The 72,089-nt window shown below is 36.9% G+C and overlaps 4 protein-coding genes across 4 annotated transcripts; all 4 read right to left on the bottom strand.

Annotated features, from left to right (window-relative positions):
- Positions 1–4,570: 4,570 nt before the first annotated feature.
- On the bottom strand, positions 4,571–5,213 carry LOC144707793 (cysteine proteinase inhibitor 8-like). Its single transcript, XM_078581037.1, has one exon. The coding sequence runs from the start codon at positions 5,157–5,159 to the stop codon at positions 4,788–4,790; it is 372 nt and encodes a 123-aa protein (XP_078437163.1). The 5' UTR covers positions 5,160–5,213; the 3' UTR covers positions 4,571–4,787.
- A 21,308-nt stretch (positions 5,214–26,521) lies between these two features.
- Positions 26,522–28,463, bottom strand: LOC144707385 (cysteine proteinase inhibitor 1-like). The gene is made up of 2 exons (XM_078580488.1): positions 28,096–28,463; positions 26,522–26,669 (listed from the first exon to the last, which is right to left on the bottom strand). The coding sequence occupies exons 1-2, from the start codon at positions 28,461–28,463 to the stop codon at positions 26,522–26,524; spliced, it is 516 nt and encodes a 171-aa protein (XP_078436614.1).
- An 18,888-nt stretch (positions 28,464–47,351) lies between these two features.
- Positions 47,352–49,489, bottom strand: LOC144707616 (Tetratricopeptide repeat (TPR)-like superfamily protein). Its single transcript, XM_078580825.1, has one exon. The coding sequence runs from the start codon at positions 49,393–49,395 to the stop codon at positions 47,596–47,598; it is 1,800 nt and encodes a 599-aa protein (XP_078436951.1). The 5' UTR covers positions 49,396–49,489; the 3' UTR covers positions 47,352–47,595.
- A 12,739-nt stretch (positions 49,490–62,228) lies between these two features.
- Positions 62,229–66,548, bottom strand: LOC144707743 (nucleolar/coiled-body phosphoprotein). The gene is made up of 7 exons (XM_078580980.1): positions 66,235–66,548; positions 66,086–66,153; positions 65,893–65,936; positions 65,210–65,808; positions 64,069–64,158; positions 63,888–63,949; positions 62,229–62,532 (listed from the first exon to the last, which is right to left on the bottom strand). The coding sequence occupies exons 1-7, from the start codon at positions 66,493–66,495 to the stop codon at positions 62,424–62,426; spliced, it is 1,233 nt and encodes a 410-aa protein (XP_078437106.1). The 5' UTR covers positions 66,496–66,548; the 3' UTR covers positions 62,229–62,423.
- Positions 66,549–72,089: the final 5,541 nt, after the last annotated feature.

Genomic DNA, 72,089 nt, shown 5'->3' with positions numbered 1-72,089 from the left:
TCTGAATTTAATATAAAAAATCCATGAAAATAATATTCTGACTCAGAAAAATCTCCAAAAATACATAAAAATACAGAAAAGTTAAGAATATCATTATTAAAATGAATTTAATCACTTTAAGATTGATAACATGCATATATAATTGATTTAATACAAATAAACATGTAAATATGATCATATCAAGCTACTAAAAATATATGTTATCAGTATGCCACATATTCCTTTTTGAACGATATTTGAGAGGGGCATCAAACTAACCAAAAATTATATCACTATGTGATCCTACTTATATAGCAGGTATGAAGAATCATATCACGAAATTTATAGATATACTTAGGATATATATCAGGTGTTATTTATTGAAATAGTTCACTGGTTCGATCTTTATGAATCCATGAATGACATTATACCTAAATGTCAATCATGTTGCTTCATGTTACAATTTTTTATGGGGTCCTAGACCTGAGGCATCAAACACATATTGAGAATAGACGTAAATTTTGTGACTATGAGTTAAAACCCCCTAATTATGTAAAATAAAAGAAGTCTTATTTTAAATATAGTAGGAAGTGAACAAAGGTGATTGAGTGGTATAGATGGGATCATCTTCCCTTGGTACAGAAGTATATTGACTTGAGAAATAAGATGGATTAAAACTGTAGTAAAGGTAGTGATGATATTAAAGAATATGTTATCAACTTATTTTGGTTATACATCAGTACCCATTAGAATAGCGGATTAGGGTTAGGAGGGTAAACTATACACTAGGTCATTTTGAAACTCTCACAAACTTACACGATTATCCAAGGAGAGGCTATTCCTTATGAAATTATGATTATAAAACTTGACTAAAATGATTGAAGACGATAGAAATTAGTAATTACTTATATCATTCTCGTATTATGCTTATCAGAATATTATGATAATTTTAGAGATTTTTATTTTTGGTTATAAAGTTTCAAAACTGCAATATAGATGGCTAATAAGTGCTCTCACCTATCGAAAATATTCCAATGCTTGGATCTTGATTCTGAAGGCTAATAAGTGCTCTCACCTATCGAAAATCTCCCAATGCTTGGATGTTGATTCTAAAGGCTAATAAGTGCTCTCACCTATCCAAAATCTTCCAATGCTTAGATCTTGATTCTAAAGGCTAATAAGTGCTCTCGCCTATCCAAACTATTCCAAGGGCATGTATATATCCCCCATACATTAGCATTTAAGTAGAAATCAAGAAGGAATCAAAAGAATCACAAATGAACTTACAGATGGCATTCCTAATCCGGGAGGACCGGATGGTTTTTTTTGCCCCAGATTGGCATGGCAAATCACATCCCCGTTATCTAAAGACAACCTTACCATTCTCGCTCAGTGTTTGGGCTGATTACGAAGTAATACTCAAAGTTCGTCGGCATGGATTACATTACCAAAAAGAATGAGATCGGGTTACAAAAAGTACTACGATCATGTATAGAATATTGAACCTCTTTCAGGTAGAACCTTGTTGGGGTCCTATCGGGATAAGTGGGCCCAAGCTTTCCCCTCCCCCGCCTCAATATAGATTCTTGGAAAGCACGAAGATTCAGACGCCAGTGGGCGAGCGTGAAGATTAAGATGGAGACACAAGTGAGCGAGAGTGCCCGCCTCCTCAACAGTCCTGAAACTCCCAACAACACAAGCTGCTTTTAATTGAAAGGACAGAGGTGTTCTCACGAGCGTGAATATTAAGATGAAGACGCGAGTGAGCGAGCGGGATAGGAGGAAGGAAAAAACCTACAATCAACTCATACTTCTAGTTAGAGCTAGCACCACTCTGAGTTTTGAGCACAAGAATATGAATAATCAATCAGTTTCAACTTCAGAAGCAGCAACTGTGTCCGTCCTGGCAAACTAGGTTGGGGCGAGCTTCCTGAATATTATTTTCTATCTTCCCATCATCAATTTTATCATCAAAATTTATGGATGGATAAAGGGTCAAAAGGCAAAACTGCCCTCCAAATTTCAGCTCAATCAGATCGTTGGATCTGAAGATATCTCCATTTGAGTTTTGTTTCATTTCCAACATTGGATATTTGTTCTCTCTCATCCAGGCGGGTGCCAGCTGATTCATCAATGAAGAGTTCTCTTGTTTTCTTCATCAGCAAAGGCTGTGGGGCCACCTGTCTTTGGATAAATAACAAAATCCTAAGGTTAATTAGGTAATAATGGCATCTCTTTCTTGGCGAGATGCCACATTGGTGTTATTCCTCGACGGCCACCAAGATCACACCAGATGTACACAGAGTACATTGTATACCAATGATTTAACTAAAAAAATGGGCCTCTTAAGCCCCAGATTTATGTGCTCCAATGAGATCCCCCTCCCACCAGCAATAATGAGCCACATAATGGCGGGCGAGATTGACATCTCTATAAACATGTATTCAATGCATTTGAAAATGATAAAAATGTATTTTATGACTATAAATATTAATTCCTTAAAGATTTAAAAGCCAAAAAATATTGTAAATGTATGGAAAATCCAGAAAGCTTACTCATGGCCTTTTAAGCCAAGGAGGGTTGGAACTTCATGAATAGAAGCTCTTAGATTATAGTCAACACAAAGCAATCCATCTCGAAGTTGGCTTTAGTGTCTTATATCTAAACACAATTACACAACCATGATATGAATCGGCCAAATTGACATTGTGGTACATTTACATTTAGAGATTCATCATTATCAATTAGTGATCACTTATTATCTGTCCTTAGTGTTTAAACACAAATGGGCACAAGATCAGCCGTACTCTTCTTGTAAATCAGACTAGATTGTGCTACTTTATCAATATATTATGATTTCATTTTTTATTATTCTTTAAATAGAACACATGTTTCATCTTTAAATATATTATTCTTTAGTAATTGAGCTAGATGTACCATAAATTCATGGGTTTCATTATAAACATCATATTTTCAATATATGAATATATTGTATGAATGAGTATTTCATCAGATGTGGAGTGCATGATTGGCTTCCTAACCAAAAACATTTCCATGAATACCATCTATTATAAACTAGTTATTTATAGTGCAACATTGATTGTGTATTGATTATCTCAACATATTTCATGAAACTTGTATCGTAAACCATACTAAAGTGTGTGTCATTTATTTCTGTATCTATATGGATAGTATAGATATATGTATCATAAAATTTTGCATTAAACAAATCCACATACATGTTGAAATATCCGCTGGAGGTAAGTTTATTGAGCTAAAAATATGCATTGAGTAATTTATCAGATTTGCAAGGCTTTATTTTGAACCCTAGCTTTGTCTTTGTCCATTACTGAGCTCATGGATATCATAATTAAGAAATTCTGTGATTGATATATTTTCTTGAGCATTTTTCGACACTTCAATTTATCTCCGTACATATTAAGTAAAATATTAACTTATCATAAATGTGAGCAATGGAAATATGTCTCCTTGAGATAAAATGGAATCCCTGTGATATCATGTAGGATTTCAAGCTTGCACTCTTCTGTAGACATGCCCTTGAGATCAAAGGCTTTCCACATAAGGTAGTTTTTGGATATCTGAAAAAAGTCCCCACAATAAAGAGATAGTATGATTTAAAATAGAAAATCGAAATATGGTGGTCTTAATATTCGTCAGGCGAACCTCATAAAAACCATAGTACATAATCCGTCTGTCGACCCATCTTGCACTATAACTGTAACTTCTGAACTGATCATAAGTTACGAAGAGTGTTTGTGATATCTTAGAAAATAAAAAACACAAACTACCATTCATGGAATGAGTCTTCAGCTTCTACATAACAAAAATCTCTCGGACCGGCGCTTCAGAAGGTTTGCACAGCCAAGAACATAATCTCCCAGGTCGATGCTTCAGAAGATTTGTAGAACCCAGAATCCAAGCTCTGAGGTCATTGCTTGTGCCTGATGTGCATTATGCACAAAGTTTGAGAGATCCAGCGCCGATTTCGCAAAATCAGAAAGCCATTTTGGTTCCTCCACTCTCTTCTTTTGTGCCAATAAGCTTTTTTTATTTTGGTTTTTTTTTTGTGAATATTAAATACCAACTTAGCGGATATTTCGTCGTTATCCGGCCATGAGGCCACAAAAGATTCAATAACCATTTTTATTATAAATTCACACGGTTTAATTATCGTACAAAACTTTTTCCAGACATTACAAAAGATTACATATCTGCGTAGTATTTCCAGCTTTAATACTTTCAGAAGGGAAATAAAACACTATATGAGGAATAATTTTGTACGAAAATGGCGGCTTTGACCGCGCTGAGTTCATCACTTCGAACCCGTCTATTTATGACGCGGATAGATCTCGACGGTAACAGAGATAAATATCAGATATGTAAGCTGGAAGTATTAAAACTGGAGATACTACGCAGATATGTAATGTTTTGTAATGTCAGCTCCGTAAAAAAAACTGTTGTCGTTTATCGGGAAGAGAGATAGGCGTCCAACGTTTCTCGGCATCGACACACTCTGGTTTTTGAAAGCATATTATTAGTTTCTGAGAGAGACATTCTGGAATGGATAGTATCGGGAAGCAGCGACTGCTGTACTGGACCTCGGTGATTTCAAATAATACGATGAACACTGAAAGCTTACAAACACGCATGGAAGCACAATCATTGCCAAGGGCCGTCGATGGAGGAAGAGTCGATGAGTTATTTAATCTGACGTCGGTGTGGCCTCTCGCCCCCGCGTTTGTCATTTATTTGCGCATCGTACGAGGGAGAAGGCGGCATCGAGAGGATTACACGATGAGTTGAAACACTTTGAGTTCTCTGTAGTTCTTCCAGGACTCGAAGACCTCGGCCAGGTAGAGGCTCTCGACTCCGCTGCGAGGAGCTGCGCCGATGACGAGGCGGTAGTTCTTTCCCTCTGCAATCTGCTGCTGCCCGCCAAGAACGCGAGTGAGGGTCAGCCGTTCTCCCGTCTCTCTTCTGTGCTGCCTTACCGCGTACCACGCAAGGTCCTGGATATCGGCGTCCTCCGCATCAGGGATCGGTTTATACCCTCCAACAATACCGGGCTTCCGCGGCGAAGCGTCTCCGCCGTTGGGCAACGCCAGCAGAACCCCCAAAAGGAGGGTTAGGCATAGGAAACGGCGTGGGCTGGTGGCCATGGATTTTCTTCGTTGTTTTCTGAAAGCGTCTAGAGAGGGGTGTCGATGATGGTTGCTGCGAATGGGTGTGAAGGATGAAAGGATGCGGGTAGTGTTATATAGCCATCTCTCTTCATGTTTCCGACGTTCAAGACAGACATTGTTTTGAAGAGTGCCGCGTGGCTTTTTCGTTGCTGGATGACGGTCTCAAGGACATTGTTTCCTCTTCCGTCTCAGCGTCAAGCAGCCCGAGTGGTATCATCGTTGACATGGATCAGAGTGCGAGTTTGGGTAAATACGCCGCGGTTACGTGGATGTCGTGAAGAGGTGCCGGGGTTCCGCTCGGTCTTTATCCGGTGGCGCTAGGGAAAGCCGGGAGATGAAGAATTATATTTTTTCTAGCCAAGGCCGTGAAACAGGGACGTCAATTATCGGATAAATTTCGATATCTTTTACCCGTGTATTTACTGCTAGTTTCCAGGATTATCTTAAATACCGTCACGGGAGACGTTATTGTATTTTTGAGATAAAAATTCAGCGGTGTAGTGGAATATGGTGTCTCACAGAAAATCATCTGACTAGTGAAACACAATTTTTTTTTATCTTAATGTATTTTTATGATTTGTTTTTCAAATTTGAAGCCGTGGCAAATAGTTTTTACCAATTAGAGGTTGTTTTCGTACGACTTTTCTGTAGAAAGTTTTCATTATGTATGTTAGGATTTGGAAAATAATCAGTGAAATTTCTTATGGAATAAAATGGCCAGGTTGCAAAAGAGACAACTATTTAAAATTAATCAGATACTTCTGAAAAATAAAAGTTACGAAACTCTGAGAGTAATCTCAAGACAGTTTTTTGGTATGTTATGATTCTAAGAAAAACTGATAAAAAAATGAAAGACGAGGCATTGGCCGAGGGGAGTATTCTCTCTTAAGTTAAATTAAGAGAGAAACTGGTATATATTTGAAAATACGCGTCATATGAGTATATAAAAACTTCTTTTAGAGGGTAGTACAGGGAGAGAGAATAACTTGGTTTGAATAATAGCGATTCAGTTTATTTATTTTCCATTTTTTGAGTAGACGTTTATGAGAGATTGAAAAAATGATATTCTTGGGATTACCCTGAGGTTGGCTTCCTAGGAAATAAAGTGTTGATGCAACTTGAAAAGGTTTGTCTGTGACATTTAGGGGAAACGTGTATTCTCATTACTGTCCTGTGACCTTTGTACATTACGCACCTTGGCTATCCATAACGCGGGTACATTTTTGCCTCTGATGTGGTTAGGGCAAAGATAAAGTGTGTTGACGGAGAACAGAGAATGTCAAAACAGGCGGAGGGTTCTCCATTGAAGAAAAATGGTATTTCTATATCATAGCATTACCTTACTCATCGTATATTTTAATATGCAACGACAGACTAACTGTGTCGCTAAAATAATCTTTGTATCTATCTGGTTATTTGGTTGTTGAAAATTTACAAATACACAACAATCACCCTTTGAATAGGTTTCGAAATAGTTTTTCTTCGTTCCATATACATCAGAAAAGTCATTTGAGGAACACTATAAATATAAGAGGAATAAGAGTACCCAAGAATCAAATTTCTTCTTAAACTAGGGATTGTTTCCCTGTGGGACGAATAAAAATATACACAACTTATTCCTATAATAGATGAAGGCTATTAAATACATGTTTAATAATATATATATGCTTATCACCATGGTGTATGCAATAGCTAAAACTTTTTGATGGAGATGAATAGTAATGTCATAAAACAGACTCCTGTGCATGAATTCATACTCAGAAATTTTAGGCCTGCTCTATTGATGCGTAGGTTGACCAATGACTAGCGATACATTATCTATAGCTCTATTGATCAATGTAGAGTTAATCTATATATTGATACTTTAGTATTTAGTGTGAGCTTTATTCATCATATTTATGAAATAAATTTCTTCTTAAACTAGGGATTGTTTCCTGTGGCACGAATAAAAATATACACAACTTATTCCTATAGCAGATGAAGGCTATTAAATACATGTTTAATAATATATATATATATATATATATATATATATATATATATATATATATATATATATATATATATATATATATATATATATATATATATATATATATATATATATATTGCTTATCACCATGGTGTATGCAATAGCTAAAACGTTTTGATAAAGATGAATAGTAATGTCATTAAATGGACTCATGTGCATGAATTCATAACAGAAACTTTAGGCCTTCTCTATTGTAGCGTAGGTTGACCAAGGACTAGCGATACATTAGTTTTACCAAGCACGACTAAAAATATACACAACTTATTCCTATAGCAGATGAAGGCTATCAAATACATGTTTAATAATATATATATATATATATATATATATATATATATATATATATATATATATATATATATATATATCTATATATTAGCACCATGGTGTATGCAATAGCTAAAACGTTTTGATGAAGATGAATAGTAATGTCATTAACTGGACTCATGTGCATGAATTTATAATCAGAAACTTTAGGCCTTCTCTATTGTAGCGTAGGTTGACCAAGGACTAGCGATACATTAGTTAAAGCACTGTTGATCATTGTAGAGTTAATCTCTATATTGATACTTTGTGATTTAGTGTGAGATTTATTTATAATATTTTACGAAGAAAATTTCTTCCTTAACTAGGGATTGTTTCCTTGCGGCACGAATAAAAATATACACAATTTATTCCTATAATCACAGAAGGCTATTAACTACATGTTTAATAATATGTGTTTATCACGATGGTAAATACACTAGGTAAAATGTCCTGATGAAAATGAATAGTAATGTCATAAAATAGACTTATGTCTATGAATTCATAGTCAGAAGTTTTAGGCCAGCTATGTACATCTATAAGATGATCCAGAACTAGCGATACGTCAATGTTAGTACTGCTGACCATTGTAGAGTTAATTGAATCACTAATACTTTGTGATTTAGGTGACTCTTATACCTAAAATTATGTGGAGTCAATTTTAGTACTCTTTATGTAATTTAATTAGTGTCTCAAATGGACATCAGAACGTGTGTTCACACATAGGTACGTAATGTTTCACGCAATTATGTAACTTTCTACCAACTCAGTTGTTTTATTAAAGCAATTGCAATGCCGGAAACACATTGGTCGCTTGCCCAACTCATGGGATGTGGAGTGACTAGATCTGCAGATGACATATCCATAACAAACATCCTGAATTTATAGGCGAATGCATAATGACTAAAATCTTTCCCATCAGAGCCGTGTGTAAAAAAACCAATGATTAGAGGCCTTGGGGGTGCGAAGCCCTTGACCTATTCTCAAACGCTAAATAGGTAGGAGCGGTCCCGCTGCTATGGTGGGCCGCACCGCGGACTGAAAGCTCCAAGTGGGCCATTTTTGGTAAGCAGATTTGGCGATGCGGGATAAACCGGAAGCCGGGTTACGGTGCCCAACTGCGCGCTAACCCAGAACTCGCAAAGCGTGTTGGTCGATTAAGACAGCAGGGCAGTGGTCATGGAAGTCGAAATCCGCTAAGGAGTGTGTCACAACTCACCTGTCGAATTGATTAGCCCCAAAAATCGATGGCGCTGAAGCGCGTGACCCACACCCAACGGTCTGGGCAACGGGCAGGCCCTGATGAATAGGAGGGAGCTTGGGGCGCGAGTGCGGGTGGAGCGACCGTTGGTGCAGTTCTCGGTGGTAGTAGAAAATATTCAAATAAGAACTTTGAAGGCCAAAGAGGGGAAAGGTTCCCCCTGAATGACACTCACACATGGGTTAGTCGATCCTAAGGGCGGGGGAAGCCTGACAGACAGCGCCGTACTGCGCATGTGCCAAAAGGGGATCTGGCTAAAATTTCCGAACGGGGACATGGTGGCTGGCGCCGACGTCGGGGAGTCTAGAGACGCCGGCTGGGACCCCGGGAAGAGTTATCTTTTATATTTAACGGCCCGCCCACCCTGGAAACAGCTCGGCCGGGGGTAGGTAACAGCGGCGGAAAGAGTGCCGCACGCCACACGGTGTGTGGCACGCCCCCGGCGACCCTTGAAAATCTGGAGCACTGAGTCCCGCCCATGCATGGTCATACTCATAACTGCCTCAGGTCTCCGAGATGAACGACCTCCAGACAATGGAAGAATGTAGGCAAGGGAAGTCGGCAAAATGGATCCGTAGCCTCCAGAGAAGGATTGGCTCCGAGGACTGGTTCCGGGGGTCTCGGTCCCGAACCCGTCGGCTGCCAGTGGACTGCTCCAGCTGCTCGAGCTGCCCGCGCAGCGAAAGGGGGTCGCCGTATGCCAACCGGGGGATGGGCCAGGAGCGGCCTTCGTCGTGCACCTCGCGGGCGCATTCGGGTGCGGGCGGGGTAGCCGTGGCGGGGGCCTTCCCCGGGGGTCGAACAGTCGGCTCAGAACTGGTACGGACAAGGAGAATTCAACTATCTAATTAAAACAAAGCATTGTGATAGTCCCAACGGATGCTCACGCAATGTGATTTCTGCCCAGTGCTCTGAATGTCAAAGTGAAGAGATTCAACCAAGCACAGGTTAACGACACCTTCGTGCCTTAACGCCTCTGTGCCTTGTAGTCATGCCCATTGCTACCTTAGTGTCGCAACCATTGCTGCACCCATTGTTACACCCATTGTTGCACCCGTCGCTGCGACTACCTATGCCCCATCACATCCACTTGCTGGACGCCTTCCACAACTACCAAATCAGACCTCGCCTACGCCTACCACTACTGGTACACTCATCAGCTCGCTCTCAACGTTATATTATTTCTTTCAATGCCTCTGAACATTTTATCCACAGCCAGGATTAGATTAGTGATAGATAACATTCACGTTCTGAGGATTAGGATTTCATTCGGTACATCCTTGGTTGAGACTGTCAAAGGCGTGTGCAAAAGCTGTAGTACCCGAGCTCACACTGTCGACCTTCAACCCGACGCCTGAATCATCGAGAGTCTAATGACATTCCCAGGTCGTGCTTACTGTAGCCTAATGGTCATTAATGTCTGTTGATGCCATATTTTTACTTCTCAGTGATTTCATCATTGCATCATCAACACTCGCATTATGTCGTATTACATCACCTGGTGCCAGCGCCCGCACATGGCTGCCCACCACAGTGTGGCCCCAGGCACTTAGCCAATTTTCGGCTCCAGGCGCGTCGCTTGGGTCAGTCTCGTTGGTCGGGTCAGCCTTCGGTGATTACACGTAGATGCAAATATCTGGATCCTAGAGGCAGGAGTCAATGTGTTATAACTAGAGAAAGATTTAAATCCAGAAATTTTTTGAACACTGTTTCAAGAGATAACGGGATGTCTATAAAAGATTACAATAATGGAGAGTGATAAGCCAAGAAATAGGGGGGGAGTTATGTGATTCAAATCTCTTACTGTTGTGGATTTTAGCTTATACAAGAAACATTATAGAACCCTAACTTGAGATATATAATGACAAGTATAGGTATCGTCCAAGGGAAGTTAGTGAGGTAATTCCATTAGGGATCTACTTGAATAATTTGACCCTAACTAGAGTTAATTTGATATCCAATGCAGTCCAAATCACCCTAATTACATGAAGAATTTAGAAAGGAGCGTACATGAGATGGGAAGAATAGAAGAAGGATCTCTAAGTCAACTTCTTTGATCCAATAAAAAAGATCAAAGGAGTCAAGTAAAGGGGTTAATAAAGGATTTAATGATAATTTATTTCCTTTTGGTGGGACTGATATCCAAACTAACTCACTACTATCTCATAATTGTAATCTAATCTTCACTAAAATTTTAAAAAAATTATTATTATTTTGTTCTTAATCTTGGAGCTGTAATAGTTAGATCACGTAAATACTCACTCCTCTTAATCCTTGTAAGGGCTTGTGCATGCCGCTCAAGCCAAGCGATTTACAGTTTCATACTAAGATCATAAGAACAATCAAGAAATTCACTAACAAATCATCCAAATTCAAATACAATGAAATACAAAGTACCGAATAAGGTTGATCTAGGATGTAGCTCCTCTCTGTCTTGCAGTTCTGAAAGAGCCCCTTCCAGAACTACCTCCTCAACTTGAATTGTTGTTTTATACTTAGGTTGGATAATAAATATTACCATTTTACCCCGACAGCTAATTATTTTTTCTATTGACATAGTCTTGATCCGAATGATCCAACCCTATAGATAGAAAGAGGAGGTTGGGACCACCAAACCCATAAAGTTTGATTCTGACATGACTTCAGGATTCATAGTTATTAATAAATGAATATTGATCAATCCGAGGCATTGGATCAATATTCATTCATTTAAATTAAATTTTGCATTATACGCAATTGCAATGTTGCTTCACATTTCACTGGCAAAATTAGAACCATTTTGGCGCCTCCTCTCTCGGCGCGTTACATAGCGTCCTCCTAAAATGAAAATAAAATAAAAAATGAACGAAATAAGTATCCACTTGCACTTACCAGTACACTTTTTTTCACGGCAACCAATCCCTTTGTGCCATGTTAACCCCCCTGCCAGCGTTTGTGTATGGGTCGCACAGGCGGTGCACTTATGGCGCAAGAGAGATGCTTCTGTTAATCACATTTAAGCCGTTGGATTCCCCAAAAACATAAGAAAATCCAGATTATTTTGATAAAAATTTGAAAAGCAATGTGGGATCGAGAGCTGTTTTAAAGGCATATTTGCCACCAAAATTTCAGAAAAGTTCCTCCGCCTTTAGATATTGATTTAAATTGGTATTTCTTCCTAATTATACTCTTCTCCATTTAAAATTTTATTTCTTCTACGAATAAATTCCCAAAAAATTCAATCAAATTCCAGAAAAAACTAGAAAATTCAGTAATTCACTCCCACATTAATTAGCACTATAGTTCATTTTTAAACATGCCATTTCTATGTCAATCGAATTATTCCAAGCTTAAATAAATGCCATAAAATTCATAACTTAACAAAAAAGTTGGCGTAACAATAAGAATTCACATGGAATAATAATTAACATGTAAATGTATGATAATAACCTTATTTTAAACCTCTAAATGCATAAAGTTGTACTAATAATTTGAATTAAGCATGCTATTAAGGGTGCTATTAGAGAGAGTAGACATATAGCATATCCTGAAGTCGTGTTCTAATATAGTAAAAGAATGGTTAGTATTTTCTTAAACGTAAGAACAAAAATTAGTATTTCTTAGTATAAAAGGCTAACTCTTAGGAAAACAAAAGCACACCTTGTGTTTGCTAAAAAAATCCTCTGCTATCATTCTGGTACATGAATTCATCATTCAATGAATAAAAATGGAAATCCGCATCTTCCGAGGATTTAATTTTCATTGTAAACCCAAAAAGTTTCCCATTTCCAGACAAGTTCGTGTATGTTTACATTGAGAAAATCATACAGTGAATCATGGAGAGAGTTGATTAATAAGAGGGGCTATAGTTTAAACAATATGTGGCCACTTTACATGAAAGTGAAAGCTTCTGAATACTGCAGATATAGAGCATAATTGTTCAATGCCTTCAGGTGACTGTTCATTAGTAAAGTGATAACCAATGTCGTAACATGAACATAATGATCCTGAATTTACAATTATACAATTTTTTTCTGGACACCACAGAATCTCATTGGCCTGAAGCAATTCAGCAAACCGGAATACTTTTATACAGATTCTCTGGTTAAAAGATCCATTTCATTCTGATATCCAAAAAATAGAGACATCTTGTTTAAAAAATGGGGCACCCATCAATGTGATGAAGTATTCTATCGAAGTATTTAGTTGTTGGGATCTCATCTTTTAGGTTAGGTGCATAAAAAATGTATGTTAAATTTGATCGAGATAATTCGTTGCTAAATAACTAGACACACAAATATTTGTGTGTATTCTGGTACCACATTCCAAGAAAAGCTTCATGTAAACAAAAAATAAGTTTCATTAAAAACCCCAAAGTTTTGACAAGATGAATTAATTGTATGCTAATTCTAGAATTAAAAAAATAGGGACGAACATCCGAACATCAATTTAATCCAACATCAGTGTGGGGGTCTCGCCCTCGTGTTTATCAATTTAGTGAACTCTTTCCCAGAACGAGCACCCACTATCGGTCCTCAGTGTCTACACAAAAAAGGCTACAAGATAAGATGTATTCATCATATATATCAAACTAGATTGTGATATGCTATCAGTATATTTTGATGTCATTTTTTATTATCCTTGGAATAGAGCCCATGTTTAAACTCTATTATGGTAGAATAGAGTTTAAACATGGTAATTACTGTATTATGGTAGAATAGTCATTCTAGATGTATTATAAATTGATGGGATTCATCACCAGGAACATTATGAATATATTTGACCCACACGTATATTAAAACGGATAATTTAACATTTTGCACTATGAACATTGTGGAGTGCGTGATTTGCTTTCTGGCCAAAAATATTTTGATCAATGCCATTTGTAATAAACTTTTTTTTCACTGTGAGATTGATTGCTTTTAATTTACCTCCTCGTATTAAACAATTTCTACACTAAAGACTAAATATAAATATGATTACATGACATGTTCAAAAATCTACATTCATGTTGAAATATGTTATGGAGGTATATTTAGTAAGCTACAAATATGCGTTGAGTAACTTTGAGTTTTTTTAAGCCTTTATTTTGAGCCCTAGAAAGTACAAAAGCAACTTTGTCCTTTACTGAACTCATGGTCATCATAATTCAAAAATTCTGTGATTGAGATTTCTTTTATGCATTTTCTAAACCTAAACTTACGTCCGTACGCATCAATGAAGATACAAACTTATTAGAAATTGAAACAATGAAAATATGTTTCTTGAAGATAAATGTAAAGGTCTCTAGTAACATGTGGCATTTCAAGCTTGTGATCAACGACTTTCCATATAAGGTAATTTATGGAAATCTAAGAAAACGCCACAGAGTAAAGAGATAGTATCATCAGAAGTGTGCATTTGAATGCACCCAGATATAACCCTTATTCGTAATATTATGTATCCTTGAAAATAGAAAACTGAAATATGGTGGTGTTAATATCCATCAGGTGTACCTCAAAAAAACCATAGGACATAATCCGGCTGTCAAACCATTTTTCACTATAATTATAACTTTTGAACTGATCATGTAACATTTCCAAAATTTATACAATTATAATTTACGAAGAGTGTTTGTAATAACTTAGAAAATAAAAAACACAAACTCCCATTATGAAATGAATCTTTAGCATCTGCGGGACAAAAATCTCTCCGGCCAGCGCAACTAAGAACATAATCTCTCAGGTCCATACTTCAGAAGATTTGTAGAACTCAGAATTCAAGCTTTGAGGTCATAGCTTGTGCCTGATGTGTGTTATGTACAAAGTTTGAGAGATCCAGCACCAATTTTGCAAAATCAGAGGGCCACTTTTTTTCCTCAGTTCTGGTATTTTGTGCCAATCAACTTTTTATTTTGGTTTTTTTTAAATTAAATACCAACTTAACAGATATTTCATCATTATCCGTCCATGTTGCCAAAAAAGATTCATTAACCAGTTATGTTATAAATTCAAACGGTTTAAATACCGTACAAAACATTTTAGAGACACTACTAAACAATAAAGATCTACATAGTATCTTCAGCTTTCATACGTTGAGAAGGGAAATAGAACACTCTACGTGGAATAATTTTGCATCAAAGCCGCAGTCTTGACCGCTCTAAGTTCATCAGTTGGAACCTGTCTATGTATGATGCGTATAGATCTAGACGGAAATAGAGATAAATATCAGTCGGGTCGAGAAAGATTTTATCGTTTATTCAGGAGAGAAAAAGATGTCCCATGTCTCTTGGAATCGACACATTCTGGTTTCTAAAAGCATATTACTAATGTCTCAGACAGACATTCCACAAAGGATAGTATCACGAAGCTACGACCACAAAGTATAGGAGTGTGGTGATATCAATTAATAGGATGAACACTGAAACCTGGAAACACACATTGAAATACAAACATTGCCAAAGGCCGTAGAGAAAACTTGTTTGTTCAATAAGGATCGATTGATGAGGGCGCGGAGAATTCTGAGAGCATTGTTGTTAGGCGGGCGAGGCGGGAGACAAGGCTGCCTGCACGTCGATGACTATGTGACTGTTGTATTGTTTGCAGGAGATGGAGAACCAACATCTTTCAAGGAGGCACTGAATTTCCCCAAGAAACAGAGATGGCTGTAGACGATGTTCGAGGAGTGCACATTCTTGGACAAGAACCAAACATGGGAGTTGGTGGAGCTTCTAGCGGGGAAGTGAGCTATCAGATGCAAGTGGGTGTTTAAGAAGAAGGCACCCCTTTCTGATGCACAGCAGCCATCATATAAAGCACGGCTAGTTGCCAAGGGCTTTGCTCACAAACAGGAAGTTGATTATAATGAGATCTTCTCACCTGTTGTGAAGCACACATCTAATCGCATGGTATTAGCTATTGTTGTGCATGAGAACATGGAGTTGGAGCAGCTGAATGTGAAGACAGCATTCCTTCATGGTGATTTGGAGAAAGTGATCTACATGCAGCAACCTGAAGGTTTCATTGTACCAGGGGCCGACAACCTTGTGTGCAGGTTGAAAAAGTCCTTATATGGGTTGAAGCAGTCCCCGAAGCAGTGGTACAAAAAGTTCGACTCATACATGGTGCACATTGGCTATTCTAGGTGCCAATTCGATTGCTGCGTCTACATGAGGATGTGTGATGATGGTTCTCCTATATATTTGATGCTCTATGTTGATGATATGCTCATTGCTTCGAATAATTTACATTAGATTGCATGGTTGAAGGCATTGTTGAGCAGGGAATTTAAAACGAAAGATCAACTCATCTTATATTTTGATATGCAATGAAAGACTAACTATGTCGCTAAAATAATCTTGTATATATCTAGTTATTTGGTTTTTAAAAAATTTCAAATACACAACAGTCATCCTGGCAATAGTTTTTGAAATAGGTTTCCTTTGTTCCACATACATCAAAAAAATGTATGAGAAACACTATCAATATAGAAGGAATAAGAGTATCCGTGGTATTTATTTTCATCTTAATCTTGAAGTTGTTTCCCTGCGACACTAACAAGAATATGCATAAGTTATTTCTATGACAGATGAAGGCTATTAAATGTATGTTTAGTAATATATATGTTTCTTACCATGGTGTGTGCAATAGGTAGAACTTTTTGATGGAGATAAATAGTAATGTCATAAATAGTCTCATGCGCATGAACTCATAATCAGAAAGTTTAGGCCTGCTCTATCGATGTGTAAGTCGATCAATAACTAGCGATACATTAGTTCTAGTACTGTTGACCATTGTAGAGTTAATCTATATATTGATACTTTTTGATTTAGTGTGACCTCTATTCATATTATTTTACGAAGTAAATTTCTTCTTAAACTAGGTAATGTTACCCTGTGACATGAATAAAAATATGCGCTACTTATTCCTATAATAGCTCAAGGATATCAAATGCATGTTTAATCATACATATATATATGTTTATCAAGATGGTAAATGCAATAGGTAAAAGTTTTTGATGGAGATGAAAAGTAATGTGATAAAATAGACTCATGCGTATGAAATCACAGTTAGAAACTTTAGGCCAGCTCTATACATGTGTAGGGTTATCCAGAACTAGCGATATATGAGTTCTAGTACTGTTGACCACTGTAGAGTTAATTGATATATTTGTACTTCATGATTTAGGCTGCCAAAATATTTTTGGGTGCCAATATCTGGAACCTAGAGGTAGGAGTTGATGTGGGATAAATAGAGAAAGATTTGAATCCATAATTTTTTTGAAGACTATTTCGCGAGATAATGGGACGTATAAAAATGATTACAAGAATGGGGAGTGATAAGCCACAAAATAGGGGTGAATTATCGAATTAAAATTTTCTTATCGTTGTTGATTTTAGATTATACAGTACAATTTATAGAACCCTAACTTGAGGTGTATTACTTGAATAATTTGTATCGTCCAATGGAAGCTAGTAAGTTAGTAAGTTAATTCCATTTGTGCTTTACTTGAATAATTTGACCCTACTTAGAGTTAATTTAATATTCGGTGACGATGAAATCACCCTAATTAGACGAAGAATTTAGAAAGGAGGGTAGAGGAGATTGTAGGAATAGAAGAAGTAAGGATCTCAATATTTACTTCTTTGAGTAAATAAAAATGATCAAAGGAATCAAGTGGAGGGGATAAGAGAAGATTTAATTTGTTTTCTTCTGATGGAACTGATATCCAAACTTATTCACTACTATCTCATATTTGTAATCTAATCTTCCCAAGAAATTAGACTTTTGTTATTATTATTTTTCCTAATTTTGTAAGTGGAATAGTTAGATCACTTGAATCCTCACTCCAATTAATCCTAGTAAGGGCTTGCACATGCTGCTCAAACCAATAAGTTAGAATTTTATACTAGGATCAAGAAGAAAAATCCAGAAATTCACTAACAAATCATCCAAATTACACTAAAATTTAAAATATAATGAAATATAAAGTACCAAATAGGATTGATCTTAGATTTAGCTACTATCTATCTTGCAGCTGTGAAAGAGCCCCTTCCCGAAGGACCTCCTAAACTCATATTGCTCTTTGTGTAAGTTAAATATAAAATTACCATTTTACCCCCTGTAGGTAATCAATTTTTTCTTCCATCCATCTAGGTTTGATCTGAGTGATGCAACCTTGTAGGTAGAAAGAGGAGGTTGAGACAAGCAAACCCATAAAATTTGAGCTCAAGCTGACTTCTGGATTTAAAGTATAATAAACGAATATTGACCAATAAGACCCGTAGGATCAATATTCATTTATTTAATTTAAATTTTGCATAACACGCAATCGTTTATCGGTTCCCAATTTTCTGGTGAAATTAGAATCATTATGGTGCCCCCTGTCTTGGGGTGCCATGTACCCTCGTCCTGAAAATACTAGAAAATAAAAAATGAACAAAAATACGTATCAACTTGCACTAACATGTACACCTTTACCTGTGGAAACTAATCTGGTGGTGCCACATCAGTGCCCGTGCCAGCGTCAGTGTATGCGCCGCACGGGGGGTGCGCTTATAACACAAGAGAGATGCATCAGTTAATCACATTTAAGCTGTCCGATTCTCTTCCAACAGCCAAGATTTTGCAACGTGTCTCCGCTTTGACAATTGCTTAACTTTGTTTCTCAAAAAACATTGCTTCTACTTGCGTGCACAAAATGACGCCGCCCAAAATTAATTGTATATATGACCCTCCACTTTTTTTCTCCTCCATATTTACCCAAAAATAAGAGAAAAATATTATATTATTTCGATAAAAGTCTTACACTATTTTTAATTGGCTCTTTACACCAGCAATGCCCGATCGACAGCTGGTTTAAGGGCGTATATCCAAAAAAATTTTCAGGAAATTCGCCCCACCTCTAGAATTTTATTTAACAAGCTATTTTATTTAAACTTATACCTTTTCCATTTAAAAATTCATTTATTCTTCATAAAAATCCCAAAAATCCAAGAAAATTGCATAAAAATCTACAAAATTCCGTAATTTATCCCCACGTAATGTAGTATTAAAATTAAATTTTAAACCATCCATTTACATTTAAAAGCTAAAATAAAAGCTAAAATATAATTATTAAAAGCTAAAAAAAATTCCATAAAATTCATAAATGAACAGGAAATCAGCGTAAACATCAGAATTCATTTGGAATATTAATGAACATATAAACATATGATAAGAACTCTATTTTAAACTACTTAAATGGATAAATCTTGGTAATTACTAGAATTAAGCATGGACTTTAGGGTGTTATTAGAGAGAGTAGATATGTAGCATCCCCTGAAGTCGCGTCTTAATATAGTAAAGAAATGGTTAGTATTTTTTTCAACGTGACAACAAAAATTAGCATGTCGTAATATAAATGGTTAACAATAGTACGCCTTTGTTTACTAAAACGTACGTTACTATTAATATGGTATGTGAATTCATCATTAAGTGAACAAAAATGGAAATCCACATATTTTGAGGATTTAATTTTCATCGTAAAGCCAAAAAGGTTCCAATTTTCAGACAAGTTCGTATATGTTTAATTTAATCACACAGAGAGTTGATTAATACGTGGGAGAAGAATTTTAAAAAACCCACAAAATATGCGGCCATATTACATGTAAAGTTAAACCATCTGAATATTGCATACATAGAGTAGAACTGTCCAATGCCTTCAAGTGACTATTAATTAGTAAACTGATAATCAGTGTTGTAATCTGACCACAACGAAACTAGATTTACAATTCTACGTGTTTTTATGGACAGCAAAGAATCTCATTGGGCTGAATCAATTTAGCAAACCTGGATACTTTGATACATACTATCTGGTTAAAAGATCCATTCATTTCAATATCCATAAATTAAAGACATCTTGTTTAAAAAAGGGAGGACCCATTAATGTGATGATGTAGTCTATCGAAATATTTAGTTGTTGGGATCTCAACTTTAGGTTGGGAACATAAATAAATAACGTCTATAAAATTTGACCCAGATAACTCGTTGTTAAATAGTCTAAAAATGCATTTATTTGTGGGTATTCTAGTACCACATTCCAATAAAACTACATGCAAACAAAAAATGAGTTTCATTAAAAAACCTCAAAATTTTGACAACATGGATCAATTATATGGTAATTCAAGAATTAAAAAATATGGACAGACAGCCGAACAGAAATTTAATCCAACATCAGTGTGGGCCATCGACCTTGTGTTAATCAATTTAGTAAACTCTTTCCCAAAACGAGCACCCACAATCGGTCCTTAGTGTCTACACAAAAATGGCTACGAGATCAGTTGTATTCATCATGTATATCAAACTAGATTGTGCTATGCTATCAGTATATTTTGATGTTATTTTTATTATCCTTCGAATAGAACCCATGTTTAAACACTTGTCCTCACTATTTTATGGTAGAATAGTTATTCAGATAGACGTACCATAAATTGGTGGGTTTCATCTCCAGGAACACTATGAATATGTTGGACTGACACTTATATTGAAATATATTATTTAATATTTTCACTGAATGAACATTCTGGAGTGTGGGAATTGCTTTCTGGCCAAAAATATTTAGATAAATGCCATCTATTATAAACTTTCATTTTACAATGTCATATAAGTGGATTTTCATTTACCTCGTCTTATTGAATTAATTTTATTTTTTAAGTCAGACCAAGCTGTGTGTTATTTCTTTCTTTGTCTATACGACAGGCTAAATATTAATATGATTACATGACAGGTTCAAAAATCTACAGACACGTTGAAATGTCTTATGGAGGTGTATTTAGTAAGCTAAAAATATGCATTGAGTAACTTAGATTTTTTTCCATTACAAAAAGTGACTTTGTCACTTACTCAGCTAGTGGTCATCGTAATTCACAAATTCTGTGATTGATATCTCTTTTGTACATTTTCTAAACTCTAATTTATGTCCGTACACATCAATGAAGATATAAAATTATTGGAAATTTGAGCAATGGTAAAATGTCTCCTGGAGATAAAAGTGAATGTCTGTAGTAACACGTAGGATTTCAAGCTTGCACTCTTTTGTAGACACAACCTTGTGATCAACGGTTTTCCATATAAGGTAGTTTTTGGTTATCTGAGAAAAGCCTTGAGAGTAAAGAGATGTATCATCAAAAGTGCGCATTTGAATACACCCAGATATAACCCTTTTATTACATTATGTATCATTTAAAATAGAAAACTGAAACGTGGTGGTCTTAATATCTATCAGGCGTACCTCAGAAAAACAACCGTACATAATTGTGATCATTTTGCACTATAATTGTGATCATGTAACACTTCCAACGTGCAATGATTATAAGTTAGAGTGTTTTTAGTATAATAGAAAATAAAAAACACAAACTCCCATTCATGGAGTGATTCTTCAGCTTCTACAGAACAAAAGTCTCTACGGCTGACGCTTCAGAATGTTGGCACAACCGAGAACATAATCTCCCGTGTCGATGCTTCAGAAGATTTGCAGAACCCAGAATCCAAGCTCTGAGGTCATTGCTTGTGCCTGATGTGTATTATCCACAATGGATAGTATCATGAAGCTACGACTACTGTATAGGAGTGCGGTGATATCAATTAATAGTATGAACACTGAAGCGTACAAACACGCATGGACATACAAACATTGCCAAAGGCCGTCAATGGAGGAAGAGTCGGAGAGTTATTTAATCCCACGTCGGTGTGGGCTCTTGCCCCCGCGTTTGTCATTTATTTGCGCTTCGGAAAAGGAAGAAGGCGGAATCGAGAGGATTACGCGACAAGTTGAAACTCTTTGAGTTCTCTGTACTTTTTTAGGACTCGAAGACCTCGTCCAGGTAGAGGCTCTCGTTTCCTCTTTGAGGAGCTGCGCCGATGATGAGGCGGTAGTTCTTTCCCTCTACAATCTGCTGCTGGCGCCAAGAACACGAGTGAGGGTTAGCCTTGTTAAGTATCGAAGAGAGGATGGATAAGAAGTTAGATGAAGAAGGATAGAGAGATAATAGAATCACAAAGAGAATGAGAATATTGCTCAGTGTGTGATACAAAGGAATGGATGTCCTATTTAAAGAGTTTTTGAAAGACCACCTTGGAGTTAACCGTAATTAAGTTAGGGTTGGGTTTAGCAAACCCTGCATTGGGACACGGCTTGGTCTCAATCTGGGAGTCACGTTTGGCAGGCGTGGGTTGACGCCACAATCTGCCTTGATGGCTGAGCCACGTGGATGGGACATCGGTCGATCCTTCGTATCTGCCTTAACACGCCCCATAAGTTCATGATCGGAATGATATTGAGCTTGGGTATGATTTGTAAGAAGGGCTGCTTTGGTTGAGTTTTAGTCAAGATATCAGCCGGTTGATTTTTGCTCGAGGTAAATGCTATTTGCAGTTGCTTACCTGCGACTCGTTCTTTAACAAAGTGAAAATCAAGTTCGATATGCTTGTGCGTGCATGGAAGACTGGATTTTTGGCGAGGTACGTGGCCCTCATGCTGTCGCACCAAAGAGTAGGTGTGCTGGTTTTTGATAGTTGAAGCTCATGTAACACTAATTGAACACAGAGCATGTCCGATGTGGCGTTCGCAAGAGATTTGTACTCAGCCTCCGTGCTAGACCGAGATACTGTGTCCTGTTTCTTAGAATTCCATACAATAAGATTTCAGCCAAGATAGATCCAATAACCGCTGGTTGAGCAACAATCCTGACTATCTCCTGCCTAGTCAACATCACAGAAAAGGCTTAACGAAGAGTTAGAGTTTCGATAGAAGATAAGACCAAAATTAAGAGTGCCCTGTAAGTACTGTAGAAGATGTTTTACCACTTTCCAGTTGTTGAGAGATGGATTATGCATGTGTTGACAGGCACGATTAACTGCATAACAAATATCGCGTCTAGTTATTGTGAGATATTGTAGGGAGCATACAATTTGGCAGTATAAGGTGACATCACATGATTCACGAACATCTGTAGGAGAGAGGGATGTTGGTGCTGGTGTTATAGTGGGATTACAGGTGAGCATATTTGCACGAAGCAAAATAGTAGATAGATAATGAGACTGATAGAGAAGAAGTCCATTATCACTCGGAATAAGTTGAATACCTAAGAAATGTGGAGCCCAACCTAAATCGTGAATGTCAACAACTATAAGTAGAGAAGCGAGGAGAGAGGATACCCCCCTTGCAATCCGAGATGATAACCAAAAAATCATCAACATAAATAAGAAGGCGGAGGCGAGAGGTCCAAGTAATTTGAAAAAACAAAGATGAGTCAATGCGAGAGCCTCGAAAGCAAAGTTGCAGAAGATAAGTAGAAAGTTTTTGAAACCAGGCACAAGCTGCCTGTTTGAGACCATAGAGAGATTTCTGAAGAAGACAGACATGAGAAGGGAAGCGAGGATGATGAAACCCAGGGGGTTGACGCATGTAGATACTCTCATGTAAATCACCATGGAGAAAAACGTTAGAAATGCCTAGCTGATGAATGTGCCAATTTTGCCAAACTGCAACAGAAAGAATAAGGTAAATGGAGGTTGCCTTGTTGACTGGATTGAATGTGTTCGTGAAATCGAGGCTGATAGTTTGCTGATAGCCTTAAGCTATGAGGCTCGCCCTATGACGATTGACAGAACATTTAGAATTGATTTTGACTTTATAGATCCACTTATAGACAAGTAGTCAAAATGAGTGGTGAAATGGTACAAGCGTCGAGGTGTCATTATGTAGAAGAGCTCGGAATTCGGAATGCATGGCACGTCCCAGGCAGGGTCCTTTGCTACCTTTGCAAAAAAGCTGGGCTCGATCAAAGATGATGTAACTTGATATCAGTTTGGAGTTATGATAAGATGCATTTCTAGTGCCTTAGATGATTATATTTACATGTTTTTCTGCATTAAATTACTCATATTTGCATGTTATCAAGCTTAAAATGACAAAATCTATTTTTAGAATGAATTTCTGAATTTTCTACATTTTTTTCAATTTTTATAACAATATATTCTAAAAGAATATAATTTTTGAGACAGAATATAATTTTTATGGAATTTGTTGACATTAATTTGGAAAGATATGACTTTTTTGTCAAAATATATATATTTACGTATTTTTTGGGCTTTAATTTTATTTAAAATGAAGTTTTCAGTATTTTTCATTTTTTTGGCACAGGTTGACGTGGCAAACTCACAGCCACTCATTTAAAACAAACAAAGAAGAAGAAAAAAGAGGGTGACATGGCAGCACGTCAGCGCGCCACATCACCCTCAGAAAAAAATACGTTTTTAATGTGTTTCTTTTTTATCTTCTTCTCCCTTTTGTCTTTTTGTCTTCTTTCTAGGTGCACGTGGTGCGTAAAATAAAGAGCGGTGCACGGAATATGAAAATTGCAGAATATAATGCGCTTTGACTTCTTTACATGCACGGAAAACGAGGATGCTGACAAGGAGAGGAAAAATCAATGGCTACGATTGCTCCAACTTCAAACGAGCATAACTTTTGATCTACAACTCCGATCGAGCTAAAATTTTCAGCGTTGCTTCGTCTTCCCATCCTCTTTCTATCCATACCCTGATCTAAATAGAGGCCTGTATCATTGTGAAATTCATCTTGAACTTGCTTCCTACTTTTGTGGGCTGATTGAAAGATCGTGAGTTTTGATATCCATCAAGAGTGTTCTTGGTGTCTTGAGTGTGTGAGATGAAGCGTTGGAGAAAAGGGGGGGCTTACCAGCACTCCTAAATCACCCTGATCCTGGCAGAACATAAGGATCTAAGATAAGTGTCTTTGTCTTACGTTATCTCATTTTTGTCATTATAGTTAACATAATTAGGGTTTATAATCGTATTTGCACTCTCACTTTACTCTCTTTACTTGTCTCTTCATCCCCGCCACTGTACCATTTCGAATCCAATCACTATCATCGTTCATAATATCATCCATCATCATGTCCATCACACACACTTACTCTTCTCTTTAAGTTAAATTAACTAATAACTTGCATATTTTTATTTGATATCACTAGCTTACATACTCGAATCTTGTTTTTGTCGATCCTCTCGTTGATCATCACTAATATAAAAGAGTAGTTCCTTCATCATCGTTCAATGTGGAGACGATCTGTATTCATTACTAACTACGTATTTTTAAGTATAATTAAACATATATTTTTATTGCATAATCTCAATCACCAATGACAAATTTTAACCCTAAAATTGAGATTATCATTTGGCGCCGTTCCCGAGGAACGGTAGCCATTAAGGATTTAATTTATTTTATTTTGGTGATTTATCTTAATTACTAATCGTGATCAAAATAGTGCAATCAGCTCCACGAGACCGACAAAGTCACAAAAAAAAGGCACAACTCTTAAACTCTATATTTTCTTTAGTTTTATACCTCATCATGAACAGTAGACGATCACAGAGAAACAATGAAAATGAAGGTGAAGGAGATAAAGGAGAGGGTTTGAATAATCAAAACAACCACCCTGAAAATTGTGTTATAAACAAAGGAAATAGGCGACGTAGATTAAACGAAGTTTCTGCTCCTTTAAGATAGGAGCCTCTTACTAAGATTAATGCACCTATCGACGACGGTTCAAACTTTAAAATCGATCATCATATGATTCAGGCGCTCCCTAATTTCAATGGTTTATCTCAAGAAGAACTGTATAAGCACTTGGAAGAATTCACTTTGACCTGTGAAACATTTGACTTCCATAATATTACGAATGAGGTTATTAAAATGTGGTTATTCCCTTTCCGACTTTATCTCTGAATTTTGACTGATGAAAAGAGATGGCAATCGCATTCCTAAAAAAATTATACTCAGTGGCAAAAAATGAATTCATATCGACAAGCGATAAGAGAATTTTGTCTAGGACCCGATGAATCCTTAGGAGAATAATGGGAAAGGTTCAAAGAATTAACTAGAAAATGTCCACACAATGGGATAGAAAAATGGGAGATAGTACAAACATTTTATGTAGGGTTACGAGATCAAGATCGGAAGATGATCGACGCAGCTAGCGGAGGTACGTCCATGCGCAAATATTTAGATGAAGTAATGGAAATTCTAGAAACTCTTCCAGAAAATGATGCTTATTATGCCGCCCCCAACCAACATGGAAGAAACCAAAATGCTAGAAGAGGTAGAATGATCGAGGTAAGTGCAGTTGAACCGGTTTTATCTATCAATCACATAGTTAAAGCACTTTCTGACCTAACTAGTCAATTAGATAAGATAGGCACTCATGAGGAACCTCAACCATCTCAGATAAACATGTCATTATGCCATCATTGCTCTGGTACCAATCATGTAGAGGTAGATTGTCCTTTACATGAACAGGTTATTGCTATTGATCGGCAAAGAATGAATAGACCTATGGGTCAAAATTCTTGGAATCCTAGGGATAATACATACAACAGACCTAACATGCAAAGACAATCCTATACAGCTAATCCCTCATCCTTCCAGCAACAAGAGCAACGGAATTCTATCCACACGGTTCACAGCATTATTTTCAGCCTAACACTAACACCAACCCTTCTTATGATGAGCTGTATAGAAATGTGCAGGAAAAACAACATAAGATGGAACAAATGCAAGCTCAAATGTTGGGGATGATGCAAGAGTTCAAAAAGACGATGGAGTGGATACGAGAAGAGCAAGCAACGAAGGCTGACTATAAAGATATAAGTGGAGAAAAAGCTAGTGCTCAGCTGGGAAAAGTCCCATTTCATGGTTCAAGAGGGAATAGTTTTGGGACATCTAGTCAGCAGCCGTGGACTTGAAGTGGACAAGGCCAAGGTGGAAGGGATCCAGAACCTTCTGCTTCCCACCAACACCAAAGAACTTAGAGGATTCCTTGGCCACGCGGGCTTCTATAGACGAATTATCAAATATTTTGCTAGGTTGTCTAAACCGTTGACCAATTTATTAGTTAAAGATGCAATTATTGAAATTAACGATCCAGGGAAGAAAGCTTTCATTCAGATTAAGGAGGCTTTAGTGCAAGCAGCGATTCTACAAGCACCAGACTGGAGTCTCTAGAATCTCTGGAATAAAATATAGGATTTACACCTTGCACTCTTTTTTAAACATGCCCTTGAGATCGATAGCTTTCCATTTAAGGTAATTTTTGGCTTTCTGAAAAAAGATCCAGAGGAAAATGATAGTATCAAAGGAAGTAGGCATTTGAATCTACACAAAAATAATATTTTTATTTTATTATGCATCATTTTAAATAGAAAACTGAAATATGGTGGCCTTAATATCCATCAGGTGTACCTCAGGAAAACCACAATATATAATCTCTCTGTTGAACCATTTCGTACTGTCACTATAATTTCTGAACTGATCATGTAACATTTGCGAAATGTAAATTATTATGTGTTGAAGAGTGTTAGTAATATTTTAGAAAATAAAAAAACACAAATTCCCATTTATGAAATGATTCTTCAACTTCTACAGAAAAAAAAGATCTCTCCGGTCGTTGCTTCAAAAGGTTTGCACAACCAAGAACCTAATCTCTCAGCTCGTTGTTTCAGAAGATTTGCAGAACCAAGAGTCCAATCTGTCAGGTCATTGCTTGTGCATGATGCGTATTATTTACAAAGTTTGAGAGATCCAGAACCGATTTCGCGAAATCAGGCAGCCTTATAATTCGTCCGATCTCCTCTTTTGTGCCAATCAATAAGATATCAACTTAATTGATATTTCATGGTTATTCGGCCATTTGGGCATAAAAAATTCAATAACCATTTTTATTATAAATTCAAACGGTTAAATAACCTTACAAACCTTTAAAATACGTTACTAAAGATTATATATCTGCATAGTATCTTATGTTTTAATACATTCCGAAGGCAAATACAACACTCTATACGGAATAGTTTGGCATACAAATGGTGGTTTTGAACGCTTTGATTTTATCACAGCGAACCCGTCAACAAATGATATGTATATATCTCGACGGAAACAGAAATCAATCTCAGTTGTGTCAAAAAAGATGCCATTGTTTATCCGAAGTACAAGAAGGCGTCCCACGTCTCTCAGAATTGACACATTCTGGTTGTAGAAACCATATTATTAGTGTCTCAGAAAGACATTCCACAATATATACTATCATGAAACAAGTATAAACTGCGACTTTTGTGCAGAAGCCAGTGATATCAATCAATAAGATCAACCTTAAAGCGTACGAACACAGTGTGAAATACAATTGGTAAACGCTGTCGATGAACGAAGATTAATTTAAGCCGACATCAGTATAGGCTCTCGCCCCAACGTTTGTCATTTCTTTGTGTACCGCACAACGGAGAAGGCGGCATCAAGAGGATTACACAATGAGTTTAAAGCCTCTGAGTTCTCTGAAATTATTCCAGGACTCGAAGACGGTGGCCAGGTAGAGGCTCTCCACAGCGCTGAGAGGGGCTGCGCCGATGACGAGGCGATAAGTCTTTCCGGGTGCAATCTGTTGGTATTGCCCGTCTAGAACGCGAGTAAGGGTCAGGCTTTCTCCCGTCTCACTTGTGTACTGGCTTACCGCGTACCGTGCCAGGTCCTGGATGAGGGCGTTCTCCGCATCAGGGAGCGGATGAAACCCTCCTACAATACCGGCCTTCTTCGCTGCGTTGTTGCTATTGGGCAATGCCAGAAGAACACCCAGCAGGAGGCTTAGACAGAGGAAACGGCGTGGGCTGGTCGCCATGGATTTTCTTCGCTGTTTTCTCCTCGTCTAGAGATGGGTGTCGACGATGGTCGCTGCAAAAGGTTGTGGGAGATGAAAAGATGCGGGCAGCGTTATATAGCCATCTCTCTTCGTGTTTCCGATGTTCAAGACAGACGTTGTTATGACGAGGGCCGCGTGGTTTTTCCGTTGCTGGATAACGGTCCCAAGAACGCTGTTTTTTCAAGTCCTACACCTATCGTCCTCCGCGTCAAGAAGCGCTAGTGGTTTCATCGTTGATAATGGCCCAGAATTTGACTTTTGTAACGGGTCGTTTCGCGGCGGTCTTCTCAAGGGTGCTAGGGAAAGCATGAAGACGAATAATTGAAGTCTTGCCAACCTGGGCTGTGAACTACATTGTAAACTACTCATGAAGACGAATAGGGACATAAACTACTCAGTAAGTTTCCAACCGATACCCCTGATTGAAGCGACTAAGGGAGTCGACAAGGTCATACGAGTATAAACAGATCTTGTTGACTAGTAATAATTTTTTTGTTCAAAGAGAAGCAAGTAAATGATGGTGTACTTATTCTGTAAATTATTTCCTGTTTATTTAGAAATCACTGACAACAAGTGGGCTTCCCTATTGAACGTGACTCATGGAATTTTTTATCTTGAAGATAAGGCATGAAGACTGTATAATGGAACAACATAATCTTTAACGTCATCAGTAATGTCCTTATGCTATCTAAGTGGTGTTCCACCATTCAATTTTAAAAATATGAATAATAATACTCAATAGCAAAATAAGAAACATAAAAAATATATAAAACGAACCTGTCTGTATAGTTTTCCTAAGATTTTCTGAGCTGATTATCTCCCAAGAGAGCTTAAGGAAACATAAGAAAATCAGCAAAAAAAAAGAAAAATCCTCAATAGCAACCATCCACCGGGAACGGTGCGAACCAATGAACTCCAATTTGGGGTTTAAATTATTTTGAGAAAATTTTGAGTTTGACTCAATAAATTACATAAATGACTACTCACGTAATAATAATGATAGCCAGTGGATGAATACAGGTTGTCACCGAAGGGAACAGATCTTATGGATTGAAATATATAAGATAGTGACTTTGGCAGGATGATAAGGAATACATATAGGTTAAGCAGTCGTGATGTGTTGGAAATGGCGAGATGAGAGGAGAGATACTAAGTATTTATTAGGGTGTGATGGATTGATGGTAAGTCAGATCAGAATCAGATAAGATGTCCTGAATAAGCGATTACATCATTTGAAAAAGTAGATTTAAATATTTTATAATTGATAACATGCATATATAACCAACTTGCAGTAAATGAACATGTAAATATCATCATATTAATCTATTAAGAATGCATGTTACCATAACTATTGGCTGCATACACCTAGCTTATTGGCGACATCATTGAGCCCCTAGTTTAATTTGACACATGCATGCCTAACCAATTTACTTTCGTTCTGTAGGTGCTAGTATTTGTGCAGATAACAAGATATTCAATTTTGAATAGATACTCTACTTGGGCTTCATAATTTAGCAGAATCTATTTATTATCTTGTCCTCATTCATCAGTTACTTTGTCTTATAATGTTTTCGCAAAATCGCATGGGTGCGCATCAAAAGTATGAGCAGACATGTAACTGGTCTTTTTATCCAAAATCTTGTAATTTTGGCATTAAAATTTCCCATCACATGTATTAACTATTAGAAATTTTAATTATAATATGTTGTCATAAAAATAGTGAAACATGCATACTTATTGGTAAAGTAAGGCAGCCATTGATTTTTCAGATATTATAAGAAGAAAAAATGGTTCTCTATCTTAATTTGAACTTGATTAGATGTCTCTACATAATAATATCATTTTTCAGTCATCCATCAACTAATGAAGTTATTTGATAAATATTCATGAGGTCGCTCATGCCAGATAGAAGACCAACTGTTGTATAAATCAACTAATTGATTTTGTATTTTTATTTTTTGACATTTCTATAATGGGAAAACACTTTAACCTTCCTAAATATTTATTGAAACTTTTTTCAAGGAAACGAATCAAGTAATTTATCCACAAGTGGTTATCTATTTTTTCAGTACTCAAACCAAATTTAGGAAAATTTTCATACCATGTATATAAAATCAAAATAAATTAATACAATTATTTACTTATTTGAGATAAAAACTTATTTTAGTAAAACTGATAAAAAGGCATATGATATCATCTAATGAGACATATTTATAGGAGGCAATTATGAATAATACTTTCATTACTTTTTAGAGAATAAAAACAATTAAAATGTTTATCAAATTACTAACAACAGTTCACGGATATTTAAAATGTTATTGGCTCAATGTTTGTAAATAAAGTATTGACTGATCTTATAATGGTAAAAAATGTATGTTATTTGGCTTAATTTATTCAAGGAAGAAATAAATAGTAGACACAAACATATGACAGATTTTATAAAAAAATAATTGCTTTTTTATGCACAAACTCATGAGGCATTATAATCAATCTGATTTGGTGCAGTTTTTCTGAAAGGCATCAAGTCTTTTACAGCTTAAAATGCTTTTTGAACTCAATTTTTTTTTTAATACTTGGATAATTTACATAAATACTTGGGTGAATTCTGTAAACAAATACATAAAAACCTGAAAATATTTTTAAATATTAAATAATACAAAAATATGGTTTAGTTGCATCCACTTCACCTCTCTGTCTTGGTTAAAATATTTAAAACTAATGCAGTAATGTTAGAATTCTGGGTTTTTTTGTTAAAGGATATGCTAGGAGGTTTGGACATCGTCTATAAATTTTTTCAGGACTTTATGTTTCACTCAAATTTATCAAAAAATCATTTCACAATTGTCTATCAAATTTTTGCTTATAAAATATGAGATTGACTTTGATTATTCAATTATTTTTAGTCCCAACATCATGATAGAATTAATATGTTTACCCCATATACTTGTCTCCATATTATGATAAATTTCTCATCATAAACATTCCACATAATCGATCCGGGTTTAATAACGTTGCGGATGTTTTAAACAAAGTTCTATGTTTTTTGTCTATTTTCTTGAAACAGATTTCTATACAGTAAAAAGTTATTACTGTATTGCTAAATTCTTCTATACAACCAATCAGTTTGTGGATATTGACTTGTATTTACTTAGATGATATTTTAGGGTATAGTGTGTGCCCAGGCTTTCTCAAAATAGAGTTTGAAACTTATGAAGCCTGGATGGATTCCTACTTAGATATAAGATGATTAAAATAGTCCTGATAGACACATAAAGATTATGTATGTGCATGATATAGCATGACAAGCTATTCATCACACACTAGATCTGGGCAGTTTTATTTGCGTGTAAATATGATTCCACTTGTGTTCAGAAACAGCATGCGTGAAACTACACAGAGTAAGTCACTAATGTTAAATATTAAAGCTTGGCTTGTTGGAAAAGGAATATGCATACTCGGGTTTTTCATCTCTTTGTCGGCAAAGGCCCTGTTGATATTGCCAACTAAACAACAAGATCTGTGTATACTCATATCATGGATATTTTGATTCTGTGGGTCATTTCATTCATTGGTATTGATTGATCACGTCCTAGACTACAAAGCGTAAAATTCTTGTCCTCTGGTTTTCCTCAGTGTCACCAGATAAAGAACGAGTTAGACCCCTCAACATCCTCATCTCAACCACATAACCGCCTATGGGGTAGTTAATCTTGAATGAGTTATTTTAGGTGTTTAAGATTGAATTACCCAATGAATAACCAAGTCAGCACGTATTGCTCGTATTTAGGAAGATGTGGAGTCAAGAGCTGAGTTTTTGGAGAAATGGTCTTGGTGTCTTGGAAAACCAACTCCTTTGACAGGTGTGTGGCCAGGCTTAGTTTCGGTTGACAGGAAGTTTTGGGGAAATATGTATGAGTTCTTTTGTTGAAGTATGTAGTGTGCACCAATTGGTTCCTTCCTCTTTCAATGTGTGTTGTGTTGCTCTTTTCTCTACATGAGACCAAGAGAGTGATAGCTTCCTCTTCCATATTTGTGTGAGTCGCTAGGAGAGTGACTGTTCTTCCTTCTCTATTTGAGTTTCCAAAGAGAGAAAGCTAGGTTGCAACAACCCAGCAAGTCACAAAAATCTGGAAAAGGAGCTCTCCCTCTCTTGGTCTCACACATATTAAAGAAGCAAGACCAACGCAGCAAACTTTGAGAAAGGACGGACCCAATGGATGCGCACATCATACTTCAACAAAAGAACTCATACATATTTATTGTCATTTCCCCATAACTGCCTACAGACTCAAACTAAGCATGGTCACACACCTGTCTGTAAACTTGCACTTCAAAGACATCCAGACCACTTCTCCTAAAACTAATCTCTTACATCCACAACTTCCTCAATACCAGTGATCCATGCTGATAACACCCTGAATTTGGTGTTTCGTTCAAGTAATTAGCACATTTTGATCCATTTAAAGATTTTAAAATAGTGTTGTTATCATATATTTACATGTTAATTATTATTCCAAGTGAATTAAGATTTTTTCCTAATTCTCTGCTAATTTATGACTTCTATGGAATTTATTTAAGCTTCGATTAACTATATTTAAATGTAAATGTTAGGTTTAATCTTAATTAATCTTAATTAATTTAGGGATAAATTACAGAATTTCTATATATTCTGGAATTTTATTGGATTTTTTGGGAATTTATTCGAGAACGAAATGATTTTTTATTTTAAAAGATATAATTATTATAAAAAATAGGATTTTAAAGTAATTTCTAAACTTGGAGGGACTATTCTTAAATTTTGGTTGCAAATATACCCTTAAAACAGCTCTCAGTCACGCGTTACAGGTGAAAAAATACAATAAAAATATTTGCACGGTTTTATTGAATTAATCGGTTTTTTCTATGTTTTTTTAATAGAAATATGGAGGAAAGAGAAAGCGGAGGGTTATATCTCCAATTATTTTTGGGCAGCATCTTTGTGCGCATGCAAATTTTAGGATGGACTTAAGCACAAAATGTCAAGATATTGAGCGACGCCACGTGGCAAACTCTTGGTCGTCAAAAAGGAAACCGACGGCTTTGATGCAGCTATCATAAGTCCTTCATTTGGTCAGTAAGTTCACCACCCGTGCTGTGCATACAAAGCGCATGCACGGCAGATGACGTGGCCAAATCTGATTGGGTGATGGCATAAAAATGCACAGATAAGTGCGTTTTGAAACGTATTTTTCTTTTTTTTCTTTCTTCTGATTTCAGGATAGGGGGTGTGTGGTGCACTGAGAGAGGACATACCAAGAGGACTTTAAATTTAACCAGCCATTCAGTGATCGACACATGATAGCATGTATGAAAAATTTTAATTAAATAAATGAATATTGATCCAATTGCTATGATTGGTCAATATTTATTTATTAATAACATTTGATCCTGAAGTCGGATTGAGCTCAGTTTTCTTATGGATTTGCTCTCCTCGACCTCCTCTTTCTATCTGTGCAGTTGGATAATTCAGATCAAGCCTACATCTATGTATAAAAACTAATTTCTTATTGGGGGTAAAATATTAATTTTACCATTTAATCTAATTTTACCATTTGAGTTGTGGAGGTCGTTATGGAAGGGGCTCTTTCACAGCTGCAAGACAGAGAGGAGAACCAGCCTCAATAGTCTGCATTTGGTATTCTTTTACTGCATTGTATTTGAAGTTTAGTGTAATTTGGATTAAGCGTTAGTGAATTTTTTTATTATTCTTCTTGATCTTGGTCTGAAGTTCTAAATTGCTAGGCTTGAGTGTAGCATACAAGTCCTTGCTAGCATTAAGAGAAGTGAGCATTAAATTGATCCAACCATTCCAATTCCAAATTAATAACAAAAAAATTAAAAAAAAGTTTAATTTCTAGGATATATTAGATCGTGTTTATGAGATAGTAGTCAGTGAATTTGGATACCCAATTCCTCCAAAACAACCAAAATCAAATTTTCTTCTTAATCTCCCTACTTAGCTCCTTTGATCCTTTTTAGTAGATCAAAGAAGTCAATTTAGAGATCCCTAATTCTTCTGTTCTTTTCATCTCTTCTACCCCCCTTTATAAGTTCTTCATATAATTAGGTTAATTTGATATTCATTGAACATTGAATTGACCCTAATTAAGGTCAGATAGATCAATGGGATGAGTAATTGAAATACCTTAATAGCTTCCCTTGGACAATACCCATACTTATCACTGCAGATCATATGAAGAGTTAAGGTTTTATACATTTTATTGTATAAGCTAAACTTAGCAACGATAAGGGATTTTAATTGGATAATTTACCACTAAATTTTGTCTTATCATAGTCTGACTTGGTTATTCATTTTTCCATTCAAACCTAAACCACTAAAAGTACTCGTTCAACATTAACTATGAAACAGTAAAACCACTAGCGCTGTAAGATGCAAAAAAACAGCATTCTTGGGACCAAAATAATGTATCTCTTTAGCATGATAAACTATGTGGCCTTCATCAAAATAATGTATCTCTTTAGCATCATAAAAATGAAGAGAGACCTATATATAACGTTCCCCAAATGAAGAGAGACGGGAGAAAGGTTGACCCTTACTCTCGTTCTTTAGGGGAAGTACCAACAGATTGCGTTGGAATAGACCTACCACCTCATCATCAGCGCAGCCCCTTATAGTGCAGTCGAGAGCCTCTGCCTGGATAGGGTCTTTGTCCTGAAATAACTACTGAGAACTTGAGGACTTTCAACTCATTCTGTCATCCTCTTGATGTCGCATTCTCTCCTGTAAAATACACCTATAAATGACAGACATGTGGGCGAGAGTCCATATTAATGTCAGATTAAATAGCTCTTTGACTGATCCTCCATCAACTGCTTTTAGGCTTTATAGTGGATCTTATTAATTCATGTCACCCATATTGAGTAGTAGCAACTTATCCATGTTTCTTGATAGCGATGGTGATAGCTAAAGAACATTTATGGATAGATAAAACAAACAACAAATCCACAATACTGGGTAGAACACTTAAAGCTGGAGAAGTTGATTATGGTGCAGCCATCACGACTAACTCAAAGTTCCATATTTAAAATCCCAGTTGGTCGACCAGAAGAAGATACGAACCTATCTTGCAAATGATATCTACTAAGCCTATAAGAGAGGGAAAATGATGACAGATAACACTCGATGAACTATTACAGATCACCTGGAGGGGGAGAGAGGACTCTCCAAGATGGCGTCGCGCACTAAGGTGATGCAGAGAGTTGAAAAGCATCGCTGGTAGTGCAAAGTGATACGCGCTTTGACATGGCTGGATGGGGTTCTAATAACACAAAACTTATTGGAATATTTTTCATAATTTTACACATATTTAAGCACTAAAATACTTAAATTGTGTATTATTAACCTTCAAATGATTCAAGATATTTTAGAGTGATTCAAGATATTTTTATGGATTTAATGGTACTTCTAACAATTTTTACGATGCCATACTCTTAAAGATCTTAAATTTATAATTGTGAATATATATTAAGAATGAATCAGGTAAAGATTCAAGAATGAGGTACGTCTTCATCTCAAGGAGGAGTTCAACTCCCAGCACTTCCAACCTTTCTATGCACTCAATCATCTTTATTACAGGACTTTGTACGGAAGACGATTCGGTCATGTGAGCCCTGAATAGGCTCTTTGATATCTCATATCTCTGAGTCCTACTCTGTTCGGTGAATAACTACATCAAATGAAGTAGCATTGGCCTTGGTTCCATATCTTCATGTTGCCTCTATAACTCATTGCACATAGTGGAATCATCTTTCCACTTCTGATATTACATAGTTTCCCCTTTAGTTGCATCTGATGCAAGCTCTCCCGGGCCATCAATCTAAAGGACATAGGCTATGTGCTCAGATTCAACAAGGATTTTTAAGTTCCTGAGCCAATCAGTAAAGTTCGGTCCAGTCAATCGGTTGGCATCTATTATGACACGTATTGGGTTGCTTGACGACATCTTTGCATGCACGAGCTATATCTAATGAATTACTAGTTCGAGCAGATTCTAAGTTCATTGAGTATATAACTCTCACTAAAATTCATCACTCCATACAACCCTCAAGTGTACGAAAACGGAGAAACCGACTATCTCCTAGTGGGGATTAGAATTTCAAAATGTGTAATACGGCCTGGAATATACCCCACCAATCATTATACACATTATTGAACACTCATCTCATGGGACTTGCAACTCATTGCAATATCCAGTCATATTTTGGTCCCCAACGCTCATGCAGCCTAAAGTGTACCCCCACCAACCACTTAGTTTAGTCTGAGAAATACCATTGTTACTTGTAGAAAATAAATTTGTGTGTAATCCTGGAGTATACCCTCACCAAACTACATGGTTCCTCTATTTCGGTCACACCCTAGCTCTTAGTTCCTCCACCCAAAGAAGTAGGCATGGAGTTGACACCACCAACCTAGCTTAATAGGGACTTAGATCCTAAGACTATAACGACGGAGGACCATGCTTAAGTTCATCACTTTTGCATTGCGGCTCAGATTTTAAATATAGAGATTTTATATGGTCTCTTCGATGACATATGCAAATGTAATATCTCATATTAACATATGCCCTAACTTATGTGTGGTGTATGAATTTATATGTGTGAGTATAAGTTTACTATCTCATATAGTCAACTCCACATTCCAGTCTCATTGGTCCACTAACTTAAGGGAACCAACATTTAGTTCACCTAAGTATTGATTTTCAACATCATATTAACCATGCCACACATATATATCAAAAAAGAAATCATGTAACAAATGTAATATAACACAATTATTTAAATACTTACCGAATTGTAGTAAAGAAACATGACTTTCATGATTTCAAATTCAAGAAATAATTATTTAAACACTTCAAATAATTTATGGAATTTTATTGAAGGCCATAATAATTTAACTCTTACATTATTCCATTCAATAAATCCAAAATTATATTTTTCATAATTTTATGATGGGGGACCATCCAGCTTCGAAAACCCCGTCGAACCAATTCGTCGAGCGAGGGCTCATGCGCGAGACCCAGCCTTAGGAGTACCCGGGCTCGTCAACGGACCACAAAGGTATGACATTATCTTTCCTTCTGTATTCCTTTTTTTAGTAGGCTTTGTATGTCGGCCGCATATATGTCTGTTTTCTGTTTGTTCACACGTGTTTGGACTGTTGTATGGACCTACAAGTTTCCGTGTGTGTGAGCCCATGTGTTGGCATGTTAGTGAGTTTCTCTCTCCTATTAGGGGGCCCTAATTACTCTTAATTGGGCCTTCTTCCCTTTATTTCTAAGGGGGAGGCCCATATTTGGCCCTATAAAAGGTGGGGCCCGCCCATAGGAAGAGAGGAGGAAAAAAATCTTGAAGAAAATGTGATTTTTAAGGATTTTCCCTGATTTATTAGTGTTTTATTGAGTTTTTGCCATATTTATGAAAATGCCATTGTGAAGTTAGGAGAGAGATAAAAAACCCTAGAGTTTGTCAAAAACCGTCGCCGTCTTCGTCGGAAATTGCCGCCGCCTTCGCCAGAGCTCCGACCGTCATCTCCCACGGCCTTCCCACCCGCGACCGCCATCCCCTCAATCGCTCGTGCCACCGCCGCGGCTTACCAGCCACCAGCCACAGCCGCAAGCGCAACAGCGGTCTTAACCGCCTACCGCAGCCAAGGCCACCACCGTAGCCAAAATTGCCACCGCGAGCGTCAGCTGCCTACTGCCACCGTTGTGGCCGCCACCCATCGACTACCACCACTTTTGCACCCTATCGCCCCCGCTATGCCCTGCCATTGCCACCGCGCCTAGCCGTCGGTGCGTCATTCTGCCCTACAACCTCCGCGCTGCAGTACCCTATAGTCACCTAGCCGTCACACCCTACTTTCTTCTGCGTCGCCACGCCACCTCACTTTACCGCCTCTGTGCCGCAGTGCCTTGCCGCTGTTGCGCCTCTTGCTGCACCCGCTACCACTTACTCCATCAAGCCTTGCTGCCGCTTACGGCGCCGCACTTAACGCCGCTCATGTCGTAGTGCCCTTTGGTGTGCTTGCCTCCGCATCTGCCACAATACCCATCGCCACGCCTTGCTGTCACGCCCGCCGCTGCTCCGGCCTCTCCATCGCTGCGGCCACGCCACTCTACTGTCGCACCGTCATCGTCGCCACTGCCACGCTCATCAACACCGCCACCACGCACGTCACTTCCATTGCCGCTCCCGTCACTACCCTCATTCGTCACTGCCCCCATCGTTGCTCGTCATCACCCGACCGCTTCCTAGGTCGCCTGCCGATCGCGTTATTGTTGATACAAACGTCAGGCAAGCAGTAACAAATCGGGTACGCCCATACTTCTTCCCTCTTGCGCGTTCAATTATTTCTTTTAGTGCCTCCTGAGCGTGTCTCCATCGCTAGGGTTAGGTTAGTGATAGATAGGAATACAACAGTTGGAATATGTTTCTTTTAGTAGGATCTTGGTTGGTGCTTTGCACAGTGTACGCACGAGCGACAATAGTCATACTTGCACCGTCAGCCTTCAACCCGTCGTCCGAGTCATTGGGAGCCTAGTGGCATTCCCAAGTCACACTTACCATAGCCTAGTGGTCATTCGAGTCCATGGACGCCAAATTTATACTTCTCAGTGATTTCATCGTTGCATCATCACTTGCATTTCGTCCGCACTAGTTGTCTCCACTTCAGGACATGACTGCCTTCGCCCTCCCTGTGTATAACACGAGCCGTTCGATCTTGTCGTCCATCATGTTACATCATTTTATCAACCTCAAATGATTTATATGAGATTTTTTTGCAATTTATTTAGCCTTTAATAATTTATTTCTAAATTATTTAAATTAATTAATTACTAAGGAAATTAATTCAAAGAAATATGTACATATTAAAGAGCAAGGGGTGGCGCAGTGGTAGCACCACCCCTTTCTCTCTCTCTGAAGTCAAGGGAAAAAATAAATATTTCTTGTTGCAGATTGGATCTGACTCGATTCGATCCAATCTGTTCAGGTCGGATCAGATCGAATCCAATCCACAAATTAGACCCGATCAGATTGGCTCCGACCAGGTCAACCCGTTTGAACCGGCACCCCATGTTTGACCCCGTCTGGGGCCAGGTAGCGGTCCGCCCGCACTTATGCCCGTGCCCTACACGAGCGACCCATGGGTGCCGTTGGTGGTTGCCAGGTGCCCCTTGGGCGGGCGCGGCGCCCCTTGGGCCCCTAAGTGCGCCCTTGGGCAGCCCTTGGGCACTCATTGAGCGGCCGGCGCTGACGTCGGCCACCCAAGGAGGCCTGAAAAATGTCCCTTGGGGAAGATTTTTCTTTCTGTATGATCCAAAGCACTCCGAACCTGGCTCTGTTACTAGTGTTGGGTTTGGTGCTTTGATCCATGGAAAATACGTTTCCATGGATGTGGAAGCGTGGTGATCGATTCATAATCGATGTTTAATACATACATTGAATGTACCTTGTGGGGAACTCGTTCTAGCCTTGACTTTGCCGCTCCAAGATCAATCTGAAGTCGTTCACTTGTCCGACCTCCAGAAGTATCCACGTGATCACTTGGCACTTGGATCTCCACGTCTTCTTCTTCAACTCTTCTTGAAAGTCTAGAAGGTCTTCTCACCATGAAGACACTCTCCTTGGATGAGTGGAGAAGAGAGTGGAGAAAGGGAGGGGCTCTCAAATCTGGATGGCCTGGGTGCTTGAAATGCAGCCCTTTCCCTCTTTATATTTCACTTAAGGTTTTGTCAAAAACCCTAAAAGTAAAATATCCACCAATGCCCTTATTACCTTATGCATGTGATCCTCTAGGCCCATGTATCATTCTAGTTAATAACTTTAGTGGCCCAATAATAATTATGGACCTACCTTATTAATTAACTATATCAAAATATAGATTAATTAAATAATGATCGATTTATTCCAATTGATAGGTTAAGCTTCCAACTTGTGGGGTGCCAAGCTACACCTCGTGCTCTAGAAGATACAGAGAAGTGTTGAACTCTCTCATGGAACCTTTACCATCATCAATTACCGTATATGTATAATCCATCATTTGCGCGAGACTCTCGAACAACTTAGGGTATCATTTATCGTCAAACCCTAACCCATCATTCGATTAGTACTGATGCGTAACGGGGATGATTGGAGAACTCCTCCAGTTTTCTCACTACCCTCACCAGGGATTTTCTGCATCGTCCTCCTCGAGTTGATCTCCTCTTACACCGAGGGCAGATGATCTCATCTTGACCACTCAATCATCTCCGTGAGCTTCTTACTACATCCGAGCTATGACTTGTTTGAATCCCATGATTACAGGCTTGTAAGTCGTAGTCAAAATGTAGTCGTCCATCCACAAGATGTCCTTAGTGTGTCATGTCAGTGGATAACTTATACAACTACGACATGAATCAACCTAATTGATGTTTAGGTATAATACCATTCAGGGATTCATGCGGATCAATTTAGTGAACTCTTTATCTAAAGAGCACCCGCTATCTGTCCTTAGTGTCACCACACTAATAGCCACAATATCAGCTACACTTATCGTATAAGTAGGATTAGCTAGTGTTATTCTACCCAGATAATTCGATGTATGTCTTGACTATCCATTGAATAGGGATATTTAGAATACATGTTTAGAGACTAGTGATCATTGTATGATAATCTCATCATAATTCACTAAGTCATTGCACATATTCATGGACTTCATTATAAACATCATACAGAATAATAATGAACTTAAATATTTTATTCAATAAATGTAAATAAACACGGTGATGTGATTGGCTTGATGGCTACATAATATCTATCAGACTTGAGCCGCTCGATTCCTTCCTTAAGGGCGCATAATTCTTTCCTTGTATTCTTGAATGTCATCCTAGGTTCCTCACGTACAAATGGGTCAGTGTTTGCTTGACCCTACTTAACCCTATCGAGGAGGCCTATTCCAAAGTTTCCAACATGGATCAATATTATGTTTTTGTTTCTTGTAGTACTTACAAAGCATGTCCTCTTGAGGCTAAGGCTGCATCTAACTCTTCCAATTCCTCAATTTTTGTACCCGTTGTGTAGCGGGAAGTCTCTGGGTTGTTATGGTGTTGTCTTTACCATAAGTCTAGTTCCACTTTCTCCTTGGGTTGAATCAGATACCACTCTGAGTCACTCTTTTTCTTCTCTCACAAGTATTAAAAATTATATAGCCAGCCTTTCTTTGTGTACTACCATTCGTATAAATCTGGGTTCTTGATAGGGTGATAGTGGTCAATCTCCCGCCAAATACCTTGTAACTCATCTACATAGATAGAGACTTTCTTGTCTCCTTGAATCAAGTTATGTACCCTAGCAATCAAGCTATAAATTCTCTACTTTCTTTCTTCTGAGCTGCCTTTATGTACATGATCCAACATGGCTTTGGCAGTCTTCAAGAGTAGGAAATTTTTACACTCATTACCTACTTTGCTTCCCACAAGCCAGGTCCGAATTAGGCCATCATCTTGTTTCCATAACTTGAGCCTTGTATTGATTGTACCCACTAGGGAGAGTACAAGTTCAGTTTGACCCACATGCGTGACTTGAAAGTCATGTAAGTCAACATGGTAAGAAAGCCTCTTAAGTATGAGACCTAATTTACAACATAATGAGATAAAAATAAAAGAAATAATTCAACATATAAAGAATGGGGCTTTTGCTAACAAAGATACAATAACGGTTGCAGTAGTGACAGCGTAGCCAAGCAAGCAACCGTTGCATGGTTAGAAGCCGACAGGACCAACCAAAACAAGGGCAAGGGTGGTTGATGAAATATATGAGGCCAGAAAGCCAATCACATGTTCTATATATCATTCTATGTTCATTAGTATAATGTATTTATTATAGTGCATGTGTGATGCTTATAATGAAGTCCATGAATGCACGACCAGACACAATGAATTATGATAAGATCGTAATACGGAGATGACTAGTCTTTAAGCATGTGTTCTAAATATTCATGTTCAAAAGATACTCAAAAAGGACATCAAAGTACTAGGATAGAATACCACTATCTAGTCTCATTCATCTGATGAGTATGATCAGCCCCATAGCCATTAGTGTGGATAGATGGTGGGTGCTCTTTAGCAGAAAGAGTTCCCTAAATTTGAACCGTACAAACCCTTGAATCGTAGTATACCAGTCAGCTTGATTCACATCACGTAATTGTAAGTGTCCCATAGATCTGATATACCAAAGGCGTCTTGTGGATGGACAGTTGTACTTTGACTATGCCATACGATGTCAAGGTCCTGATCGTGGGATTCGAAATAGTCTTAGTTTGGGAGCCTCAAGAAGTTCACAATGTTCTGCATTGATTTCTTTATATGTTACATTCATTGTTATATATAAATAATAAGTAATTTATATATATATAACAATGAATGTAACATATAAAGAAGTTTGATTCACATACCCCTGGACTATGAGAAAATTTTATTATCTTTATTATCATCATTAGATCTTTCCAACACTAACCCACTTCACTCTAAGGAATCAAGTGAATGTTTTCATAGTTTCTTGAAGTTTATTTGAAATTCATGAGTTAACTGAACTAAATTATAAATTTTAGATGCAAATGGGACAAAACTAGAAGCCCAAACCACATCCTCGACCAAAACCAGAAACCCAAGCCATAGCCCACAAAATATCTTGAAATTTTATTTTATTTTGTATCAATGTAAAAGGGGGGCGACCTGGCATGCATCTAAGAGATGTACTCCATAGAACATATGTTGTATGTCTACCAAAGATTGATACTTTGAGTTCCATAATCATTTTTTTAGGATTTTAACCTTCTTACACTATAAGAAATTCACGAGAACTGAAAGCACATGCTTGAATTTTTTCTATGATTTACTTCATTACTTCTCCTGAGTGCTTTCGATTGTGATTCAATCTCCCAATTTTTGTATTGTTTCTTTCATGAGGGTACATCAAGAAATGCAAAAGAAAGGCTTTGTATTGCAGATTAGAGTTATGGCATTGTCTTTCATTTTGATTATCATATTAAACAAATCCACAATAAAATAAATAGCTTTGTAGTGAGAAACAATTTGTGCTTATTTTACATGATAGTCTAGTTTGACTTAAAAATTATAGCATGTAAAGTAAAATAGGGTGTATCACATACAGAGACATCAGAAACCAAAATAATTATGGGAAAAATTGGAACCCTATAAAAGAAAATGCAGTTCTATCTTTTTATTGTGTAGAAAATACAGATTCTTGAAAATACTGTATGACTGAAAGTTAGAACCTATTTGAAAGACAAAATTCATTTATTGAGTATATATTGATACAGATCTAAAACACCATTCACAAAAAAGATACTAAAGCTTTAAGATTGTGTATCCTCCAAGCATCAGTTTGATGATGGGAACATCTATGTGATGTAGGAAGCCTCCAAAATCTCTTTCCGTGTCTCCTTGTAAGTTGAAGTGATGATCCCTGGTTAATTTCTTTACCAACACATATGACTCACCAGAAAAATTAGGGGACCAGGGTTTATTTTAATTGGAAACAACACTAAATGTGTCCTCTAATGCAAGCTATATTATTTCTGAGCTCATTTTTTTATTGAATGAAATGATGAAATGGGACGAAGGATAAGAATGATTAAAAATCTCAAAAATTTTGAGGCAATGAAAGCCGTGTGAATCACCTGTTATTTTAGATATTAGAATGGCAGTATATAATTTTTAAATTTACTAGCTGTGAAATATTTCACTAGAGAGATAATATATATTAAAAATAAGACAACAAACTTTAATACATATGCACACTTTTTTAAATGGAATTCATAAGCCATTCTCTACTACTGAACTTTATTTTAGAATCCACACTCTTGCTCTCATTTTCAGTATCAATTTAAGGTCCAAGGCAGCTATGTTACTTTAGCTGTTTATTCAAATGTGGGTGTCAGTGAACTCCACTTCCAAATAATTCAAAATGATTCTCAATTTACAAAGCCAAAATAAATGTTTAAGCCATGTGTTAGAGAATGGTCTTGTCAAATATAGCATTGAACAGAAGTAAAGGAACTGCTTAATGAAAAATAATAAAAATACAGGTACTTATATTGAATTTCTTTTCAAAAGTATTCTATTTAAATTTTGATTATGTTTCATGGATTTTATGTCGTAATACATTAGGTTGAATGAACCAATTATCCAAGAAGCCTATTAGTTTGTGAATAATCATAAGGCTCATTTGAATGTGACTAATGTAGAGAAAATTCTATAAAGGAAATAAAAAAGAGATTGGCTTCTATTAACCTATATAGACATGAACATGTTAAATTAATTTTTTATGGAACCATCCCATAATTATTGTACTATAGAGTATGCCTTCTATTAACCTATATATACATAAACATACTTATAACTCATTGATCTCCAGAAAATGTTTCATATGACTTGTTGAATACACTAAATAATTATCTCACGCAGTTTTGAGACATCTTTAAGTTTATCTCAGTAAATTTATCACTCATGGCTTAGTATATGAATAGTGTATCGGCCATATTTTATGCAGAGAATGTTAGGTTATGTAATTAATGTTAGGTTATGGCTTAGTATATGAATAGTGTATTGGCCATATTTTATACAGAGAATGTTAGGTTAGGTTTTTTAATAAGGATACTATTTGGAAAGTTTGTACTAACACGAATCATATGACTTGTCAACTTAAGGAACATTTTCTAGATATAAGGTAATAAGGATACACAACAAAAAAATGTACATATAAGGAAATATATTTATCACTTCATAGAAATCTCTAGTCCATTTCCCAAGGGGATACACAATACATCCGGCCCACGGTGTTTTATTCAAAGCCATTTACAATGAGTGAGATTTGTGATTATAAACCAGAATAGTTGTCATCCCAATATAACTTCCTATTTGTCATAAGTCAGGTCAATAATGACAAATTGAAAACAAAACTCAATCCTAGTTCCATATTCAATCACAAAGACATAAAATAGGGAAATATCTATCAATGGATACTTTTCCTCCATGAATTAATGATGATGAAGATTTCATATCATTAATTTTTTCCTAACCTATACATTTATTCTGAATTTTTAACCAGATTGAATTAGTTTTTAATTAGGCTATTTATCTTGTATGTTGTTATTTCTATTGAGGATCAAACCGTTTCTGAATCACTTTACAATCTTAGTATTTATAATATGTTCTAGTCCCACTTTTCACCACATGATATCTTAAAATATGACTGAATAAATTTCATAATCATTCAATCTTATGTGGTTTGTTAAATTTACTATAACTCAATCATATATTCTAAATTTTATTCACATAAATTCAACGGATATATCACCACTCACTTTCAATCATATGAAGGTATTTCCTTAGATCAATGATTGCTGCATTTGTTACTTGTTGAATTTACAGAAAATGAATGATCTTACACAGTGAATCGTTGAGATTGATATGAATTAGACCATAACAATGCATTATTTGGCAACACTCCTGAATGGAATTCTAGAATAGATATTATTGTCAAATTTGAAAGAAAAAACATGATAATTATAAAATATTTATGCAGTAACATGTTTCATCTAAATTTCAATATGTGAACATTGTCACCCTACCACTGTATCAAATGGATCCAGTCCGCCATGAAATATTCATACTTAGTTCACCAAATATGGTTTCTTACGGTTAGTCACTATGGCTTTGGAGTTTCAGAATTGCCCAATAATTGAATACTCTATTCACAAGTTAAATTTAAAAAATCTAATCACCATATTATAGACCTGTATACATCTAAAATGGTGTAAGCATGTGCTTCATAAACAAGTCATTGTATTTTTGTATATGCTTCCTAATTTACTTTAACTTGGATCGTAGTGATAATTTCATCATCCATTTATGAATTAAATAATTGAATAGTCACATTCTAAATGAGGATAAAATTAGATAAAATGCACATGTAACAATTTTGAATAAATCATCATCAAATAGGGAGGTGCCTTGTACGGCGAGATTACCATGGTAGAGACTAATGCCAAATATTTCAGACCTTGTTAAACAGGAAGGAAATCCTGCTACCATTATTAATCTTGATTCAAGATCTTCAATATAGGCTAATGATCAGCCATCACATTTTCAAAGCACTTTTATGTTTAACTTCAATGTCAAAGCTTCTCAGGAGTAAGAACCATCTGACGCATTGCACTAAAGCTGTCATCATTCAATAGTTCATCAAATCCGTGTAAGTTATTAAATAATGTGGCTTTGCAATGGACCAAAATTAGTAAACCAATTTTGTAGGCTCTACCAGGACCATGTTCTGAACAAACTCATACAGTGATCAGATAACCTAATACATAAACCTCAAAGACAAGCTCATTTGTTTGCACTCTTATAAATAGACTCTTTTCATTCAATACAGTATGCATCTGATCTGATAGCTTATCAACCAGCATAAGTGGCAAAAAGGCCAAGAAATTGTGCAAAACATAGAGATCGTTTGATCCAAGGAGTCTCTCTCTTTCAAAGAGAACTTTCCTTCAAAAGCCAGAGAGGCTTCTCTTCACTAAATGCGTTTTCCGCAGTCATTGTTTGCATTCTTATATTATTAAGCCCTTCCAACTCTGTACAGTATACATCTCATAGCATGTCAACCAGCATAAGTGGCAAAAAGACCCAGAGATTGTGCACTAAATATACAGATCCTTTGAACCATGGATTCTCTCTCTTTCAAAAAGAACTTTCCTCCAAAGCCAGAGAGGCCTCGCCAGCCAGCTTCTCTTCATTAAATGCGTTTTCCTCGGACATTGTTAGCACTCCTATTATTAAACTCTCCCCACTCAATACAGCATACATCTGATAGCATGTCAACCAGCATAAGTGGCAAAAAATACCCAGAGATTGTGCACAAAATATACAAATCCTTTGAACCGCCAATTCTCTTGCTATCTCTCTCCCTCCCAAAGCCAGAGGCCTCTTCAGCAGCTTCTCTCCACTAAATGCGTTTTCCTTAGACGGTTTCCGACAGCAGATAAACCTCACCAGTAATCCCGGCAAGAACAGCGCCCCCCACTGAAGTGATGAAACCTGCTCCTGTCTCTGACGACGATCTCCCTCGCATAAACCCTGGAGATGAGCTTCGTCACCGTGTGGCAATCCTCGCAGACCCTCAAATTCTTCACCAGCCTTATCGTCACTCCCGGCGCCGTCTTCATCAGCGCATAAGCAATCGCCAGGCGCTCACTGTGATACCTCAAAGCCGTCTCCTTCTCTTCATCCTCGATATCCGCCAACACCGCCGTCGTCCCCGCCGTGTACCCTTCCTTCCTTAACCTCCCCGCCACCTCCTCCACCATAGCGTAAATCTCCTCGCTCTCAGGGTGAGACCGATCCCCCATGACAAACTCCCAAACACTATTCCCAATCTCAACCAGCGTCTTCCCAGGCGTCTTCTTCACCCCTTTTCTCAGCATACTCCCTCTTATCCTCCCCACATCGGCCCACCGTCTCTGCCCCGCGTAAAGGTTCGATAGCAAGACGTAGTCGCCGCTGTGCCCCGGCTCGAGCCGCTCGAGCCGCGCCCAAGCCGCCTCGCCCAAGTCCACGCGCCGCTGCATGGCGCATGCACCCAGCAACGTGCGCCAGACCACCGCGTTGGCCTCTATCGGCATGTCAAGAATAAATTTATACGCTCTATCCACCTGCCCTGCTCTTCCCAATAAGTCCACCATGCAGCCCATATGCTCTATCTTGGGTTCAATCTTAAACTCCTCCTTCATCCTCTCAAAGTATTCGAAACCTTCTTCCACTAACCCGCAATGGCTGCAAGCGTACAACACCCCCACGAAGGTTATCTCGGTGGGGGTTTCCCCGGCTATCTCCATAGCTTTGAAGAGCTTCAGGGCTTCCTCTCCAAAGCCGTTCACGGCCATGCCAACGATCAGCGTCGTCCAGGAGACCCTCGTCTTCCTCGAACCCATCTCGTGGAAGACCTTCTCGGCGTCGATAATGGCGCCGGTCTTGGCGTAGAGGTCGATAAGCGCGTTCCCGACGTGGGAGTTTTGGTAAAGCCCGAGCTTGGAGAGATAGACGTGGAGTCTTCTGGCGAGGACGAGCGCGCCGAGCTCGCCGCAGGCGGAGAGAAGGCTGACCATGGTGAACCCGTCCGGTGCGACGCGGCGGTGGCTCATCTCTCTGAAGAGCGTGAGCGCCTCGTTTGGGCGGCCGTTGAGGGCGAAGCCGTTGATGATGGTGTTCCAGGAGATGAGGTTTCTGTGGGGGATTTCCTCGAAGAGCTTGTGAGCGCTGTGGAATTGCCCGCAGGCGGAGTAAAGATGGAGGAGGGAGTTGAGCACGAAGACGGAGTTGTGGCCGTCGCGGACGGAGCGCGCGTGGACGAGCTCGCCATGGCGGGGGAGGAGGAGCTTGGCGCAGGCCTTGAGGAGAAAAGGGTAGGTGTGGGAGTCGGGGGAGAGGCCGGCGGAGAGAAGGCGGGGGAGGAGGGGGAGAGCGGGGGAAGGGGAGGGGGACTCGGCGTGGAGGCGGATCATGGTGTTGAAGGTGAAGATGGACGGCCGGGATATGCGCCCGAAGATGGTATCGGCGTAGGAGAGGAGAGGAGAAGGGAGGGAGGCTATGGCGAAGATGAGGTGCTTGCCGAGGTCGGGGCTGGAGACGGGGACGCCTGCGCGCAGAGCGCGCGCGTGGATTTGCTTGAGGTTGGGGATGGAGGTGGAGGATTGAAGCAGGGCGAGGCATCGTCTCCTGGAGAAGGAAGGCCGGGGAGAAGACGACGCGTCGAGGTCTTCTGGGTCGGAGGGTGGTGGCCGTGGAATCATGGTGGATGATCGATACTCATGTTCAGACGGAAGAAGCTTCCCTCTGATTTATCATATGATCGATCAGAGAAATAGAATGGACTTGTACGTCATAGAGAATCGTGTTCGTTCAAGAAGAAAAATAATGGAGAGAGAGAGAGAGAGACAGAGATCGTTATATTCCACCAATTATAATTATTCATGTAGCTCCGTACTTACATTATCATATGGTAGTAAGTTATGTACTTCTTAATCCTAGCCATGATGGCTAATATAATGGCTATATCAAGATAACAAACAGCCTAGCCTTAGATCAACTCTGATCCGGATTTTATATCGATCGTTTATCTTTGATCCTATAAATGCGTAATTCTATATTAGTCCTTGCCGCTAATCTCATGATGAGTATAAGGGGTATGTGTTCGCTTCTTACTAGCTAATCTTAAACTTAGATCCTGCTGGTCCAAGTAGAGTTCCTTATTGCCGACTTGGCTGATGACGAAACTTTGAGTTGCTGACTCGTTTACACTCCCTTGAAAGCGCAACAGCGGGGCAGAGACGTTGAGCTTGAAACAGATCACTTCATGCAAGCTGCTGAGAGGTCTTGTCAATGCGTCAGCCAATTGTACTTCGGCGTATTTTGAATATTTGAAAATTCTTGGCCATAATTTTTTATTTGACAAATTGGAAACCAATCTCAATAAGCTTTGTTCTTGGAATACAGGATTTGTAGCAATATATGTTGCTCCAAAAGTATCACACCACAAAATTGATGGCATTTTTGGTTCAAAATTGATTTTCTTGAGATGAGATTGAAATCATAAAATTTCAGATGCACAATTTGCTAAAGATTTATATCCTATAACAGCTTTTTAGAGTTTTTAATCCTAGCCGTTATAGCCAATAGTAGTAAGTTATATACTTAAATTTTATGCGTTACAGATGCATTTTCAATGAAATTTTATGAGACCCTTCATCTCATCATGCTCTTTCATGCTCTTTCATTCTTTCATTCTTTCCTTCTATAAATTTGAGCATAAAATATATACAAAATTTCATAATGACCATTTTTCCCTCTTAAGTCTAAAAACCCCCTATAAAACCCAAAGTTTTTGTCTCTTCAATTGCTTTTTGCTTCTCTCTTAGCAGCTGGCTACCTGAAAGAAAGGATTATTGTGGAGCAAGATCAAGTGAAAGAGCAGGATTGGAGTGACACAAACATCACCTGGTTTAGGACGGCACGACCGATAGGGTTTGTGTGAGGATTCGGATCCATTTTTTGCATGTAATATCCTCCATTCTTAACTTAGATGTTATGTATTTCTCAGTTTATTTTGAGTTTAGGAGTTTCATAAAAGAACATCCATCAATCATCCCATCTTCACGTCTCTACATCATCATTCTTTGTTACTCCTTTATATCACAAAATTCACTCAAGAAACTCCTAAAATATCATCATCTATACCTAATTATATATTAATCCAACCTCTGTATCCTCTTTCATCACCTCATTCTCTCATAACTCTCCATCTTCTATATAAAATCATCTTCCTAACCATATAAATACTTATATATCATCATCTAGAGGTCCTCTAATCTCATTACCTGGGCTCCATGAGGTTCGACCCTTATGCAATAAACTAAGTGAGGTAATTATAAATATTAATGCATGAAATATATTCACAACAACTATTAGTAAACATAACAAATCAAGTTGATCAAACCCTCAATTCTATGCCTTACAACACTACTTAATGCTCCTATAAAACCTATGTTTCACCACAAACTTCAAAAAGTAATGTGACTACATGAGAGCAATGACAATCAAATTTGATGACTTAGTTCACAATAAAATGTGGTCGCCAGTTCCTGATAATATGCACTCCAAATATTCATTTGAATGTCATTTTAGTGGTTTATTCATGCATTAACCTCCAAATACATTTTTAATAATATTTCAACATAATTATATTAAAAAAATATTTGTGTGATCCATTGTGATACTTCATATTTATAGGAAGTTTACAGGTATTTGAAATTTTTTTCTTAAATAAATAATTTTTTTGAGCCAACATATCTATCTCAAATGGTTATTTTTTATTGTTTTAGGATTTATGGGCATATCAGAGCTGTGAAGTGGATTGTCATATCAGCATGGTCTTTTTTAGAGTACCCAAGCCGACAAATGGTTCAGGAGACTGGGCCGATGGAGTGTTGGATGGGCCATAATGCTATGACAGATATGTCTTTGTAGGTGTAGAATTTTTGGGGGTGACTCAAACTGAATGACGAATAAACAGGGTGGTACAATAAAATTTATATGGATAGACGTGGTTGTCTAGTTATAGTCAATAATATATATATGGTTTCAGACTATGGAAGATACACCCCATGCCAAGTGTGCAATTTTGTCCGTTTAAAAGATCAGATCAAGAAATTTCGCCAGAATGTAATTGCACCTGAAATTATTTCAAGAAAAGGGATGAATCAGAGCTTGAATGAAATGCTTTGCATTAAAAAACAACCAGTATGAAGAAAAGATGTAGCTATTTTATTGTATCAACCAGTGTAGTGTATGATCCCTAACTTTTATATGTAGTGAAATTTGAAGTATAATTGACATTTGAACCTTTCATTTTGTTGTATTAATCCTACATAAGGATTTTACCATCCCAATATTATCAATCTTTCTAAAAGCTAAAATTTTAATTTATTTTATTCTCTTCTCCATTCGTCAAAGATCATTTTGACGTAAAATATCTTTAAAAAAACTTAAAATCCAAAAAAAACTTTTAAAAAATCCTGACTCAACATTACAAAAAAATCAATTTTTTTAACTGAATTTCAAGTTATAAGTTTAGTGTATGGATTAAATTTTAAGTGAAAATCAACTTAATCTCATTTAATCTGTATGTTCCCATGAAAAAAATGGGAATTTAGAAACTCAAATACAATGTTTTTGTTCTTTTAAATAATTTTAAAAATCACGCTTTATGTGTATTGAGTTTTTGAACTCTTGGGGATTAATTGTGATCCTAATACAAAACTATTTCTAATCTACCCCAAGTATTTTTTTGTCTTTGTGTGCTTCAACAATAACCCAGCATACAAACTACCTTATCGCAGGTATTGTTGGGTTTTATAATTCAGATCGATAAGGGAAAAATATTTCAATTGAGTAAATGGACTTAAGTAGAAAATGAATCACCCCATATGAAATCATCACCTCGCACAAAATAGGTTTCTTGGAAAATTATGTGTGAGATACTCAGATGTCAAGAAAGTAGAAAAACATATTAACAGAATTGATCTCTGTATTATGATATCATCATAATTCAATTTTTTATTGCATGTATTCAAGAATTTCACTGTAAACATCACAAAAGAATAACTATGAATACAAATTGATTTCATGAGCACAATACATGGAAGTACCACATGATTGTAGGGCACATATTAACCATAAACCTCCTACTTAGACAAAATAAAATCACCTTTTTACAACAAAACCATGGTTCACAAGTGACCCTAATAAATATCATGAGCTATGGGGCTTTGACATTTGATCGGTTGAAAGGAACTCTTTCCATGAAAATATCTCCTCCAACAATTATATCCTAAATCAAATTAAAATCTACTCAAAACATGTTTTGAATTATGATGAGAACGTGACCCTTTTATGCGTGCTATGACACCATTTTTATCATACAAGGGAACGAGTTCCAAGATCGACACAACAACACCTAGCTCAGGATTGTATTTCTTCAACTATATTGCTTCAATGGCATCAGCTGCATTATAGACACAACTTCTGTCTTCAACTCTGTAATGATACTCTGCTTGGAAACCACGTCTCTATTCAATGTGAAAATCAATCCAAATGTAAATTTACAGTCATTTGGTCTGGCTTAAAACATGATTGAGTATAACCTTGAAGCTTTAGCTCCAATCCACAAATCAGATGTAAATCCTTAATCCCTATGAAGTACTTAAGGATACATTTTACTGCAATCCAGTGTTCCTATCCTGGGTCAGTTTGGTTTCTCCTCATAACACTTAGAGAAAATGCAACAGAAGGTATTTTACATAACATTGTGTACAAGAGTCATCGTTAAACAATTTTTAGATATCTGAACTCTTTGCCTCATTGGTATGAGACTTCCACTGAGTTTTCTATTCCAAAACTTTTGATAATGGTTTCTATGTGTATGAATTAAGATAATATTATCCACCCCTTTTATCTACTTTTCTAGATATGTATTCTCAATGTGTAGGTTGCTTCTTCCAAATTTGTGACATAACTTTTTTGATAGCCACATCTTTTCTAATGACAACATCCCTACATTATTCCCAATGAGTAAGAAATTATCTACGTCAAGGATCACAAAAGTTATTGCACTCCCTGTCGTCACCTTGTTCACATATGGTTCATCTGATGGTAAAAAAAATGAGAAGCCTAAGACACATATAGGACCACAAGAGGATACTAAGGGGACATGAAGAAGCAATCATGGAGCAAAACAAGTTTAAATGGAAGTCAAGGACCAAATTAAATAGAGCCCCCTTTTTTTAGATTTATGACAAATTAGGATCTGGAAGTTATTTTTAAGATCTGAGATATTGTAGTATCTGGGTCTGAACTGTGTTACAATTCATATTTCTCATTCAATATCATAGTATCAAATCCAAGGGCTTGAGCATTGGAATGTCTCTATCTAAGCCTCTTTCTCTCTAAGTCACCACCAATTCCATTGAACACAGGTACAACACTGATAGCACAAAGAAACTTTCAACCATGAATGACCATCCCAACCTATATGTAGACCATAATTTCCATGCTGACCAACTTAGCTAGGTCGACTTATCCCAATTACATGTCAAACATTTTTTTTCTGATCAATTGAACCAACTATACTTTGCCTGATGCAGAAAAATATTATGTTTGTTTAAAAAATTCAAAAAATATTTTAAATTTTAAATAAAGAACTTGATGATAAGCCAGAAATAAGGGTTGAATTATCCAAATTTAATTCCTTATCATTATTGATTTCAGCTTGTGCAATAAAATTTATAAAACCCTAAACTTGACATGTATAATGATGAGTATAGGGATCGTCCAAGGGAGGCTAGTAAGGTAATTCAATTATTGATCCACTTGAGTGATCTGAGCCTTATTAGGGTCAATTTAATCTTCAATGAAGATAAAATTACCCTAATTATATGAAGAATTTAGAAAGAAAGGTACAGGAGATGGGAAGAATAGAAGAATTAAGGATCTCCAAATTGACTTCTTTGATCCAAAAAAAAGGATCAAAGGAGTCAATTTGTTTGTTAATTTGTCTGTTGATTTGTTTTTGGGGAAATTGGGTATCTGAACTAACTTACTCCTCTTTCATAAACTTAATCTATTCTTATATAGAAATTAATCTCCCTTTTTGTTATTTTTTTTGTTCTTAGTGTGTAAGTGGAACAGTTAGCTCAATTCAATAATCACTCATGTTAATCCTAGTAAGGGCTTGTACATGCCGCTCAAGCCAAGTGATTTAGAAATTCAGACTGAGATCAAGAAGAACAATCAGAAATTTCACTGATTAATAATCCGAAACACACTAAAACTCAAATTCAAATAAAATGAAGTAAAAAATACAAAATCCAGTTGATCCAGGCTGGTTCTCCTCTCTTTCTTGCAGCTATGAAAGAACCCCCTCCAGAATGACCTCCTCAGCTTGAATTTCGGTTTTATTGTTAGGTCAAATGGTAAAAATTACCATTTTCCCCTAATACTTAATTAATTGGTATCCATAAATGTAGACTTGATTTGATTGGTCCAACCATATAGATTAGAAAGAGGAGGTCAAGATGAGCAAGCCCATAAAATTTGAGTTCAATCTGACTTCAGGATTAAGAGTAATTAATAAATGAATATTGACCGATCCTAGCCGTTAGATCAATTTTCAAAAAACCTGCAAATGCGCGTCGATTTCTGATTGGCTGGAAAATTTTATAGATATTTTGGTGGGTTTTCTCTTGTCGTGCCACGTACCCCCAGCTGAAAATAAGAAAATAAAATAAATCCATAAACATATGTATTGATTTGCACTTAACAGTGCGTTTTTCCCACTGACACCCATTCAGGCATCATCAAGTCACCTCCCATGTGTGCATCTTTGTATACACAGCACAGGCGGTACACTTACCACCCAAAATAGAGGCCTCGGCCAACCGCATTTAAGCCATCGGATTCCCTTCTAATGGTCGAGATTTTGCCACGTGGCTCCCCTGACTCAGTTTCTTGACTTTTTTTGCAAAATTCCTGGTTTTATTTATGCACAAAAACCGACGTCGCCCAAAAATAATTTTAAATATGCCTCTCTGCTTCTTTCTTCTCCATATTTCCTAAAAAAATAGAAATATCCTTATTAATTCAATCGGACCTTATAATTATTTTTTATTCAATATTTATGCATGTAATGCGTGATCGATAGCTGTTTCAAGGGTATTTTGCAACAAAAATTTAAAAAGAGTCCCTCCGACATTAGAAATTAATTTAAACTCCTATTTACCTTAGACTTGTATCCTTTTCTATTCCAAAATTCATTTCTTCCTCGAATTAATTCCCAAAAAGTTCAATAAAATGCTAGAAATTCATTCCCATATTAATTAACATTAAATCTAATATTTAAACCTGACATTTCCATTTAAATAAAGTTATTCCAAGTTAAATAAATTCCATAAAATTAATAAATTAACAGAAAATTAGGGTAAAATCAGAACTCCCTTGGAAAAGTAATTGACATGCAAATATATGATAACAATCCTATTTTAAACACTTTAAATTGATAAAATTGTGCTAATTAATTGACTTAAACAATGAATTTAAGGTGTTATCACTTGGTATTAGGAACTCGCTCTTTGTTTGAAGCTGATTCTAAAATGACCGACTTTTAATTTTTATTATCACAAAATAATCAAGATCAGGCACGAGTTTACACGCGGCAAAGAAGTGATGGAATTAGAAAAGAAGCAATCACCATAAAAAACATTTTCATTTGACAAGATAGAAAAATGATAATGATTTCTAATTTCTCACAATAATTTTATAAATAATTTTTCATAAATTATTAGACTAGAAGAACAGTGAAATGTCTATAAATTAAGGTTTGTCACCTTCTCTGACACTATCCTTCTTTCCCACCATTAAGACATACCTGATCTCTCACAACCCATGTCCATCCACACGATCACTCAATCCACTTAGGTTTGAAAGTATAAATGGTTTGTAATCCAATCAAACATTTTGCATCTCAATTAATATTTATTGATACAGTATATTTATTAAAATTTAGATGTGTGCTCATAATTGAATTCCATATGGTGATCATGCGATAAAAAAGTGAGTTATGAACTTATAATTATATTGTGATCATTATTCTTTAAAATGTGCCATAAATATTTTTTATCCAAAGGATAGTTGGGAAGAACATTGAATCATGCATATTTAATAATGCTCTCCAGCCCTATTCATATGAGTATGTAATAGTTTTCGCCCAACCGATATCCATCCGATATCCAATATCGGCAAGAAAACTGGGACAGTGTCTGATATCGGATATTGGTCGGTATCCATCTTTTAGATGTGGACGGATATCGGTGACGGATATCGGAGGGGTAAGGACGGTTTGGATATTGGATACCAGATATCGGATACCGGATATCGGATTTCGATATCCGGATATCAGAACCGGTATCCGGATATCGATATCTGGTATCGATAGAAAAAAACATTAGTATTCATCATTTTCAATGATTTTAATACATCCAAGGCCATACGATTTTGTTATGTTTTCAACCCCAGTTAATTTATACAGTTCAAGTCTTTTATTTTCTTCCATATGGGATAACGGGATTCGAATTTTACACTAGACTTCGAATCCCGTTATCCCATATGGAAGAAAGCAAAAATTGTGCCCTGGATATATTAAACAAGGTATAATATTTATTAAATAATTTAGTAATATATTTATAAATATATAGTATATTTTAAGCCGGTTATATATAATATATGTTAATACTTCATCCAATAAATACAGCCCAAATTTTCTATTTTCTTCCATATGGGATAAAGGATTTGGAGTTTGATGTTAAAATCGGAATCCTGCTGTTATCCCATATGGAAGAAAAAAAAGTTCAAACTGTCTATATAAAACAAGCCCCTTATTTAAATAAAAAGCTCCCATCGAACCTCTTCCCATGTTGACTTGCCTAACGGCTGTTTTATAATGATTAAATTAAATTTTTATACAACCCTTCTAAGTTGGATATCGGAATCCGATATCCAACACCGATATCCGATATCGTCATCCTCACCCCTGAGGCGGAGGCGGATGACGACATCGAGACAGATATCGATATCGGATATCGGCACTGTAGCAACCGATATCTGATATCGTTATCCGATATCAGGATATTGGAAAAACGGGATACCAAAAAGTTTATTTTCAGTATCCGGTACAGCATTCATCCCGACACCATAATCCGATACCGGTATCGGGATGGGCGAACACTATTCTATAACCATTAGTGTGTAAACATTAAGGTAGGAAGTGGGTGCTCCTTAGGGAAAGAGTTCACTAATTATTTCATATGAATCCCGGAATTGTATTATATCTAATTCTTAGTTCATGTCATGGCAGTGTAAGTTATCTTTACACATGAGACACCAACAGCACTTTGTGGATGGATGGTTGTGTTTAACCATCGGATTCAAATCAGTTTAAGCTAAGATATAATAATATGTCCAAGAAGGTGGTTATATGGTTAAGATGGGATCATGTGACCTCATTATAAGAGGAGACAACTCAAGTAAGGTGTTGTGATGAAATATTTGGCCAAGGTAGTGGAATATCATAGAAGAGCTCTCTGATAATGTTCAATGCATCAGTACTAACTGGGATGACTTATTAGGGTTTGATAGTTGACCATACTCTAAATTTTCCTCGAAGCTTCAAGAAGATGATGGACTATAGGTACGTCAACCAATCACAGTAACATTCAGTGAGAGAGCTGATATACTCCTTTGTATATTCGAGTAGAGCATGAGGTGTAACTTAAACCTCGAATAACAACATAAATACTTCATTGGGTTTAATTGACCATTGATTAATTAATCTATATTATTATATCTTTAATTATAAGGTTGGACAATAGAGATTATTGGGCCATTGGAATCATTAACAAGACTAATACATTCACCTGGAGACTCACATACAACTGTTCTTTTAGACATCAGAAGATATACTTCAACTTTTTGATATTTTTAGAAGAATGTCATTTAGTATAAATAGAAGAAAGCACTTGATGAAATTCAGGCATGCAAGAGTTCTTCGGGTGCACATCCATCTTCTCCCTTCATTCTTTAGTTGCCTTGAGACACTATGTCTAAATCATATTTTTGTTTTAATTCAGGAATATCATATATATTAACAGAGTATTGCATTATAGTATTCTATGTGCTTATTTAAATTTCTTTAAGAATAATCCCCGTTGACTCGTGGATCCAAGTGGCTTCATTCTAATATATTACTGATACCTCGTTGAGATGCATGACTTAGGAATTAAAAAGATGATTTATGATAGAAATTATGGATAAAGAAAGAAGATATAGATTTTCCGAACCCATTCAAGATGGCCCACTTAGGAAAATCAAGATATTTTCTAACAGGCCTCCGTATATTTAGGGATGACTACAAATTTCAAATAGGCAACTAAATGACCTTTTCAAGGAAGTTGAGAATATGGATATTGAGTCTTTAAAATTTTCTATTTCAACTCTCTTTCCTCCTTGATTATATCATTGATAAGCCGAAAATAGGGGTGAAAATTACGCAAATTTTTAGCCCTTGTCGTTGTGAATTTTTGGCTTATGCAATAAAATTTATAAAACTCTACTTAATATGTATAGTGATAAGTATGAGTGTCGTCCAAGGGAGGCAAGTAGGAATTTCAATTTGATTTAATTTTTGGTGTTTTAGATCCTAATTAGAGTGAATTTGATCTTCAATGAGGATCAAGTCACCCTAATTAGGTGAGAATTTAGAGAGGGGGGTAGGAGAGATGGGAAGATTAGAAGAATTAAGAGCTCTAAATTTCCTTCTTTGATCCTAATTAAAGGATCCAAGAAATCATTTAGAGAGGTTGAAAGAGGGTTCTTAAAATGAGTTGGGTTGATTTTTCAGATTGATAATTCAGAACTAAAATGGGGTAAATTGAGACTTCTAAAAATTAAAACTAAATTTTTATAATTTTCTTTTGTAATGCAATTGAATGCCCAGGTAAAATTCCTCAATTTCGCCTCTCAATCCTAATCAGGGCTTGTACATGCCGCTCAAGCGATTTAAAAGTTCAGACTAGAATGGAGATGAAGAAACAAACAACTTAACCTATTTCATTCAAAATGCACAAAAGTTTGAATACAATGAAAGAAAAAAATACCAAAACTGTTGATCCAGGCTGGGACTCCTCTCTGTCTTGCAGCTGTGATGAAGCACCCTCCAGAATGAGCTCCCCCTCTCGAAATTCAGCTTTTATACTTAGGTTATAGGGTAAAAATCACCATTTTACCCCCGTTTAGTACTTAATATTTATCTATCAATGTAGGCTAGATCTGAATGATCTAACCATACAGATAGAAAGAGGGGATCAAGACGAACAAATCCATTAAAAAATCATCTCAATCGGACTTCAGGATCAAAAGTTATTAATAAATCAATTTTAAACCAATTTAATCCATTAGATTTAAAATTGATTTATTTATTAGTTTCGTTTTTAAACACGCAATGACGTGTCGCTCTCTCATTGGCTGGCGCATTTTGAATCCTCCTTTTTGCAGAAAAGTCCTTAAAAAGCCTGGAATTTCTTTTGGACGCCGCCCAAAAGTAATTGCGTATATGCCCCTGGCGCACTCTCTCTCCTCCGATTTCTCCTAAAACATTAAAAATATATATTAAAAATTGCAATAAAACCCTGAATGATTTTAAATAGGATCTTTACGCCTGCCGTGGCGACCGAGAGGTGTTTTCAGGGTCTTTTTGCAACGAAACGTTGCAAAAAGGCCCCGAAAAGTCTAGAAATTGCATAAATACATTTTTTCTCCTATAAATATGCCCTTTTTTCATAGAATAAATGCATTTCTTCTTGAAATAAATCCCAGAAAATTCCTAAAAATTCATAAAAAATTTTAGAAAATTCTAGAAAATTCCCTGATTAATTCCCATGTTGATAAATGTCGAAATAAACTTTTTAATGTGCCATTGTCATCCAAAAATAATTATTTCGAGCTTCAATAAATCCTTAAAAATTCATATAATTAACAGAAAATTAGGGAAAAATCAGAAATTACTTGGAAGCATTATTTTTGTGTAAATATATGATAACAACCCAAATTTAAGCCTTTTAAATGCATAAATCATGCTAATAACATGAAATAAAGACCGAAATTAGGGTGTTATCAATCATCATTTTGGGTTTGTTCCCATTTTCGATTGCCAGAGTGAAAACCCTCTTCAGAATCAAATTTGGGTTTATTCTTGAGTCATTACGACTAAATATCAAAGTGGTCTAGAACTTGAAGAACGAGATCTAGGAAAGCACCTAAGTTCATTATGGGACTACCTCTATAGAGGTTCATGTGGTCTTCCACCTTTTTCATTCAGATTATTTTTGCAAGCACGTGGATAGACTAGATCCATAGCTTTCTGATGCCTCCAAGAATATCTAAAAACTCCTAATGTAGTGAAACTTAGAATGTTTTTGGCACACGCACTCCACATCCCAATTTTGTTGCTGATCCACACTGGTGCCCCCAACTTCTACCTACTTTGAGCATTGGTGTCTGATACAAACCTCAATCTAGGCTCGTATCGGAGGAGAGTAGAGGGTGAGGCGAGGTAGAAGTTCCCAGGGTAGAGAGGAGAAATGGGAATGATTCGAGAGGAGGCCAAGCAGAGGGGTAGGGATCGGCTAAGGACGAGCCGCCTGAAGATGCGGTGAGATAGAGACGATCACGAGGATCGTAGAGGGAGGGAGGGAGGGAGGACCTAGATGGAGAGGGGAGACAAGATACCTTCATTCTTCTTGGCTGCTCTCCTAAAGGGAGGGGATCCCTATTTAAAGGAAATACACAATAGCTAAATGACTGAAATGCCCCTGCGGGTGAACATGACAAACTAAACCCTTGATAGGTTGAGGATCCTATCAAGGATCCTATCAATGCCCACAATTGCTGCCATTTAATCATGGATCTCGGCTGACTTGGTCGCTACTGAGTTGGCTCGAGCAAGCCACCAAACCAAACTGAATATATTACATTTACTTTTTAATTATGTTTCACTCTAGAAGATTCCCAAAAATCCTGCGAATTCAAAAAAACCACCTTAAAGTATAATATTGTTATTTACTTTCAATCAGTAAGATCTTGCTTTTATTAAAATCATAAAAAATAAAAAAATAAAAACAAAAGCATTCTGGATTTTTTTTCAATACCTGCTCCCCATGGATTTGACTTCCAATCTCACTCTTTTCTTATAAAGGAAATCATTATAAAATTTAGATCATAATTCAGAATAGTGTACTGGAATTTATCCTGTTACTTATTTTCTTCTAGCCGTTGTGTTATCATTCTCCAATCCAAATCCTGAGAACTACCTATTATTGAGAATTATCTTTAGTTACCTCGTCCAATTTAATTTTCAAAACACAATTTTTAAGGGGTACGTAGAAATGAAAAACACTTAACAGTTAATTATTTAAATATCATGGTTGATAGTAATTAATTCATGGAATTGACACCACAAATAGATTTTCAAAAATATATGACTGTGACAATCATCTACCAAAACCTGTTACTAAGCAATGCTCTACCATCACAACTTCAGTTTCTGATAAAATTCTTTTGTGACCAACCAGCAGTTCTTTGCGACACAAATGCGAGACCAATAGATTAAGTTTTCTACGGCAGGCAATTGAATTAGCCCGTGCATGAGTACCCAACACTAATCTTCTTCCTCTGAGTACTGGAATTTCACTGAGTGGGACTGGAAGTCAATCTGGCCTCCTCGGTAGCTTCCTCGTTTCTTCTTCGTCTTCTCATGTCTGAAATCCCTGAGGACAAAAATAAATCAAGCACATCAATGATCCAGCTGAAAAAACCAAACTAGAATAAGAAAATAAATAATAGATCATAAAACAAACAATTATCAAATTTAGTTGATTGATGTCATCGGTTAGCTGATACAATCCTTGATCTAGGCTTGTATCGGAGGGGAGTAGAGGGTGTGGAGAGGTAAAAGTTCCCAGGGTAGAGAGGAGAAACGGGAATGATCCAAGAGGAGGTTGAATTGATGAGACCGGGATCAGAACGAGGACGAGCAGTTTGAGGAAGAGACGATCACGAGGGACGGGGATCGTACAAGGAGCGAGGGACTATAGACATGGAAAGGAGAGACAGGGCACCTTACTTCATTCTTCTTTGCTGGTTCCCTAAAGGGAGGGCATCCCTATTTAAAGGAAATACACAATAGCCAAATGAGTGAAATGTCCTTGTGGGCTAAAATGACAAGATTACCCCTAGATAGGTTGAGGATCCTATCAAGGATCCAAACATTAGCAAACTAAACTATAGAAATCATTCGATCGATAGCCCATCTCCGATGATCTTCCTTTTTTCTTTAAAATGAGAAAAAACAACAATTATTGGTTTTTGCTCCATTTGTCAAGCCAAAAACCATTTTGCGCTGTCTTCTGTATTGCGTCCCCAAGTATTGAATTTTAGTTGCATAATGTCAGAGATTCAAAGAATGTTAAAAACCAGGTAGAAAGCACAAAGCAAGCAATGAGAAGATGTCCCCGAGTAAAACCGTGCCTCCTGAAACAAAAGCACCTGAGGCAATATCTTGAATTTTATCAAGATCTCAACCATGAATGAAGTTTCTAAACCTAAGATAATCTCTGTAATTATGTTTGTTAAGCAGATGATCTTACTTTATTTCTATTTATTCAAAGTTTAAGAGACTTATTCACACGTGTGAATTAAGTCACTTAAACTTGCCCCAGGCTCAGGCCCATCCTGAGCCCAATCCTGTGATTGCATCTCATGGGCATTTAAACCTCCAAAATCTTAGTAAGAACACAAGTAGGTATGTTCTGCTCCAGCAGAATTGACAATATTAGTTAATTTCTTTTGATACATTGGAGGATCCCCTTTGCCAATTCCACAACTTTCTTAACTACCCTCCATAAGGGACTGATAGAGGTAAACAAATTAAACGGAAATACCCAGTCAGGAAACAAGGATCCTATAACTGTCCATACTTTGTAACTACCTTTCCTACCACCTGGTACTGTATTCCCTAGGTAAAACTGATATAATGCGGCAAAAGTTGACTATTTCGAAAATGTCATTAGGGAGCTTTCAACTAGAAAGCAGTATGGATGATCATGAGACATCAGAAAACTACCTTCCCCGTACTTGACCCAGAACCTCTTGGGCCTTTGCTCCGTATCCAATTTCGGCACCGCCCTGATTGAGGGAAAAAAAGAGTTTATGGGAGTCAACAAATCAATAGGGATGCTGTTTAAAAGATTCATAATCAAAGATTCAATTAATTAAAGGAAAATAAAGAAATTAAATGATAATACCTTTGCCCAGTAAGAGTTATCCTGTAGCCTTGAGTCCGCAAACTCAATAGCATCAACTTTCACTCTCTGAAATGCATCAGCCGTCTTTGACTGCATAGAAGGCACCAGGCAAAAAATGTTCATTCAAATGAATACTAATGCAGAAAAATTAGAAAAAAAGAATTATAATAAGAGCAAAAATACCAAAAACTAATTGTAGAACATCAGAAGACAGGATATACAGTGGATTATCTGATGAATGCCACGAGGACATCAATGTTCCATATTTAAAAGGAATAGAAGAATCCTCCTTTCCCGGAAGGCTAGTTACACTCTATAAACATAAAAATTACAATAATAATAAGAAACTTGATTCAGCGATTTTTTAATGTTTCAAAAAAAAATCAGCAACTTTAATCGGCTAATACATCCTTATCGAGGTAACCCAGTAAGAATAGAATCTAGTAAGCCCACAGGCAAAACGTGACAAATTAAATCAAATTTCAAAATTAAAATCATCCAAAATGTTTGTCATGTTAGTTTCTCTGGTGCAACTACTAGCTCCGATGCTGTGAATATGAGTCTTCCTTAACGGCCAGAATCATACATATCCTCCCCACAGAAGTCCAGACTCCTAACCGTGTTAGGACACTACCGTTAGGCACTAATCACTGTCATCAACATTAGCGAGCCTCGATGATGCTGACATCCTCAATGACAAACGCTGCACATTACGGCTCATTATCATCAACACCAAAGACTGGCATTCCCATTGGTGACGATGACAAACATTAGAGCTCGCTGATGTTGATGGTGAAGCCATCAGTTGCAGACAGATCACATTAACAGCCCCGATTGGATACTAAAGTGACTGAAGTACATAATCACTACAAAGCATTCAAATAGCTTTAAGAACTTAAAGTGCTGACTGATGTAACATCATTGACAACAACAAACATTAGAGCTATTTGCCATCAATGACGATGACACACAGTAGAGCTTGCTGCTTTTGATGACTGAAAACAAATATTTACTGTTGACATATGACAAACAGTGACAACAAAACCCATTGGACACTACAGTGACTGATGTAGATAAAACACGTATCGTCACAAAGCAATTAAACAAGTTAAAGGACCAAAAAACAAGGTTTCAGGCTTACTGCTGTTGAGAGTTTCTTCTCGGATTTGCCAGATTTGGAAGTGCCATTGGACTCCGGTTCCTCTATTTCCTGACTTTCCTTAACTTGAAGTTTACTCTTTTCTGATTTCGGCTTTTCCCCAGGGGTATGAACCTCGCCATTTGAATGGAGATCGCTATTCGACTCTTCCTTTTTACTTTCACTCTTGGATTTTTTCCCCAAATCACCCTCCTGAACACTTGACGCATCAATAATTTCATGCTTCCTCTTTTTTTTATTCTTCTCTTTCCCCTGGCTATCCCTCACAATAACTGAAATTTGACTGCTGGATTTTTCCTTAGCATCCTCAGTGATCTCACTTGAGGTAGACTTATCATTCTTCTCTGCCCCTTTGTTCTTCTTATCCGTCTTCTTCTTTTTCTTCTTCGTTTCACTAGTCTCCTGCCCTTCAAATCCACCATTTGATGCTGGAGGCACATTTTGAACTTTTTCCTCCGCAATGTCAACATCCTTGACTTTTTCCTCAGCCAAAATTTGCTCACCGGCTGAACTAGAAACTTTTTTCTTTTTCTTTGAACTGGACTTCTCTTGAAGATCTTGTGTACCTTCCTCTGTCTTCTCTACATTCAACATATTTTCCAGATATTTAATGAACATGAAAGCTCTGGGCACCAGTATTATAAAAGATAAGCAATTGACCATACCTATCTCGCCTTTGTTCTCAGCCTTCCCTTCAATAGCATTGACGCTGACATTCACAAAGAAAGAAACCGTAAAACATCAATGAGAGATTATCACAATTTCTCATTTAAAACCAGACAACAACGAATACAGTTCGTGATGAAGCATCCTGGGCTTGACATTAGAAACAAATTAAACACATTAACCACAATATACCTCGTTTCCAGGTACTTGCGAGCCACTTCCTTCAAGTTCAAAGCGGGAGACTCACACCCATCTTCAATCTACGCCATAAATTAAAAACCGAACAAAATCAAGATCATTCTCGTAAAAAGAGGAAACGAAAAACGCAGGCCAAGGGGTACCTCGAACTGGGTCTCAGAGCGAAAAGCAGAGAGAGTTTGGGTGAACCCATTGCTCTCAAGGAAAGAGGAAATAGCGCGGACGAGGAGAGCTGTCACTTGAGCATCGTTTTTCACCTTCTTCGTCTTCTTCTTCGTCGTCTTCTTCTCTTGGCTGTTACCAAGGACGAAGGGGCTGGAATCGAGCATGACTGGGCGAGGAACGAAGGAGAGGAGGGAAGATGCGCCGACGGAGTTCAGTTCTCCCCTTCGATGGCTGGGCATCAGCAGGGAAGACAAGGTGGGGGGGTTGTTATAGGGTTTATCAAGCAGAGAAAACTTCAACCAACCATAGAAATTGGACTTAGTTCTTATTTGTCACCAGTATAGATTATAGTTCTGGTCCCTGAAACTAGGGTATACCACGGGACGTGACGGAACGGATGACGAAACGAGACGGATGGTGACGAGACGAAACTTTCATCTCGTCACCGTCCCGTCACTCGTCCCAGCATATGCAAAAAAACCATCAGCTTCCCGTCACCGTCCCTCCATAGGGCCTCCCGTCCCGTCCCCGTCACCGTGACAGCGTCACCGTCACCGGTGACGTGAATAAGACCCTACTTGAACGAAGGGGTATATCTCCAATTATTTATAGGCGGCGTCCATTAGAGTGCGCAAAAAAAAACAGGGACTTCTGTGAAAAATGCCAGGAAATCGAAATGGTCACATCATGTGGCGAAATCTCAGCCGTCGGAAGGATTAAAAATAATGATTTTTAAATATATTTTCTATTCATTTTAGCTTTTCAAAAATTCTGTCACGGCCGTCATCCGTGATGGCCGTCATGCGTCCAGGGCACCCCGTCACCGTCACGTTCCCGTCATGACCACTTCATCATCAGCCACCGTCACCGTCACGGACCCTAAAACTGTCATCGTCACCGTCACGTCATCCATCACGGTGATTTGTGACGTGACGGATGACGTATGCTGATCCCTACCTGAAACCAGCCCAGCCAGATGGGCTGGGGCTTTGCAAAATTAAGCCCCGAGTAATATATCTGCATGTATGTCCATATTTATAAATATATGTTTATATATTGGACAACATGATGTATGATTAACATGGGGACATCCAGTATGGACATACATGCAGATATATACTTTGGGCTTAATTTTGCGCTGTTCCAGCCCATATATTTATACATGTATATATATATTGGACAATATGATGTATGAGTAACATGGGGACATCCAGTATGGACATACATGCAGATATATATATTATAAACTTTTACCAGTGGAGTCCTGCCAATTAAGTTCCCAAATGGACACCTATGCCTACCTATTTGATCCCCCCTCAGCTCTCTTCATTGCTGGGTTTACTACTGATATCCACTCGAGAAAACCAACTGGATATTAACTATTTATCTACATATCCATTTAAAAAAAAATTACTTTTTTTCTGAGCTACTCAATAATATTCAACAGCTCCAAAAAAATACATGGATTTGTAGAAGTAAATTATAATGTTTATCTTGTTTTTCAAATTTCTGTCAAGGGGAATCCTGTTAGTGAAATTCCTACGGTGTCAACTATCCCTGAAATATTCCACCCTTGGTTCGCTCAAATGTGGAGTTTCAAAAAAATAACTTTTGAAAATAATTATCAATTTTTACTACGTCATCCTAGAGAATTATACATCTTTTTTGAAAAAATAGCTTTTGGGCTTCTTAAAGAAATACATCTAAAACATTCACCTGATTTGTAATTTTATAATCATTAAAAACTTCAACTCTCATTTTGCAATTATCTATATTATTAAACACTGAATCTTACTCTGCAACTCACTTCATACAAGAATCTGAAAGTTATCTGAACTCTCTTCATTGCCCCTGCGAAAGTTCTGTGCCACTCGCTTAATTCTAGAATTTTGAAGTTCTCTAAACCCACATCATTCTAGAATCTAAAAGTTCTCTTAACTCGCTTCATTCTTGAATATGAAATTTCTCTAAAACTTTCAACTGTTATGATTCTTCATTCTCTCCAAGAAAATAGTCGAAAGTGTCAATTTTTGTTTTCTCAGCAAAATTTTGTAGGGTACTGATTCTAGAGTACTGTTGTGAATCATTTTTCAATTTCAATTACTGAACTATCCACAATGTTAGAAATGATTCCCTTTAATGTTGTTGAGAATAAAAGTATTTACTCCTTAAGGAAAAGTCAAAGACTTTTATTTACTAAAACTAGAAAATTGTATTTATGGAGAAATATTTGAAAATTTGAGGAGAAAACTAGGATAAGTGAAGCAAGGGACTACAATACTAAGATTATTTGTAAGCACTATAGTTAAGAAAGCCTATCTAGGAGGGTTTGGGACAAAGATTGGAGTCGTAGTATCTTCACAGACCTCTTAACATCATTAAGAAGAAAGGAGCAGTTAAAGGTGCTGGTGAAGAAGTCTCTAAAGAAAGAGTCGAAGACCTCTCAATCCTAGAGATCTTCAAACAATGCTGTGAGACGAGATTGCAAATACTACATTAAATTTGTAACTTAGGTGATCTATTGGTTTTTTGCTAAAGATTGTCTAGATTCTCTGTGACTCTTTTGGATTGGATTACAGAACCAAGTAGGTTGGTTCCTGAACAAGGATAAAAAATTGTCTCAAATTAAGAACAGTTGTGAGTGTTAATCTAGGAATAGAAAATTTGAATTTAGAAAAGATGATAGGTTATATTTTAAAACACCAATTAATCCCCCTTAGTGTTTTCACAATCAATTGTTCCAACAAAATCGGTTAAGTTCCATCTCAATCACCGCCTTTGAACCTGACAAGAAGGATGTGTTAAATTTGAGGAGATAAATATAACCTAATAATGATGTCGAAGATGAGACTATGAATGGCAAGCGAACTTACCACTGGTCCTTACATTCCTCTATGACCAACATATTTTTCTGATGCATGAAAGCCTCTCCACTACTCTATTGTGTCTCTCCAATCACCATTAAATGCCAACAAAAAACCCTTGATGGATCCTTAACCTCACTCCCGTTCAATCATCCTACTCAAGTAGAAGGCGAGATCACTCTAGTAGGAAGCGGGTTCTCCATTGAGGGCTCCACATTCACCACGTCTTTGGGGGAATAAGACAAAAAATGACTGCCGGGTTAAATAAAAAATACTTGTGTGACATCTCACGGTATTGGTTGTGGTCCAATAATGTTCCACTTATGTACCCCTAAAAAAAGAAACAATATGAAAGAAGTGATTAAGTAAATGATATGCATGATGTAGTGATGTGTCACTATAATATGTTTTTTTATTTCATCTAATCATAGTCTTAGATGTGTGTGCTACATGTAACAGTCCTTTTGACTTCTCTAGAATTAAATATAACTTTATAATAATCATATGATCAATGACAAATAATTATTTGTCCTCCTCCCCTTTGGCATTAATTATTACTATTTCAATTCCCTTTTTTGGTTCCACCTCACCTAAAATTGGGTCAGTTATTATTCTCCATTATGGTATTGATGAGTCTTAATTTAGGGGTTTTATGTCATTGTTTTGATTTAGACTTAACCAACAATTTTTATGAAAATTTTCCACTTAAATACTCTATAATTAATATAGGAAAAATCAGGGGTCGAGCCACAGAGAGGCACAAATTTAATTTCAGATTTTTTCTCAAACTTGGAATGAAGGAAGTGAGTTTAGAAGTTAGATATATAATTTCTGAGATTTTTATGGATATTAATTTAGATAAATTCCTATGATCTAAATTGAATCAGAAATAAAAAGAAAATACTAAAATTGTTTTAAAATAATTTTCATATTTTAATTAACACTAGAAATAGGAAATAAATATTTTTGAATTTTCTTGAATTTAATTAACACCAAAAAACACTAGAAATATTAATAACAAGAGTTAAATATTTTTTGGAATTTTTATAGATGTTAAAAATACTGAATATTTATTATATTAATTTTAGGGATTTCTCTGATTTTTTGGAATTTTTAAGTATATAAATTAAGAAAAATACCTTTTGCGGCTATCGTCGGTGGCAGCGGCGGCAATTGACCGGATGAGCCAGCGGTCCTTGTCTGGCCCGTATAGGGCTGGCCTTAGTGGGTCAGCCCACTAAGGTTCAGCCCAATTAGGCTAAGTCAAGACTTAGCTAAATGGGATAAGCCCTATTGGGATTGACCCAATATGGTTAGGACTTAGTCAATTTGACTAAGTCCTCCACTCTCCACTTTTTTTCCCCTAAATGATGGAATTCAAACACAATTTTTTAAAAAACATTTGAAAGGAAGAATGAAGGATGATCAAGAGAGAGACTGGAATGGATTTTAGAGAGAGAAATAAACGGTTAAGAGTGAGAAAATGACTGAAATGAAGAGATAGAGAGAGAAAATGAAGAGAGAGTGTATAAGAAGCTTGAGATGGAATTTGAAGGTGAAAAATGAAGGATAATTTTCATGAAATTTTTATAGGATGAAATAGGGATATGTATGAATATCTAGAGAGAGAATGAAACAATTCTAGAGAGATAAAGTAGGGAAACTTGAATGTTTAGAGGGAGAAAACGATGGATTTTAAGAGTAAATGGATGGATGATGAAGTGAAAATGGAAACCTAGGTTCGTAAAACCTCAATGTAAGCCTGGTGAGCCCTCAATACTTTCTCTCAATTCCAGATCCTTATATTTTTCCAGGATCGGGTATTTTTCAATGCAAACAAGAGATGAGATTGAATGAAAACTTCAACAAACTTACATTAAGCAGGTTGAACAACTTGGATCTTGAAATATGCTTTGTCATACTTTCCATCCACTTGCTAGAGCATGTCCAGAATGAGGGGAAATGAGGGAGGAAAAGAGTATTTATACATTTTAAGAATTACTAGAATACCCCTTTGGGCATTTTCTTTTCTCTTTTCTTGCCATTTTGCCTCTTTTTCTCCATTGGTCGAGAGCTTCGTTTTGTAATTTCCATCTTGATTCTTTTATAAGGTGTTTGAAGGACCAATAGGTAGGTCAAGTCGTGGCCCAAGCCCCTCTGATTTCTCTTTTAAAAGTCCACAACACCGTTTCATCATTTCAACCCATTTTGATGATCATTAAGCTCCCAAAAATTCTCCAATTTCCTAAGAATTTTATCTTCTAAGTCATGTAAATTTGTGCACATTTGGAACTATAAAATACTCATTAGTAATCAAACTGATTAACTTCATAGAAACAAATGAAGTTAGTGAAAAATAATCATAATGTGCAAAAGATGGAATTTCTAGCTGATGCATAAATGTTTGGTTAATTCAAATAATAACATGATAAATTATAAACTAATAATACTAAAACATCTAAAATGAATGGAAATATATGTTTATTTATCGTGTTATCAGGTATCATCATTTTAGATGCCATACTGACATTTTTCACTGGCTTTTGTTCTAATGATTTGTGAGAACAATGATTGGTTGATATTCACTCAAATCAAATGGCAACGCAAGCAAATAATGAAAATTGAGTAAAAACCATTGATTATTTCCTTGAAACATGAAACATAATTAAGAAAATATGTTATATATATTGACTGATAAATTTGTTATATTTGCTGATAGAATGTTAGAAACTTAATAAAAATATGTTCCAACTCCAAAATGTATGTTCTTTAAGAATAGCTGAACTAAACATAATGGGCTGTACAAAAGCTGGAGCTTTCAATCTTATATCAACATCGGATCACAGATATTGGAGCAGATTGAAGGGGAGGATCACAAAACAAGGTAATGAAGAGAGGAGAGTCCGAGAGAGAGAGAGAGGTACACTAATAGAGAGAGCGAGACAAGAGAGAGAGAGAGAGAGAGAGAG

The sequence above is a fragment of the Wolffia australiana genome, chromosome 9 (assembly GCF_029677425.1).
Source record: "Wolffia australiana isolate 7733 chromosome 9, ASM2967742v1".
In the NCBI taxonomy this organism is placed as follows: Eukaryota; Viridiplantae; Streptophyta; class Magnoliopsida; order Alismatales; family Araceae; genus Wolffia; species Wolffia australiana.
Note: the sequence above shows the minus strand (reverse complement) of the source record. Positions and strands in the feature narration are given on the sequence as shown.

Excerpts from the sequence above, each read along its gene's own strand:
- LOC144707793 (XM_078581037.1), bottom strand. The coding sequence starts at position 5,159 with ATGGCCACCAGCCCACGCCGTTTCCTATGCCTAACCCTCCTTTTGGGG.
- LOC144707385 (XM_078580488.1), bottom strand. The coding sequence starts at position 28,463 with ATGGCGACCAGCCCACGCCGTTTCCTCTGTCTAAGCCTCCTGCTGGGT. Across the intron at positions 26,670-28,095 it reads AGAGGCTTTAAACTCATTGT|ACAACCTAGCAAAATATTTG; the intron begins GTAATCCTCTTG and ends TCAACGGTTTAG.
- LOC144707616 (XM_078580825.1), bottom strand. The coding sequence starts at position 49,395 with ATGATTCCACGGCCACCACCCTCCGACCCAGAAGACCTCGACGCGTCG.
- LOC144707743 (XM_078580980.1), bottom strand. The coding sequence starts at position 66,495 with ATGCCCAGCCATCGAAGGGGAGAACTGAACTCCGTCGGCGCATCTTCC. Across the intron at positions 66,154-66,234 it reads GCTCTGAGACCCAGTTCGAG|ATTGAAGATGGGTGTGAGTC; the intron begins GTACCCCTTGGC and ends TTTATGGCGTAG. Across the intron at positions 63,950-64,068 it reads ATAACTCTTACTGGGCAAAG|GGCGGTGCCGAAATTGGATA; the intron begins GTATTATCATTT and ends TCCCTCAATCAG.